Here is a 72,089-nt window from a genome sequence, read left to right as displayed (position 1 = left end):
CCAAGTTGACTCACTAGCTAAATATTTCTTGAGTGTTTAATACATGGAGACACTGCTGCTGGGTGCCTTGAGACTTATAAGTGTAAGATACTCCTCATTCTTCAGGAACTTATAGCCTAAATAGAGATATAAAAACATACATGGATACTCAATAGTGGAAAACTTAAAGCTTTACCTTTAAGATCAGAAACAAGACAAGGATATCCACTCTTGCCACTTTTATTCACATTATATTAGAATCCCTAGCTGGAGTAATTAGGCATGAAAAAGAAATAAAAGGCGTCCAAATTGGGAAGGAAGAAGTAAAACTGTCATTATTTGCAGATGACATAATATTACCTATTAAAAAAACCTGTTAAAACAGATAAATGAATTCAGTAAAGTTGCAGGAAACAAAATTAATGTACAGAAATCTGTTGCATTTCTGTGTTTTTTTTTTTTTTTAAGATAATCTTTAAGTAAACTCTATACCCAGTGTGGGGCTTGTACTTACAATCCCGAGATCAAGAGTTGCATGCTCTATCAACTGAGCCAGCCACATGCCCTGAAGAAATCTATTGCATTTCTATACACTAATAATGAACTATCAGAAAGAGAAATTAAGAAAACAATAATTCCATTTACAATTGCATCAAAAATAATAAAATACCTAGGCATAAATTTAACCAAGGAGATGAAAGACCTGTACTCTGAAAAGAAGAAGACATTGATAAAAGAAATTGAAGACAACACAAATGTTCATGGATTGGATGAATATTGTTAAAATGTCCATACTATCCAAAGCAATCTATGTTCAATGCAATCTCCATCAAAATTCCAATGGCATTTGTCAGTGAAATATAAAATATAATATAATACTAATATAATATAATATAATATAAAATTTGTATAGAACCACAAAAGACCAAGGCATCACTGTCCCTGATTTCAAACTATATTAAAAAGGAATAGTAATCAAAATAAGAGGGTACTTGCATGAAAAGAGGCACATAGATCAATGGATAAGAACAGAAACCCAGGAGTAGGAGACCTAAATTTCGTCTGGTCCCAGGAATTCAGCTATAGATAGGGATCAAACCATTCTGGACACCTACGAACTCAATAGGAGATCGAAGAAAAGAATAGCAGCAACTCTCTGAACAGTCTCTGAACAGAAAAGCGACCACTTTCTGGAAGGTAGGACCTGCGGAGAAGTGAATCTGAGGTGATATTCGGGAGGAGAGCGGCGGGGGAGGGGGCCTCTGTCGGCCGCTTCTGGCAAGTGATAGAGCCACGGAGCACAAAATCGGAACTTTTAGAAGTTGGCTCCGCTGAGGGACCTCGCTCCAGTGGCTAAGTGGGGGCTGGAAACCTAGTAGGACAGTGTGGTCTCAGGACCCTCGGGGTCACAGAAAGACCGGGGGCGCCTGAGTGCAGCAGAGCTCCCAGGTAATGGAGCAGGGAAGCCGGCTGCAGAGACGGAGCCAAGGAGCAGGCTCTCAGCTCGGGTTTGCCAAAAACCGTGATCTGCAGCACAGTTGGGCCACTGCTCCTCCAGCAGGGACCCAATAAGCGGCAGATCCGGGGAGACTCTCCTTCCTCCCCCGGGAGGAGAGGCGCGGGAGCGCACCGCAGGGATCTGCTGGGTTTGGAGATCCACATGGGGTCGGGTGCCAGAGATAGAAATGCTCGGTCACAGGCCGGGTGAGCACGGAGTGCGGCCAGAGACCGGGGAGGCGGGAGTGATTGACTGCTTTTCTCTGGGGGTGCACTGAGGAGTGGGGCCCTGAGTTCTCGGCTCATCCAGGGCAGAGATTGGGAGGCTGCCATTTTCACTCTCGTCCTCCAAAGCTGTACAGAAAGCTTGCAGTGAACAAAAGCTCCTGAGAGCAAACCCAGCAGATTACTTAGCCCGGACTGGCAAGGGTGGGGCAATTCCGCCTCCAGCAAAGACATTTGGGAACCACGGCAACAGGCCCCTCCCCCAGAAGATCAGCAAGAACAGCCAGCCAAGACCAAGTTTACCGATCAATGAGAACCGCAGAACTCCAGCACTAGAGGAATAATGCACATAGAATCCATGGCTTTTTTACCATGATTCTTTAGTCTTTCAAAGTTAATTTTTTTAATTTTCTTTTTTTCTTTTTCTATTTTTTTAGTTGAATTTTTCTTCTTTCTTTTTTCAACCAAAATTTTATCAATTCCTTTTTAAAAATCTTTTTTAATTTTCACATTTTTACAGTCTTATTCTATCCCTTCATTGTATTTAACCTTATTTTTTGTATATATATAAGTTTTTCTTTCTTTAAAATTTTGGGATGCAGTTTCTTCCAAAGACCAAATATATATCCTAAATCTAGTGTATGACTTTGTCCTAGTTTTCCACCTGATCACATTCTCTCTCTCTTTTTAAAAAAATTTTTTTCATTCTTTTATCAACCAACTTCTTATCTTATTAATTTCTTTTTAAAAATCTTTATTTTTTTTTTAAGATTTTATTTATTTATTCATGAGAGACAGAGAGAGAGAGAGAGAAGCAGGCTCCCAAGGAGCAGGGAGCCCAATGTGGGACTCGATCCCAGGACCCTGGGATCATGACCTGAGCCAAAGGCAGACGCTTAACCATCTGAGCCACCCAGGCCCCTAAAATCTTTTTTAATTTTCATCTTTACAGTCATATTCCATCCTTCATCATATTCACCTGTATTTTTGTATATATGTAAGTTTTTCTTTCTTTAAAATTTTGGGAGGCAATTTCTTCTAACAGACCAAAATACACCCAAAATCTAGTGTGTGGCTCTGTTCTATTCACCAGCCTGATTATATTCTTCTTCTTTTTTTTTTTCTTTCTTTTCCCCCTGTTTCAGGTCTCTTCTGATTTGTTTAGTGTATATTTTTCTGGGGTCATTGTTACTCTTTTAGCATTTTGTTCTCATTCATTTATTCTCCTCTGGACAAAATGACAAGATGGAAAAACTCACCTCAAAAAAAAAGAACAAGAGGCAGTACCAACTGCCAGGGACCTAATCAATACAGACATTAGGAAGATGTCAGAACTAGAGTTCAGAATGATGATTATAAAGATACTAGCTGGGCTTGAAAAAAGCATAGAAAATACTAGAGAATCCCTTTCTGGAGAAATAAAATAACTAAAATCTAACCAAGTCAAAATCAAAAAGGCTATTAATGAGGGCAATCAAAAATGGAGGCTCTAACTGCTCGGATAAAGGAGGCAGAAGAGAGAATTAGTGATATAGAAGACCAAATGATGGAGCATAAAGAAGCTTAGAAAAAGAGAGATAAACAACTACTGGATCATGAGGGGAGAATTCGAGAGATAAGTGATACCATAAAGCGAAACAGCATTAGAATAATTGGGATCCCAGAAGAAGAAGAAAGAGAGAGAGGGGCAGAAGGTATACTGGAGCAAATTATAGCAGACAACTTCCCTAATTTGGGGAGGGAAACAGGCATCAAAATCCAGGAGGCACAGAGAACCCCCCTCAAAATCAACAAAAGTAGGTCAATACCCTGACATCTAATAGTAAAACTCACAAGTCTCAGAGACAAAGAGAAAATCCTGAAAGCAGCTTGGGACAAGAGGTCTTAACCACAACAGTAGAAACATTAGATTGGCAGCAGACTTATCCACAGAGACCTGGCAGGCCAGAAAGGACTGGCATGATACAGTCAGAGCACTGAACGAGAAAAATATGCAGCCAAGAATACTATATCCAGGTAGGCTGTCATTGAAAATAGAAGGAGAGATAAAAAGCTTCCAGGACAAACAAAAACTAAAAGAATTTGAGAACACCAAACCAGCCCTATGAGAAATATTGAAAGTGGTCCTCTAAGCAAAGAAAGAGCCTAAAAGTAACATAGACCAGAAAGGAACACAGACAATATACAGTAACAGTCACCTTACAGGCAATACAATGTCATTAAATTCATATCTGTCAATAGTTACCCTGAATGTAAATGGGCTAACTGCCCCAATCAAAAGACACAGGATATCAGATTGGATAAAAAACCAAGACCCATCAATATGCTGTCTGCAAGAGACTCATTTTAGACCCGAAGACATCTCCAGATTGAAAGTGAGGGGTGGAAAATCATTTACCATGCTAATGGACATTGAAAGAAAGCTGGGATGGCAATCCTTATATCAGACAAATTAGATTTTAAACCAAAGACTATAATAAGAGATGAGGAAGGACACTACATCATACTTAAAGGGTCTATCCAACAAGGAGATCTAACAATTGTAAATATCTATTCCCCTAACATAGGAGCAGCCAATTATATAAGCCAATTAATATAACAAAATCAAAGAAACACATTGACAATAATACAATAATAGTAGGTGACTTTAACACCCCCCTCACTGCAATGGACAGATCATCTAGGCAAAAGATCAAGGAAATAAAGGCTTTAAATGACACACTGGACCAGATGGACTTCACAGATATATTCAGAACATTCCATCCCAAAGCAACGGAATACACATTCTTCTCTAGTGCCCATGGAACATTCTCCAGAATAGATCACATCCTGGGTCAGAAATCAGGTCTCAACCAGTACCAAAAGATTGGGATCATTCCCTGCATATTTTCAGACCACAATGCTTAGAAACTAGAACTCAGTCACAAGAGGAAAATTGGAAAGAACTCGAGTCCAGGGAGGCTAAAGAGCATCCTACTAAAGAATGAATGGGTCAACCAGGAAATTAAAGAAGAATTTAAAAAATTCATGGAAACAAATGAAAATGAAAACACAACTGTTCAAAATCTTTGGGATGCAGCAAAGGTGGTCCTAAGAGGAAAGCACATAGCAATACAAGCCTTTCTCAAGAAACAAGAAAGGTCTCAAATGCACAACCTAACCCTACACCTAAAGGAGCTGGAGAAAGAACAGCAAATAAAGCCTAAACCCAGCAGGAGAAGAGAAATAATAAAGATCAGAGCAGAAATCAATGAAATAGAAACCAAAAGAACAGTACAACAGATCAATGAAACTAGCAGCTGATTCTTTGAAAGAGTTAATAAGATTGATAAACACCTGACCAGACTTATCAAAAAGAAAAGAGAAAGGACCCAAATAAATAAAATAATGAATGAAAGAGGAGAGATCACAACCAACACTAAAGAAATACAAACAATTATAAGAACATATTGTGAGCAACTATATGCCAGTAAATTAGATAATCTGGAAGAAATGGAGGCATTCCTAGAGATGTACTACCGAAACTGAACCAGGAAGAAATAGAAAAGCTGAACAGACCCATAACCACTAAGGAAATTGAACAGTAATCAAAAATCTCCCAACAAACAAGAGCCCAGGGCCAGATGGCTTCCCAGGGGAATTCTACCAAACATTTAAACAAGAATTAATACCTATTCTTCTGAAACTGTTCCAAAAAATAGAAATGGAAGGAAAACTTCCAAACTCATGAGGCCAGCATTACCTTGATCCCAAAACCAGACAAAGACCCCATCAAAAAGGAGAACTACAGACCAATATCCCTGATGAACATGGATGCAAAAATTCTCACCAAAATACTAGCCAATAGGATCCAGTACATTAAAAGGATTATTCACCACGACCAAGTGGGATTTATTCCTGGGCTGCAAGTTTGGTTCAACATCCACAAATCAATCAATATGATACAATACATTAATAAAAGAAAGAACAAGAACCATATGATCCTCTCAATAGATGCAGAAAAAGCATTTGACAAAGTACAGCATCCTTTCTTGATCAAAACTCTTCATAGTGTAGGGATAGAGTGTATATACCTCAATATCATAAAAGCCATCTATGAAAAACCCACAGTGAATATCATTCTCAATGGGGAAAAACTGAGAGCTTTTCCCCCAAGGTCAGGAACACGGCAGGGATGTCCACTATCACCACTGCTATTCAACATACTACTAGAAGTCCTAGCCACAGCAGTCAGACAACAAAAAGAAATAAAAGGCATTCGAATTGGCAAAGAAGAAGTGAAACTCTCACTTTTTGCAGATGATATGATATTTTATGTAGAAAACCCAAAAGACTCCACCCCAGAACTGCTAGAACTCATACAGGAATTCAGTAAAGTGGCAGGATATAAAATCAATGCACAGAAATCAGTGGCATTCTTATATACACCAACAACAAGATAGAAGAAAGAGAAATTAAGGAGTCGATCCCATTTACAATTGCACCCCAAACTATAAGATACCTAGGAATAAATCTAACCAAAGAGGCAAAGAACCTGTACTTAGAAAACTATAGAATACTCACGAAAGAAATTGAGGACGACACAAAGAAATGGAAAAACATTCCATGCTCATGGATTGGAAGAACAAATATTGTGAAAATGTTTATGCTACCTAGAGCAATCTACACATTTAATGCAATCCCTATCAAAATATCATCATCTTTTTTCAAAGAAATGGAACAAATAATCCTAAAATTTATATGGAACCAGAAAAGACCCCAAATAGCCAGAGGAATGTTGAAAAAGAAAAGCAAAGCTGGTGGCATCACAATTCCAGACTTCAAGCTTTATTACAAAGTTGTAATCATCAAGACAGTATGGTACTGGCACAAAAACAGACATATAAAGGGGTACCTGGGTGGCTCAGTCGTTAAGTGTCTGCCTTCAGCTCAGGTCATGATCCCGGGGTTCTGGGATCAAGCCCTGCATCAGGCTCCCTGCTCAGCGGGGAGCATGCTTCTCCCTCTCCCACTCCCCTGCTTGTGCTCCCTCTCTCGCTGTGTCTTTCTCTGTCAAATAAATAAATAAAATCTTAAAAAAAACCACAAACAGACACATAGAACAATGGAACAGAATAGAGAGCCCAGAAATGGACTGTCAACTCTATGGTCAACTAATCTTTGACAAAGCAGGAAAGAATGTCCAATGGAAAAAAGACAGTCTCTTCTGTCTTTTGGGAAATGGTGTTGGGAAAATCGGAAAGCCACATGCAGAAGAATGAAACTGGACCATTTCTTTACACACAAAAATAGACTCAAAACAGATGAAAGACCTAAATGTGAGATAGGAATCCATCAAAATCCTTGAGGAGAACACAGGCAGCAACCTCTTCGACCTCAGCCGCAGCAACTTTTTCCTAGAAACATCGCCAAAGGCAAGGGAAGCAAGGGCAAAAATGAACTATTGGGACTTCATCAAGATAAAAAGCTTTTGCACAGCAAAGGAAACAATCAACAAAACCAAAAGACAACCGACAGAATGGGAGAAGATAATTGCAAATGACATATTAGATAAAGGGCTACTATCCAAATCTATAAAGAACTTATCACACTCAACACCCAAAGAACAAATAATCCAATCAAGAAATGGGCAGAAGACATGAACAGACATTTCTGCAAAGAAGACATCCAAATGGCCAACAGACACATGAAAAAGTGCTCAACATCACTCGGCATCAGGGAAATACAAATCAAAACCTCAATGAGATACCACCTCACACCAGTCAGAATGGCTAAAATTAACAAGTCAGGAAACGACAGATGTTGGCGGGGATGCGGAGAAAGGGGAACCCTCCTACACTGTTGGTGGGAATGCAAGCTGGCGCAGCCACTCTGGAAAACAGTATGGAGGTTCCTCAAAACGTTGAAAATAGAGCTACCTTATGACCCAGTAATTGCACTACTGGGTATTTATCCCAAAGATACAAATGTAGTGATCCGAAGGGGCATGTGCACCACAATGTTCATAGCAGCAATGTCCACAATAGCCAAACTATGAAAAGAGTCTAGATGTCCATCAACAGATGAATGGATAAAGAAGATGTGGTATATATATACAATGGAATATTATGCAGCCATCAAAAAATGAAATCTTGCCATTTGTAATGACGTGGATGGAACTAGAAGGTATTATGCTAAGTGAAATAAATCAGAGAAAGACAAATATCATATGATCTCACTGATATGAGGAATTTGAGAAACAAGACAGAGGATCATAGGGGAAGGGAGGGAAAAATGAAACAAGACAAAACCGGAGAGGAACACAAACCATAAGAGACTCTTAATCTCAGGAAACAAACTGAGGGTTGCTAGAGTGGAGAGGGGTGGGAGGGATGGGGTGGCTGGATGATGGACATTGGGGAGGGTATGGGCTATGGTGAGCGCTGTGAATTGTGTAAGACTGATGAATCACAGACCTGTATCCCTGAAACAAATAATACATTATATGTTAATAAAAAATTTAAAAAAAGAACAGAAACCCAAGATATAAACCTATGCACATATGGAAAATTAATATATGACAGGAGGCAAGAACATACAATGGAGAAAGGACAATCTGTACAATAAATGTTGTTGGGAAAACGGCACAGCCACATGCAAAAGAATGAAATTGGACCACTCTCTTACACCACACACAAAAATTAAGTCAAAATGGATTAGACTCGAATGCAAGACTTGAAACCATAAAACTCCTAGAAGAAAACATAAGTGGTAAGCTCCTTGACATCGATCTCAGTGATGATTTTTTTTTTTTTGACACCAAAAGCAAAGGCAACAAAAGCAAAAATAAACTACATCAAACTAAAAAGCATCTGCACAGCCAAGGAAACCATCAACAAAATGAAAAGGCAACCCACTGGATGGGAGAAAATATTTGCAAATAATATATCCAAAATATATAAAGAACTCATATAACTCAATAGCAAAAAACCAAAGTAGCCAATTAAAAAATGAGCAGAGGATCTGAATAGACATTTGTCAAAATAAGATACACAGATAGCCAACAGGTACATGAAAAGATGCTCAACATTACTAATTCTGCGGGAAATGCAAATCAAAATTATTATGAGATATTATCTCACACCTGTTAGAACGTTAGAATGCCTATTATCAAAAAGGCAAGAGGTAACAAATGCCGGTGAGAATGTGGAGAAAAGGGAACCCTCGTGCACTGTTGATGGGAATGTAAATAGGTGCAGCCGCTGTGGAAAACAGTATGGAGCTTCCTCAAAAATTTAAAAATGGAGCTACCATGTGACACAGCAATTCCGCTTCTGGATATCTATCCAAAGAAAACAAAAACACTAACCAAAAAAGATATAATATGCACCACCAAGTTCACTGTAGCATTATTTACAATAGCCAAACATGGAAACAACCTAAGTGTTCATCGATGGATGAAATGGGTAAAAAAAAAAAAAATTGTATAAATTGTGGTTCAGTCAGTAGAGCACATGACTCTTGATCTTGGGGTCATGAATTCAAGCCCCACACTGGGCGTGGAGCTAACTTAAAAAATGTATATATATAGGGCGCCTGGGTGGCTCAGTTGGTTGAGCGACTGCCTTCGGCTCAGGTCATGATCCTGGAGTCCCGGGATCGAGTCCCGCATCGGGCTCCCTGCTCGGCGGGGAGTCTGCTTCTCCCTCTCCCACTTCCCGTTTGTGTTCCCTCTCTTGCTGTGTCTTTCTCTGTCAAATAAATAAATAAAATCTTTAAAAAAATGTATATATATATACACACATAATACATACATATTGTGGAGCTAACTTTAAAAAATGTACACACACACACACATACACACACACAATGGAATATTATTCAACCATAAAAAAGAACAAAATCTTACCATTTGTGACAACATGGATGGAACTTGAAGGCATTATGCTAAGTGAGATAAGTCAGACAGTGAAAGACAAATACTGTGTGATCTCACTTATATATGGAATCTAAAAAAAAAGAAAACTAAGTTTACAGATACAGTGAACAAAGAGGTGGGGGAGATGGGGTTGGGTGAAACAGGTGAAGGGAGTCTTGTATTTATCAAATACCTAAGTCACAGGGATGTCATGTACAGCATGGTGACTATAGTTGATATTACTGTATTGCATATTTGGAAGTTGCTGAGAGAGTAAATCTTAAAAGTTCTCATCACAAGAAAAATAATTCTGTAACTATGTGGGGCAATGGATATCAACTAGACTTATTTGGTGATCATTTCCTAATATATACAAATATTGAATCATTATGTTGTACACCTGAAACTAATATAATGTTGTATGTCAATTGTGCCTCAAAAAAAAAAGCATACATAGAAAAGATATCACCATACAGTTCAGTATAAAAGGAATAGCAATGTAGAACTATTTTTTAAACAGACAAACAAAAGATGTGTATGGTCATGCACATTTCCCCCCCCATTAGTGCAGAAGAGCTATATACTTTCTTTAACTGTTCTATTGCTTTTGGCCTTGAGTGTGGGCAGGACCTGTGGCTTGTTTCTAATCAACAGAATATGGCAAAACTGATGAGATGTATGTGATTATTTGTGATTACATGATTATGTGACTTAAGATTTTAACATCCACTTTGCTGGGGTCTCTTTCTCTCTGGCCTTGAGGAAGCAAGAATTCACTTGGGGAACCCCACATTATAAGGAACTGTGGGTAGCGTCTAGATACTAAGGGCAGCCTCTGGCCAATTGTCAGCAAGATAGTGAAGTCCTCAGTCCTCCAACTGCATGAAACAGACTTCTGCCAGTAACTGTCCCTAGTGGAGCCTTGAATGAGATGGCAGCCTGGCTGACATGTTGACTGCATTCTTCCAAGACCCTAAGCAGAGCACTCATTACCCATGCCTGGGCTCCTGACCCACAGAAACTGTGAGATAACAAATGTGTGCTGTTCGAAGCCACTAAGTTGGTGGTAATATTGTTATTTAGCAATAGGTAGCTAGTACAGTTATCTTTTAGAATTATATAATTTTAACTCTTATGTGCATGTCTTTGATCCATTTCAAGTTAATTTTTTATAGATCATCTTTTTCTCCTTTTTTTTTTTTTTTGCATATGACCATCCAATTATTCAAGCATCAATTGGTGAAAATATTATCCTTTTCCCATTGAATTGCTTTGGGATATTTGTCAAAAGATGATTGATTGTATAATGTAAATCTATTTCTGGACTTTCTGTGCAGTCGCTTTATATGTCTTTATGCCAACATGCACTGTCTTAATTACTGTAGCTTTATAATAAATCTTGAAATCACATAATACAAGTCCTCCAACTTTGTTGTTTTTTTTTTCCAAAGATTTTTGGCCATTCTAGTGCTTTGCATTTTCATATACATTTTAGAATGCAGATACATCGTGATGCAAAAACACCCTGCTTTTTTGCCCTGCTGCCCCAGGCCTCTAACCTTTAGCTTCCTCACCCATGAGTCACCTGTCCCCTGTGTTTCACCATTTCTGGAAATACATATCAAGCTAAGAGGTTTCCTGGAAGCTCCTCTTACTAGACATGGGAGAGGCGCCATCACTCCTCATCGCATAGTGTGGCTCTTACCAAGGAAATCTTGCCACAAGCCCACTGCAGTGGGGTTCCAGGTGGAAAGCCACTGCACTGTTTTGTGTCTTCAGTGGGTTGTATTCTTGACCACCTGTGATGAACATCTTCATCTTGGTCTGTCTCATAACTTGTTTTGTGCCTGATATTGATTGCATTTTGGTGTCTCACTCAAAACTCCCAATTTAACATTTTGTTATATATTTAAATTTAGATAAATTAAACTACTCAAACAATTTCATCTAGCATTTTTAGTTGTTTTGTAGGGGGAGGGTTGTCCAGAGAATTGAATCTGTAATAAAGAAGTCTGCATTCATTTTCTACTGCATGATTGCTGCTATTCTTTTCCCGCTCCCATTATAGTGACAGATTAATTGTATGGAATGTACAGAGCGTTTCTCTGCAGTGCAATCACACCATAGAACACAGACAGAACTTACCTATTTGGAGGGGCAGAAGAAATAGAGCAGGATTTTGCCTTTTGAATATACTGGGAAGAAAAGAAGTGCTCCGAAGCCAGTAAAAGCTGAAATTTTCCAAGTCTTTTTTAACACTGAAATCAGCTCCTCTGAGCACTGGGCCCACCAGCCAGCTGGGCGTGTTATGCAGCAGCATTTAAATGGGAGATGAACAGTCCTAACCACATGCTGGTTCAGAGGCAGTTTCCTGCAAAATAACATGATAAATCCAGGTGAATACTTGTTAAACACACAGTTACACACCCACAGAGCTGGACTGAAAGCACGTAAGCAGACAAGAAGCATGGTGGGCATAGTTTCTCAGGATTAATAATATGGCTATAAAAGAACACACATACTCATGGTAAAAAGTTTGCAGCACCCAAGTGTAAAGTGAAAAATAAAAGTCTTCCTCTTCATTTAACCCCTATGTTCTATTCCTCAGAAGATACCAATTTATCCATCCTTTGTGTATCCTTCCAGAGACACTCTGTATATATTTAAGCATATACATATATTCTTTTTCTTAAAGGACGTTTCTACTAGGCAAAAAGGATCCTCCTGTTTACCTTTTCACAATATATCCTGAACATCTTTTCATTTATTTTTTATCTTTTTAAAGATTCATTTTATTTTATTATTATTATTTTTTAAAGATTTTATTTATTTATTTGAGACAGAGAGAATGAGAGACAAAGAGCATGAGAGGGAGGAGGGTCAGAGGGAGAAGCAGACTTCCTGCCGAGCAGGGAGCCCGATGCGGGACTCGATCCTGGGACTCCAGGATCATGACCTGAGCCGAAGGCAGTCGCTTAACCAACTGAGCCACCCAGGCGCCCAAGATTTATTTTATTTTAGAGAGCAAGAGTGAGAGCGAGTGTGAGAGCGCATGCATGCACGTGTGCATGAATGGGGGGAGAGGTAGAGGTAGAGGGACAGAGAGAATCTCAAGCAGACTCCCTGCTGAGTGTGGAGCCTGACGTGGGGCTCAATCTCACGACCCATGAGATCATGACCTGAGCTGAAACCAAGAGCAGGACACTCAACAGACTGAGCCACCCAGGCGCCCCAACATCTTTCCTTTTAGTACATATTGTTCTATCTATTCATTATCATTGTATGGATGCACCGTAATTTATTTAACCACTTTCCTAAATTGCCTTTTTCATACAGCAATGTGTTTTCAAGATTTTCCTGTATCTCCCATATGGATCTCCCTCATTTTCCCCCTGTTGCATGGTATTCTGCTGTAGGAATATGCCACAGTGTATTTCTCCACTGAGAGGTTGTTCCCAATTTTCTTCTATCACAAAAAATAACATTTCTAGTACATGTCCTCTTGTGAGAGTTTCTTTAAGGTAGCAGTCCCCATATTTCCAAAGAATCACTCTGGCTGTTGGGTTGTGAATCGACTGGGGTCAGCAAACAAGAACAAAAGCAGGGAAATCAGTTGAGAGGCCACTTCAACAGCCCAGGGAAGTGGCAAGAATGGTGGTGACAAGTGGTTGGAATGGGATACATTTGGGTGGTAGAGGTAACATGATTTGCTGCTGCGTAGGTGTAGCATGTGAGAGGAAAAGAAAAGTCAAAGAGATCCCAAAGTTTGGGGTCTAAATAATTAAGGGATAGAAGGTACCATTCACTAAAATACAGGACACTGGGGGAATGAGCAGCTTTAGGGAGATCAATCATCACAAATTCTGTTTTGGGAAAATCAAGGTTCAATGCCCATCAGATTTTCCAGTGGAGATGTCAAGAAATTGGAGTTCAGGGAAAACCTCAGGGCTGGGGATCCTGATTTGGGAGTCACAGGCGTAAGGATGGTATTTAAAACTATGAGACCTGTGAGAGAGTGAGTGCAGAGTGAGAAGAGGTCCATGGACTCTTAGAGCAATCCAACATTTAGAAATTGGAAAGAGGAAAAAGATCCAGGAAAGGACACTGAGAAGGAATAGCCATAAAGACATGAGGAAACCAGGGAGTGAGGATGCTAAGATCAAGATATTGGGACATTCTTGTATGCAGATGAGAGATCCCAAGCAGAGAGGGGAATGCGGGAGAGAGAGGAGGTAACTGCACGATTGATTACCTTGAGTAGGAGAGAGGAGAAGGGGGCCCAGCTCCCAAGTTGCAGGGCTGGCTTGAGTTAGAACAGAGTCTGTCCTTCACAGCAGTGAGAAAGCAGAGAATGTAGGCATAAGGCAGGAGAGTGGTTAGATGTGGTGCTGGGAGTGTGTAAAAGACCTTTACTAATTTTTCTCTACTATGTCCTTGGCACAATAAGAAATGTCAGCTGAGACTGAGGGGCTGGGTGATTGAAGGCAGTCACACCAGGGGTGAGTGAGAAGTTTTGCCTATGATGGCAGACAGCTGGTCAATGTTGTGTCATAGAGGATAAGTGAATTAACAAGTAAAGACCATCATGCCTACTGGTAAGGCAGGCTGGTGAGCAGTCATAGGAAACCCAAGACACTGAAGGCCAGCTGAACAGGGGGAGCCTTTCCTCAGCAAATCAGTTACCTTTTGTGACACTGCAGTCATTCCACAAACACTGGCTGAGAGCCACCGTTAGGCTAGGACGTCAAGACGTGATGGTGGATGAGATCCCTCCTGGAACACATAACCTATGGAGGTACATTTTCCTGTAAGAATAAATCTCAATTTTATAACTGAAGTAATTGGGGGAAAAGGGATATTCCCAAGGTATCTGCTGAGAGTAGGTGGAGAGAAGGAAGGTTCCGAGAACTGATGGATAATTTGCAGGGGGATGGGAGGCACGCATTTTATAACTTGGAACATTTCTCCTTAAGCTCAACTATCCCTTTGACCTAAGTTACACAGAGTTAGTTACTGCCCACTGGGCTACCAACTGACAGTGTGGTCTTCAACAAGTCCTTTAATTTATGGGCAAAGTACATTCTAGATGAGGTGCTCTCTGAGACCCCAACCCCCGGTGCTACAGTTCTGCCAAGGAACCTATTTTTCCATTATGAGCAGTAACTGGAGAAGTTGTTTTGCCAAATTGCTTAAAAGAAAATTCATGCCCAATATTAACTGTTTTTGCAGACCTCTTAAGTTATCCTGTCCTTTTCTCCTTTTATGGTTCCAGGTAAATCCAAGGTCATCATTAAATGAACCAAAATTGTAAAAGACATGCTAAAACTTAGTGTGCTTTGCCTAACTCCGCTATTTAGCAGGCAATAATCAAGCCATGAATTCCAGGAGGATTTCATTCCATCATATTCTGCAATTATTGTTTTGGTTCCTTTCTTTCATTATTCCAAACAGACCCACGCTGAGCTCACACACTTTCAAAATGACCATTTGTTTCCCCATAATGCAAAAAGTTGTATGGCGTTTTCTATTCAGAGCTCTTATTGTTTTCCCACAGCACATTTATGTCTTAAAGTTCTATTACCTAATGCCTGTTTGCATGTTATGATTTCTGCTTGCTACTTTCAAATGTCCTAACTTAATGGATTTTAAGTAAATATAGTTTTTAGCCAATTAAGCTTTTCCCCACTTTTTTTTTCATCTTTACACAGATTGATTATTTCTTTATTCCATTGAAAGCAAAACAGTACTAGGCAATGATTAATTCTAGGCAACCACATCAAAGGTGCCATTTAACCATTTCCCATGAAGGGCTAATTAATAAGTACTTGGTAGGGCAATAACAATCTTTTTGTTTTACTGTTCTGAACTTACAAGTGTTTCTATTCTCTCATGTATCCTTGTGTGATTTAATTATATTTATCGCACAGTGCTAAAGATTAAGTGATTCTAAGTTCTTTCTGCTATTGGAGGCAGTTGTTGTGTGATTGCACAAAACATTCTATATTTTGTAAGCTGTGCTTTGCAAGTGTTTTTCTTTGTGCATGGAGATCCGTTTATCCTTAAAGTTTACTATGAGTTTTTCATTATCATTGTATCAGTTAGTATCCTGTGTTGCAAATAACTCAAAGTAGCTTAGACAATAAAGAGAAATATTGGCTTGTATAACAGAAAAGTCCAGGGGCGCCTGGGTGGCTCAGTTGGTTAAGCGACTGCCTTCGGCTCAGGTCATGATCCTGGAGTCCCTGGATCGAGTCCCTGGATCGAGTCCCGCATCAGGCTCTCTGCTCGGCAGGGAGCCTGCTTTTGCCTCTGACCCTCCCCCCTCTCATGTGTCTCTCTCTCATTCTCTCTGTCTCAAATAAAAATTAAAAAAAAAAAATCTAAAAAAAACAGAAAAGTCCAGAGGTGGTTTGGTTCAGGTGAGGTTTGATCCAGCAAACAACGTTATGGAGGATAAAAGGATTATAAAGAGTGTCAAAGCAGGGGCACCTGGGTGGCTCAATCATTAAGCATCTGCCTTTGGCTCAGGTCATGATCCCAGGGTCCTGGGATTGAGCCCCATATCGGGCTTCCCGCTTCGCGGGAAGCCTGCTTCTCCCTCTCCCACTACCCCTGCTTGTGTTCTCTCTCTCACTGTCTCTCTCTCTGTCAGATAAATAAATAAAAATTAAAAAAAAAAAGAGTGTCAGAGCATTCAGTAATAAAAATATTAAGTTAGTTTTTGAGATTTTGTGATTTTTTTTTGTATTTGTCAGCTTTTTGAAATTTGTAATGCAAAATGCATTGAATTTTTTTTCTCATTCTAAATAATTTTTTTATCCTCTATAGTGGTTTCTCCAAATTGCATAAACTTCCAACTTCACAAAACCTGGATCTATCCCTGCTGAAGAGAGGGTGAGAAGGTTGCTCCCAGAAGAAAATATTTTATAAAAATGAGGGTGAAAGGACATCTAGTGACACAAACAAGACATGACCACCAGGTTTTAAACTTGTTTTGAACTTTCTTAGCTTTCAATTCTGCCTGTATGAGTCTGATGAATGGTTTTGTTGGTAATGAAGCTATTTAAGGCAGGCACTATGTGTTAAACTTTTCTGGTTGTGCCCTCAGTGATCAGCAAAGTAGTTTGTGTGTAAAAACATAGTAATTTACTAATGCCTCTTTACAAGAATGTGATTCCATACTTTCTTTTTATTTGACCATACACAAAAGTTTCATGGAGGAGTCCAAGTTCCACAGAGGAGTTCAGTCATAAACTCAAAGGACCCTATACAGAAATACTATTACAAAAACAGCAAAACATATTTATAGAACAAAACAATGAGCCAAGCCTTGCCCACTGACTCATTTATTTCAAATAATTATCTATTGGCTCGTATTATCTATTCCTTCATATTTGTTGAAACAGAACTTTAACTAAAGTAAAAAATCTTGCCTATTATAAGATTGTTATTACTTTAGGAATTACTAAATGTAACTCAGTGTTTTCTAGCATCCTTGAAGAACATGTGTTTATTTTAAAGGTTGACATAGAAAATGCATTTTCATAAAGAGTTAATGTGAAATTACTTGGGAGGAAAATATTTGAATTAGACTGCTCACCCTGGCCTTTCTGGGAAAGGTTGGGCTTCATGTTCAGTTTTGTCATTAACTGAAATTCATTCTCAGTGAGAAAGCTTGTGAGAATGAATTTGGTCAGGTTTGTCTAAAGATTATTGTCATTGGTCTGGAAAGGTGAAGATCTGTCTCTCATAGAATCTTTGGCTTCTTCCAGAACTTCTTCATTTGGCAATTATGGGTGACACTTTGGTACATTATTAAGTAACCATAGTTTGGGGCCTCTTGTGGTCTAATGGGAACAAATCGAAACAAACGAGCTTCTACCTTGTTCGTACTTTGCTGTTTGCCAAATTGCCTCTCTTAGCACAGTGTTTTTATTTGTAAAAACCATGGGTTGTTCCAGAATGATCTCCAAGGTCCAAGCTGCTGTGACAGTCTGTTATTCTAGGATCCTATTATAGGATATATATATATATTCTATAGTACTCTATAGAATATAGTATATAGATATTTTCAGACAAATGTTAAACACTTGATTAACACAAGTCCTGGAAATTCAGAGCTACTGCACTAGGCAGACCAGCAGACGGTGGGTGCTCAATTTCCAAAGGCGGTGGTGGGGGGGACTAAAAAATACTTTCTACTTTCACCAGTGGTTTGTACTGGGAGTTTTATTTGGGTAGACTAGAGCCAGCTAGCATCCCTGACCTCTCACCTAGTTAATTCTATAACCGTTCTTGTTTAATCCTGAAATACTGCATTTCATCCATCTATTTATTTATCTGCCCATCCATTCATCTAATTCATAATCACCCTAAGAAAATGAAAATTACTTGTAAATAAAAAACGGGTGCCTGGGTGGCTCATTCCGTTAAGTGACTGGCTCTTGGTTTCAGCTCAGGTCATGATCTCAGGGTTGTGAGATTAAGCCCCACATGGGGCTCCCCACTTATTGTGGAGTCTGCTTGAAATTCTCTGCCTCTCCCTCTCTCTCTGCCCTTCCCCCCACTTGCTCGCACAGTCTCTCTCTCAAATAAATAAATAAAATCTTTAAAAAAAAAACCATGGAGCGCCTGGGTGGCTCAGTCGTTAAGCATCTGCTTTCTGCTCAGGTTGTGATCCCAGGGTCCTGGGATTGAGCCCCGCATCGGGCTCCCTGCTCAGCAGGAAGCCTGCTTCTCCCTCTCCCACTTCCCCTGCTTGTGTTCCCTCTCTCGCTGTGTCTCTCTCTAATAAATACAATTTAAAAAATAAATAAAAAAATTTAAAAATTAAAAAATGTATCCAAATTCAATTAGCTCAAGAAAATCACCTCCAAACTTTTTCTGTAACTAAAGAAACACACATTAAAAAAATGGGATCATATTGTTCTGAAACATGCATTGTCATCTGTTGTGAACATCTTTCCATCTGAATAAATATACAACCATACCATCATTTAATTTTTATTTAAAAATTATACATTATTTATTATAAAAGTAACAATTTCCTAGTGTAAAATCTTCAGAAAATTCAGGAATGTATTAAAATTGAAAGACCTATTTTCCCATACCAAAACAACACTTTCAATAGCTGCGTAGTATTTTATTATATAGAAAATACCATAATTTAACCAGTCCCTTGTGAACAGTTAGCTCTTAAGCTGCTTCCTTTTTGCTTTTATTATAAATAATACTGTATTGAAATATGTTGCATGTAGACATTTGTACATTCCTCTGATTATTTCCTCATTTTGATGATATTTTAATATCCTTATGGTTATAAGGATAATGAATGTTTACCAAGTTTGGAAATAATAAAAGTATTTTTATCTAAGGTAGTTAAGACAAGTAGATGGTTAACTGAAAAAGTTAGTAAAGCAAGATTTCATTAAAAAAAAAAGAGGAATTTTATGAAAGACAAAGATGACTCTAAAGCTATTTAAATCATTCCAGAGCACAGAAAGAGAAATAAAGCATCTAAATTATTATTATTATTTTTAGATTTTATTTATTTATTTGAGATAGAGCAAGAGTTGAAGGAGGGGAAGAAGCAGTCTCCCCGCTGAGCAGGGAGCCCAATGTGGGGCTCGGGGTTCGATCCCAGGACCCTGAGATCATGACATGAGTTGAAGGCAGACACTTAACCTACTGAGCCACCCAGGGCCCTAAGCATCCAAATTATTTTATATGAAGCCAACATAACACTGATAATATGCAATAATGATTAAATAATGATTACAAAAGAAGACCATAGAGTAATCTCACTTACAAATATCAATTCAACAATCCAATATAAATATTAACAATCAAACTTCAGTAACATATTAAAAGAATACTAACATTAACAATTAAGAATTCCAGGAATGCAAGGGCTATTCAATATTAAGAAATCTATTATTATGATAGGAGAAAATTAGTATTATCTTTCCAATAGGTACTAGGTAGGCATTTGATAAAATTCAATATCTATTCCTGGTAAGATGTAGTAAACTTAGCAATAGTTGGATACTTTCTTAACATGATTAAATAGATCTATCTCAAAGCCAGCATTGAGTTTAATGGAGAAATAATATGTTCCCATTAAAGTCAGAAATGAGGCAAGGATGTCTAGTAACACTACAATTATTTAACATCATTCTGCAGGTATTAGTTAATTCAATTAGATAAAAGAGAAGAATTAGAGGTATATTTAAAAAAAGAAGAGGATAGCATAACCACTACTTGCAAATGAGGTAATGTTATTCTTTGAAAGTTTAAGAGAGTCACCTGAAAAATGATGTCAAACAATATGGGAAGTAATTTGGCATGGTTAAAAAAAATACACACACACACACACAGAATAAGCAGCCTTTTTAATATAAAATTATTGATTATTGATGATAAAAATAATCAATTAGAAGGTGTAATGGAAGACTACATTGTAACTGAAAAAATAAAATATGGAAGTTCTAATGAAAGAAAAGCTTAAGGTAAACAGCTACGTGAAAAGATGTCTGACACTACTAATCATCAGGGAAATGCAAATTAAAACCGTAATGAGATATCACTTCATACTTGTTAGAATGGCTGGTATCAAAAAGATAATAACAAATGTTGGCAAGGATGTGGAGAAAAGGGAACCTTCGTGCACTGTTGGTGGGAATGTAAATTGGCACAGCCACTGTGGAAAATAATAGGGAACTTCCTCAAAAAATTAAAAATAGAAATACCATATGATCCAGCAATTCCACTAACTGGAAAACATCAACTTGAAAAGCTATATGGACCCCTGTGTTCATTGTAGCATCATGTTCGGCAATAGAAGTTTGGATAAATGGACTACAGTATATTCATACAATGGAAAAATATCATGCAGCTATTTAAAAAAGAAATACAGTGACTTGAACTGTTCTCCAAGATACAGTATGGCAAGCTGCAGAACCATTTGTGTGAAAAAAGGACAGAAATGAATGTATTTATTTTTACTTGTTTATGCATAAACTTTTTCTGAAAAGATACCCAAGTATCTTAGCTTGGTCTGTCATAAAAAAATACCATAGACTGGGTGGCATAAATAACAGCTTCTTCCAGATGGTTCCAGTGACCCTTACCCTGCAACCCTCCTCTTAGCATTCCAGCCCCATAAGGAACACAGTTTAGAAGTAGGACTAAGAAAATCTCTCTTTTTCCTTCCTCACGCTTGCTCCTCACTTTTTGACTACTTTGGTCAGTATCACTGTGACAGGCAGCTGCTTCCAGGGTGTCCCTTGTTCTTCAGCTCACTCACAGACTTGTAAATACAGACGCAGAAACAGAACACACACACACGCACACGCACACGCACACACACACGCACACACCTTGCACCTTTCTCCTGAAGTTGGAGAAATCCATCTTCTGCTATGCTCACCATTTCTTTTCTTTTTTAAATATCTTTTTTAAAAAATGATTTATTGATTTATTTATTTATTCGGGGGGAGGGACAGAAGGAGACAGTAAGAGAATCTCAGACTGCGCCCTGAGCGCCAGCCCACACAGAGCTGGATCTCACCACCTTGAGATCATGACCTGAGCCAAAATGAAGAGTCCCATGCTTAACTGACTGAGCCACCCAGGCGCACCTATATTTCTAACACAGATATATTATAACACTCAAGTTTCTTAGCCAAAACTTGTATTCATTTCATGCTCTTAAAAGAGACCTACAACAGTTATTCCAAATCTTTTGCACATTCTGCAAGTCCCGTTTGTTTGCTTATCTTTTACGGTAAGAGGGAAAACATTTCACTCACTTGAATCTTTGTTAACATATTGCATCGTTTATGAACCAATCCTTTTAAAGCTGTTCCCGCTAAAGCCCTCAGTGGCTGTGCCAGTGAAGTGCACCAGAGAAAGACTGTGCTTTCTAGGATGAGAGAAACTTGCATCTTTCCCCAAAGAGTAGGGAGGGAGGAGGAAGATGGAAGGAGGGAGGAAAGAGAGGAGCCCAAACGGCCAGGCCATCATCCTCAGTCACTCAGGCTTGTAAGCTCTGGCACTCCTCACCTCCTCAATGTATGTGCCCTCCCCAGGCAGCCAGTTGCCAAAGCCGGCCGTTCTTCCTTCTCTGCCACTTGAATGGGAATCCCCTTCATTCAGTTTCTACTATCACCTCTTTAATTTGAATCTTGCACACTGGGCTCCAAGTGTATCACCCTCCCAATTGACTTTCCTAGCACCACCTTCTCCATCTTCCTCCTCCCTCTGTCACACCCCCATTATCAGACCAATTTTCACAAAACATACCTTGTTCGCCACATGGGACAAAGCCTTCAGTGGCGCCTCACTGCCCGTTAACTAAAGCTCAATACTTGCAGCCTAGAATTCAAGGCTCCAAGCACTGTGGCCCTAATTTACTTATCCTTCTTGGTCTATCTTCATAGCATTAGCTTTTATTAAGCACTTACCATGGGTTAGGTACACTGTTAAAAGTTTCTAAGTGTTATTCATCTGGAATCCCTCTCCAGGAAGCCGTGTGTCCCCTATTTCCTGAGGTACTATTGGGCTGTTTCTGATGCGAATGGAACAGGTGACATAGGCCAGCCAATCAGAGGATTCCCTGCCCTGCCACAGGCCAGCCAATCAGAGTTCCCTGCCCTGTCACAGGCCAGCCAATCAGAGTTCCCTGCTCTGTCACAGGCCAGCCAATCAGAGTTCCCTGCCCTGCAACAGGCCAGCCAATCAGAGTTCCCTGCCCTGCCACAGGCCAGCCAATCAGAGTTCCCTGCCCTGCCACAGGCCAGCCAATCAGAGTTCCCTGCCCTGTCACAGGCCAGCCAATTAGAGTTCCCTGCCCTGCAACAGGCCAGCCAATCAGAGACTTTCCTATCCTGGCCACAGGCCAGTGGATCTGTGCCCCCTAGTTTCTCCCACCTCCACTCTTGGCTTTGAAAAATTGACTTGCAGGTGTGGGAGGGAGTGTTTTTCTCTCATCTGGGATTGAGATCTACACAAAGGAGCAGAGAAGAGCAGAGAGAAGAGATGGAGAATGAGAGAAAGGGAAACCCGAGACATTGTTCCTCTGGATCCCATCACACATGCAGCTAGCTCTACCCCTGGACTTCTCCCACAGTGAGTCAAAAAAGTCCCTTTCTTACTTTAGTTTGAGTGTGGTCTGCTGCTATTTGCAACTGAAAAGGTGGCTGGAGCACTTGAGGCTCATTTGACCCCACCAACGAATTCAACCCTTTTGACCGGGTAGCCATGCCAGAGAGATGTGAGTTGGGCAGGGTGTCGAGGTTTTTAAGTGATGAAGGTGGAATTTACGACCAGGTTGTCAATTGCAGAGCGTGAGCTCTTAACGGCGCCTTCCAAGGCCGTTCCGGTAAATGTCCCCATTATTTTCTGTGTGCCAGGCATGAGGCGGAGCGCAAACCACGCCTGCCCTCATCCGTCAGCTGCACTGCTTCACACTGTGGCCTCACGCATGCCTGGATTTTTACGTCTGGGTTTTTCATCAGGCTATTTTCTCCACTCAAACACGCTTTCTACCTTGCCTCTGCCTGGCGATATTTACTTTTATCCTTCAAATCTTGAATCAAATATTAAATTCTGCAAGTCTTCAAGGTTACCTCACCCAGGAGCAATTACTTCCTTCTTTGAGTTTTAAGGACTTGACTTGAACACCCGGCCAGATGGGTGTCTTTGAGGGCTAATGGCATACTTACTTACTTGTAGGCTTTCTTAGGGAGGTTGGGGAAAGTGGTGGTTTGAAGTCACCAGATTTCCACTCCAGTCATTTTAAGGGTAACTGTGCACAATTCTGCACTTTTTGTAACAAACGGTGCCAGTGTCATGGTTATGAGCAATAGTTTTGGAGTAAGAAAGAGCTGGGTTGGAATCTGGCTCTGCAACCCAAGGGTGGGCAACCTTAAACAGATTGCTTATTTTCTTGGAGAATTGCAACAGGCTCCACGCTTAACATGGAGTCTGCTTGTCCCTCTCTCTCTGCTTCTACCTGCCCCTGCTCATGCTCACACAGGTTCTCTCTCTCTCAAATAAATAAATAAAATCGTTTTTAAAAAATGTGAGGTGATTTGAAGTTCATTTAAAAATGCATTTATAAATTTGTATAGATATAGCAATTATCATGAAGGTGGTCACCAATGGTTAGATGCTAAAGCTGGGGAGACGCTGATCTCATTTAATACTCATGACCAGGTAGGCACTATTATTTCCTTCAAGAGAAAACTTAGCGCTGTTAAAAGAAAACTTACAGAGGTTAGATAACTTGCCCTAGATCAGATAGGTGGTAAGTGGTGGTTCTGACTCCACCTTTTTAAACTGGAGAAAGGAGCTGGAACTTCATTCAGTTGTCAACAAGGATGAGTCATCAAGGAACAGCTGAGCTGCGTCCTGAAGAATTAAGAGATTTAGCCAGTAGATGAGGTGGGGAGGGATTTCGAGGCTAAAGTAGGAGCATGGGAAAAGGTATGGCAGTGTGAATGAGCACCCTGTGTTGTGGGATCTGATGGAGGCCTGCAATTCTGCAGCAAAGGGGTTGTGTAGGAACATGATTAGAGGTGATGCCTGAGAGGTAAGAGTATGCCAGTCCTGGGGGGCCTTGGAGGCCATGCTGAGGAGATAAAACTTCATTTGGAAAGCCAGGGAGTCATAGAAGGATTTTACTGATGGTGGGACCTATTTACCTGGGGATTTTAGAGCTTAATCTGGTAATCTGAGGCATGACCAGATGAAGTTGTCCAGTAGAGAGTTGGGATAAGGGTCTAGAGCTCATTAAGAGAGGAGTAGGCTGGAGCAGCCCGTAGGTGGGTGATGAGAACTGAAACCATTTACCTTTATATGGTTGACTGTCCACATTGACATAATTTTACTAGTTGACTGTTTTTATTAACATGCCTTTACTATTCCAGAAAACCCTTGCCAAGGAAAAGTTATAAATACCTTAGTGTTCATTTTAGGAATTTCTCAAATGCATTTAAATGAACATCAAACTCTTCAACATTTCAATGAAAAACATGAGAGGACTGTTTACTTCCCAGGACTCTTAACACCTTGCCTCAAAATCCTTACCTTTCTGTGTTCTCCAATCCTGAACCCATATGTTAAGATCCTTTTCCAACCCCAGTCAATCCCATAGAAAGACCTGCCTGAAACCAGACTCCAGGACCTCACCTGCCCTTGCCTTTTCCCCTCTGAGCGCTACCGGGACTCTGGCAAGTCAGTGCTCTCTCTTGTTGCGTCTCTGCTTGACTTTATCAAGTAGTTTTGGTGGTATTTTTTGGGTTCCAATACTGATGAATCTGCTCAATCAAGAGAGAATATAGGGCAAGAAGAGAAGTCCAAGGATAAGAAATGCCAGGGACATCATCATTCAAGGGTGGTGGAGGAGCCAAGGTATTTTTTCTGACAGAGGACCCAATGTTAGCATAAATTCCATCTAGAGTCATGATTTCTCAAATCCACAAACAGCCTTCTGTTATTGCTGTACCCCCCTGCCCCAGCCATGGATGAGAAAGGAAGAGCCAGAGACCCAATAAAATAGACAATCTTGACAATGAGCGACTCAGGTCATCTTTTCCTAAAAATTGCCAACTGCTGATTACAGCTGAAATGGAAACACATGTTTGCTTTCTGCTTTATTTTATTTTTTAAAAAGATTTTATTTATTTATTTGAGAGAGAGTATGAGAGCACAAGCAGGGGGAGGGGCAGAGGGAGAGGGAGAAGCCGAAGCAGACTTGCCACCGAGCAGATGCTCAACAATATCTCATGTTGAATTCTTTCTTTTTAAAAGATTATTTATTTATTTATTTGAGAGAGAGAGAGAGAGCACAAGCAGGGGGAGAGGCAGAGGGAGAGGGAGAAGCAGGCTCCCCGCTGAGCAGGGAGCCCGATGTGGGGCTCGATCCTAGGACCCTGGGATCATGACCTGAGCTGAAGGCAGACGCTCAACGACTGAGCCACCCAGGCGCCCATGATTTGTTTTTAACAGCTATTTGACAAATTCATCTTCGGGAGCTGAGTAAAAGGGGAGATTTCTAAACCTAGAGCACAGTTTGGCCAGTGCCTGTAGTCTCTTTCCTGGCCATGTTTTAGAGAAAGGGATTTGAGCTGCAGGCCTGCGTCCTGTTCTCGTTCTCACGAAGCGGCCTTGATTGAGGCCTCCGAGCCACAGGTGCCACGCCTCAGGCCTTCCGTGGCCTGCTGGCCATCAGGACAGAGCCCGCCTCAGTCTGCCACAAATGTGCTTGGACTGAGCCTTCCTTGGAGGGGTCACAGCCCTTCGGGACTCAACCTGGGCTTTCAAAGTGCAGAGAAACCCTCAGGCTGCCCCGGCAGCTGCAGTTCTCCTTGCTGATTCTCTGCCCTTCGTCCTGCCCTGTTTCAGCCATCATGGAGCCCAGTCTGATTTGGAGGGTAGATTTCTGTAAAGAAGGTGGAAAGTCATTTTTCTGTAATTGGTGAAGTTGTGAAAAAGCCACTCTCATGGTTTTTCCATTGAGTATTGGAACATTTCAAAAATAATAAAGGTATTTTCCTAATTAAAAAAAAAGAAAACCCTGGGCAGTAGAGCTTTGACCGAGGAAGAAGAGGTAGTTTTCGCTGGGAAGCTTCATCTGGGTGGGACCCAGAGTGAGGTGGGGGTGGGAGTGGAAGTGGCACTTGGAGACCAATCCCAACCTGGAGCCCCTGGGGACAGAGGTGATGGGGTCCCTGGAGTTGGAGGGAAGTGTGGTCAGGGAAATGCGAGGGTGCCAAGACAAAGCTTTCCTCCAGAATTTCCCCTCAGGCAGGCTCTGCTGAGGAAGGACTTCAGTTCAGTAGCATGTGGCAGTCTGTCTAGGGCATGGGGAGGACAAAGTGGGACAGAGCCTGTGAGAACTGGCTTGCAAACCTCCTCTGGCAGGAACTGTGTGGGCTGCTACCTGTCCCCCCACCCCACCCCCACACACCAAATCCCGTTCCTGCTCTGTTGGTGATTTCTTAGCCATGGGCAGAAAACCCATTTCCATACATTTATTACTAACCTTATAATCTGATGCATACTTAGCCTTTTATAAGTAAGGCTCTTGGTCACTTTTTTTTCTTTGTTTTTGAGAAAGATGGTATGTGCGCATGTGCGCATGAGTTTGGGGGTTGAGAGACGGGGGAGAGGGAGAGAGAGAATCTTAAGCAGCCTCCACACCCAGTGAGGAGTTGACAGGAGACTTGAGATGATGACCTGAGCCAAAATCAAGATTCAGATGCTTAACCGACTGAGCCACCGGGGCACCACTGTGGGTCACCCTTTGCCCATCAATTAACTTAATCACCATTTGCTCTTTGATTTCTCTCCAATTTGTGGATACCTCTTAGGGACCTAGATGTTGCTCCAAGGAAACTTTGAGCAGAAAGTCCAGGCTGAGATGAGGGTTGGGACCTGGAAGCCGTGAGGCCACAGGGCATCAGAATATTTACTCCCATGTGGGGGATTCCAAGTCACCCAATTGAAACTAATCCATCTAGATTTAGAAGGATGCACAAATGTTGTTTTTCTTGGGTCCCTGCCTTTCTCCCCTCTCTATTCCCCCGTCCCATTTCCACTTACTCGAAGAAATACATCTGCCCCGTATTTGTGTTAGAATTATCTCACTGGATTTCTAAGAGGGCAAGTGTTTTGTTAGTGGACTCCTTTTTAGGAAATCCCAAGACTTGCCTAAGCTGTGGGTAGGATTTGAGCTAGGCCCTTTGTCCTCTTCCATTCATGTGTGGAGAAACTGGTGCTCTTAGGAAATTGCTTAAATTTTGTTTCAATATTCCCCCATTTGGATTATATTTACTCATTCATTCCACACATACTTACTGAGCATCTACCATATGTCTAAGTCCCTGCTCTCATGGAGTTTATACTTTATGGCAGTGATATCAAATTATATGTATACATCTCAGGTTGAAGAAAAATACAGCAGGGTAGCCTAGTAAGGGGCTAGAGAGTGATGAGGACTGATGTTGTAGGAGGAGCAGAGAAATCTTCCCAGAAGAAGCAACATTTGAATAGTGACCTGACTGAAGTAAGGAAATGAGCCCTGTGGCTTCTTGGAGACAGAAGTCTTAAGTAGAGGAAACTGAACTCATAGAAACAGAGAGTAGATCGGTGGTTTCCAGGGGTGAGGGTGGGGTTGGGAGAAATGGGTGAAGGTGGTCAAAGGGTATAGATTTCCAGTGATAAGACAAATTGTACACCTTAAACTGACACAATGTTATATGTCAATTTTATCTACATAAAGGTCCAGGAAAAGTTCCAGACTGTTGGTGGGGATGATTTGTTTGTTTTTATTGTTGTGGCTATTTTATTGGGGGGGGGCATATTTTTAAGTTGAAAAATAAATAGAAAGTCGAAGTGGAAAAAAGTTTCAAGTAGAGGGGATAGCAAGTGTAAAAGTTCGGGGACTGGGATGTGGGTTAGGACGAGCAAGGAGGCTGGAGTAGAGTAGTGGTTGAGAAAAAGGTGGGAGATGAGTCAGAGGAACAGACAGGGCCATGTCAGGACTTTGGGTTTTATTCTAACAGTGACAGAAAGCTGCCAAGCAAGGGAATGTCTTACCCGGAATTATATTTTAAGGAGCTGTGTGGGGCAAGGGAGGAAGCATAGAGACCAGTTAGGAGGATGTTGTATAATCTGGGCTGGAGATGATAGTTTGGACAAGAAGGTTAGCAGCGGGGGTAGACAGAATCAGGCTCTGTCATAAAGGCGGAGCACCTGGAATTTTCTGATGGAAAAGGGTGTGGAGTATGAAAACAGGAGAAGGATAAAAGGAGACACCAGGGGTTTTGGCCTAAGCAACTGGTGCAAGAGGTGCCATTTGCTGAGATGGGAAATGGTGGAGTGGAGTGGGAATGAAGGTGATCATGGTAAGTCTGAGGTGGCTTTTAGACCTGTGGATGAGGTGGTGGCATTTACAAGTCTGGAGTACTGGGCTGAGGTCAGCTTGGACATGTGGATCTGGGAGTCATTAAAAGCCATAGGAGTAGATCATGGGTCAGTAAACCTTTACTGTAAAGGGTCGGATAGTACAATTTGAGGCTTTGTGGACCATACAGTCTGTCACAACTACTCAAGTCTGGCATTGCTGTATGAGGGCAGCCATAGACAATATATGAAGGAACGAGCATGACTGTATTCCAATAAAACTTTATTTGCTAGAGCAGGTAGCAGACCAGATTTCGCCCATGGACTGTAGTTGGACTGCGTTATGCTACTGAGGGAGAATGTAAAAAGAGAAGAGCTCAGAGCCCTGGGCCACTCCAACATTGAGAGAAAATGGGAAAAGGAGGAGGATCTAAGTGACAGAGAACAGCAAGCTGGAAAGTAAGAGAAAAATCATGGGACTGGGGAAGCACAGGCTTAAAACACAAGATGTTTTTAAGAAAGACAAACTGATATTGTGGTAACAGGAAACATTGTCAAACACTTTGAGATGGGAAAAAAATTTTTTTTTAAGATTTATTTAATTTGACAGAGAGAGACACAGCGAGAGCAGGAACACAAGCAGGGGGAGTGGGAGAGGGAGAAGCAGACTCCTTGCTGAGCAGGGAGCCCAATGCGGGGCTCGATCCCAGGACTCTGGGGTCATGACCTGAGCCAAAGGCAGATGCTTAACTGACTAAGCCACCCAGGCGCTCCATGATTATACCTTTTAAAATAATTTTTCTTGAACAGTGGGAATTAAATAAGGATTGAGAATTGACCATTGGCTTTGGCAACATGGAGATCATGGTGACTTTGATAAGAGGTATTTTAGAGTAGTAATAAAAGATTGATTGGAGCAGATTGTATAAAACTATAATAATAAAGACACATGGGCACAGGGAAAAAGAAATAGATCAATGGAACAGATTTAGAGAGCCCAGAACAAACCCACACAAAAATAGAAAGTTTATAGATGACGAGGTGGCAATGCAGAGAAAATGCAGAGTATTCAATAAATGGGGCTGGGACAATTTTTTATCTGCATGGAAAAACCCAAAATTGGATCACCATCTTAAACCAAACAATCTCTTCCAGTGGATTTAAGACCAAAATGAGAAAAGCCAAAAGCTAAAACTTTTAGAAGAAAATATAACAATATTTTTGTGACCTCATGGTAAAGCAGAATTTTTTAAACAAATTACAAAATCACAAGTTCTAAAGGAAAATATTTATGAATTTGACTTCATTAAAATAAAAAATACCACTTCTGATCATTGAAAAACACCATAAATGGATTGAAAATACAATGTTTCATAACCTTTAACTGACAGAGGAGAGGTATCTAGAATATACCAGTAGGTGAGGGAAGTACTTTGGGAGGGCACTTTCCTCGGTTTTTCAAATTCTGTTCAAGCACAAGTTTCTTGCTGGTACTAATTCTGCCTGAGTCTCTACCCAGAGAGTTCCTTTGCTCTTTGGGAAACATACAAGCTTGAACACAGCCCTGCCAGAGCCTGTCACTTCTCAGGCTCATCAGAATCCCTTCTTTATGCTCTGCTCTTGGAGACCCTGTCCTGGCCCTCAAACCGTTGGCCTTCTCTGAGAAAGCGGTATTTGTCCTGGTCAAGAGGGGAGTCCAGAGGGCGCCTGGGTGGCTCAGTTGGTTGAGCGACTGCCTTGGGCTCGGGTCATGGTCCCCGAGTCCTGGGGATCGAGTCCCACATCGGGCTCCCGGCTTGGCGGGGAGCCTCCTTCTCCCTCTGGCCCTCTCCCCTCTCATGCTGTTTCTCTCTCTCTCTCTCTCTCAAATAAAATAAATAAATAAATAAAATCTTAAAAAAGCGGAGTCCAGAAACGTACATAGAAAACCAAATTCTGCAGGACCCCCTTCAGCACGCAAGTTGGAGAGCCACGCTTGGAAGGCGCGGCTTTTCAAAGATGCTAGGTTCTTGCAGCCCCCAAACCTAACCCGGGCCTCTCATTCCTGCCTCGGGCTGTCCCGAGGCACTGCGACGACCGAGAGAGAGAGAGAGAGAGAGAGAGAGAGAAGGAGAGGGAGGGAGAGGCAGAGAGGCGCGACCACGCGGACGCGGCGGCGGGCTCCCGGGACCACAGCGCAGCCGGGACGAGGCCGCGGCGGCGGGGAGAAGCGGGAGACTGCGCTGGCGGGGAGGAGAGATGGCGCCTCGGAGGGAGGAACCAGCCCGGCCCCGCGCGCGGCCCGCGCCCTGTGGCGCGCGGGGGACTCGGACTGCCGGGCTGGCCCCCCGGGGCGCGGCGGGCACGGCCGGGGCGGGGCGGGGCGGGGCGCGCTGTCCGCGGGCCCCCGGCTCTCGGCGAGCTCGGCGTGTCCAGCGTGGGAGCGCAGTGCACCGCGGCACCATGCGGTCCCACAATTTCGAGCTGATTTTTGACCGCGTGGGGCACTTCGGCAGGTAGGGAGTTGGGGGTGCGGAGGAGGAGGGGGGACTGGCGGAGGGGAGCGGGAGCCACGTGGAGGAGGCGCCGGTGGGGTCTGTTTCTTTCCGTTGCGGTGGGGTTCTCGCGCGGCGCTAGCCATCCGAAAACCTCTCCGCCTACTTTCGTGGGGAAGTCGGAAGACCCGCGTCCAGACTCCTGGCTCCGACCTGGCCGTGTCCTCTCGGACTCTGGCGCCGGGATCTCCCCTACAGCGAGCAGAGGGGCCCCGGGGCTGGCCTCGGGAGTGGTGGGTGCGGGCCCCCGCCGGCCTGCCTGCTGCGACAGGTGGGACTTGGGGCGCGCCCTCTGCGGGAGCCGGAGTCCCCAGGCCGGGCCGGAGACGCCGCCGGGTCACCCTAGTAGAGCAGTGCCTGTCCCTGGCGGCCCGTTTCTCTGGTCCGCCAAACCGGCTCCTCTTTCACTTTCCCGGACGACTGCTGTCCAGCTCGGCCCCGTAGGGTCTCCCTCTGTGCCTGGCAGGTATTGCCCAGGAACAACGGTTAGTCAGATTTTGTTGCCATTTATAGAAACCTCATATGTGCCTGGTACATTGTGTGGGGTGGTTCATTTGCATTCACATGCAGCGCTTCATTTGATGTCCTTACAGAGGAGGTGTTGGCAACCTGATTTTGGTGATTGGGAAACTGAGGCTGGTGGGGCCAGGGACCCACAGACACCCTGCACTGGGACCCCGATTGAGCCACTTGACACCCTCCTTCCATTTGTTAAATTGATTAAGACATTAAAAATATTTCATTCGTTCATTCGTGGAGAAACGCTCCACTGTCTGACCCAGAATGTTTTGGGAGAAGAGGCAGCTGGGTGAGGGGCTATACAGCATGACGATCCGAGTTTGGAGCTGAGTCTGAATCCTGGCCTGCCTCTTACTTTTAATATGATTCTGAGAATATTTGGGCCTCAGTTTCCTATCCACAGAATGGGAATCACAGTCATTGCTGCCTTACCTCCCTCCTGGGCTTATAGTGAAGAGATGATGCGGTGCTGCTCTCCAAGTTGGAAAGTTGCACAAATGTTGGTTATTATTTTGTGTTCACCCCCCAAAAAAGGGGTTGAGCGGCCGGAGGAGGGGCAAGAGACCCCAGTTCTCTCCTGCTTCCTCCTGAGACCTGTATTATTGAACACGGATCTGTGCCTGGCTCTGTCAGAAGCTCTTTGTACATGGTAGCTTCCTTCCTCACTATAGCTCCATGAGATTGGTGGCATCACCCATTTTACACATGAGAAAACCAGGGCCTGTGCCTGTCACAGATCTAGTAATAGCAGGGCAAGATTGGATGTCGCTGGATGTCCATCAGCTTCCACAGCCCACGCTCTCAACAGCGATGCTGTCTTGAGCATAGTTAGGTACCAACCCCGTGGCTCCACAAGGCTCTTTATATATTATCTCGTTTTGTCCTTCTTGAAGCAGGATAGCGTGGGGATTATAAGATCAGCTCTGGGGTTGGATGTCTGAATTCCAGTCCTGGCTCTACCACATACTAACTGTATGATCTTCAGCATTTTACTCACTACATCCTCATCTGTAAAATGGGGATAATAATAGTACTCCAAATATTTATTATAAGGACTCCACATGCAGCCTCTCATTATATCCTTATAGTAGCCCTAGAAGGTAAGAGGTACAAATACCATTCTTTCCCTCTGTATTTTAGGGATTAACTCAGGTCATTATATCAGCTGGTGTTTGGCTAACAAAGAGATCCCTCAGTTAGTTGGAAGTTTGTCCTTCTCCAGTAACTATTCAGGGTAGGTTCTGTCCCATGGGATCATCCAGGGACCCACATGGGTGAGGCAGCTCCGCCATCCACAGCATGGGGCTCGCTCCCTGTGCTTGAGGCATCTGCTCCCATTGTCCTCACTCACATTGGTCAAATGAAGCTCTCCATGGTGGGAGAAGAGGAGAATGGATTGGGGGAGACAACTCTTGGCCGGCTATAATAATGTGAGCGAAAGTCTTAACATTCAGGAAGTTCTCAATAAAGCCTGGTTATTGTTACCTGAGTCCTCATCCTGGTGGGAACAGCTGGCTTGTGAAAGCAGCACGTAGCAAGGGAAGGGTAGCAAGCTAATGCTTACAGGAGAAGGTGAAAACAGTGTGACCAGAGCACAGGACCCTCAGTTTTCGGTGATGTTTGCTCTAATTATGCTCTTTATTGTTTATAAATAGAAAGGGAGGTCATTGGGTTTTGTTATTTAGCCTTCTTTTAAGGAAACCTAGTGAAAATGTTAAGTAGAGAACCCTAATTCTCTTTCATTTCTCATTAGTCATTTCTAGGCTGAGGAAGCACTATCCTAATCACCTTTAAGAGAGGAAAGCAGGACACTTGGAATTAAAAAGGCATTCCCGGTCTTGTCCTGCAGCCATGCTGAAGTTCCATAAATTCATGGCTTATGGCCCGCGTGAGAGGGAACTGAGGAGACACACCCCAGTATCTGTGCTGGGATAATCTAAGACCCTGGATCCCTGAGTTGTCTTGGCTTAAGGGGAGGAATGATTTAAAATCTCAGAGTTGGAATGTGGAGCCTACAGCTGATTTACACCTATGGACATAGGTAGCTTTGTTTTGCTTTGTTTTGTTTTTCAACATAAAAAGCTGTTTTGGTTCTTCCTTTTTGACTTCACCTTAAGAACATCATAAGAGCTAGCACTTCTGTGTACTTACAGTGTGCCAGAGTGCTGTACATGTATGAACTCTTTTCATTCCCAGAACAACCCACTTTTCAGATAAGGAAACTGAGGCACAGAAAGTTTAAGGAGTAAGTTTAAGGAGTCTGTAAGTAACAGATACAAGATTCAAATCTTGGCAGTTTGGTTCTGGAGTCCATGCTCTTAATCACAGTGGGATGCCCCCTGTTATGCTTCTTTGTACAGAATGATACAGATCTAGGACTGAAAGTAATTTCTTCACCTGTCACCCAGATTACATGGGCCCATTTTCTAGGGGTTCTGGTCATCTTTGCTTTTCTTTGCTTCTGAGTTTTCTGCCTATTGTGTCTGTATGATTTTTTTTCCATTAGTGTGTCTCTCTAGCTGTGAATGCAGCGGTGTGTTGTATCTATAAGTATTATCCCGGAGGGGCCTTAGGTTGGGCCTGTGGATAACACCTGATGGACAATAGTCTTTGTAAGGGAGAGAGTGATATGTCACGATGCTAGCTGCCTAGGGAAGTAGGGTCTTGTTTTTTCAAGAAGTTATCCTTGCAACAGGGAAAGGGAAGTTTGAATTGAAAGGATACTTTGGACCTTTCTGGCACATGAAAAGCATATTTATGTGAACTAGCATGGATTGTTTGGAGACTGATAGGTGGTTTATTATTCCTGGGGGATGAAGTATGCAGGTGAGAGAAGAATATCCCCAAGAATGTTTTTGTATGGCATGCTAAGGAGTTCAGGTATTAGGAAGGTCGCTTTGCAGAATGGAAGTTGCATTGAAAGGGCAAGAGTTTGGGCAGAGCCCAGAGAAGACCTAGTAAGAGCCTAGGTGGGAGATAAGGAGGGTCCGGACTGAAGCAAGGGGGAGTGTGAACAGGGAGGACTGGACAGTTTTAACGGGTGGAATTGAAGGGACCTCCTGGTTATGAAGGAGAAGTGGGAAGGATCTGTCGGCCATATTTCTGGTTTGTGTAGATGATGGGGTCCGAAACTCAGAAACAGTTACACTCCAGGTGGGGCAGGCCTGGGGCTTGGATCAATTTGAGAGTGTACTGAGTTCCTCGTGGGAATTCCAGGTTGAGACATTTAATAGGCATTTGGATAAATGATGTATTGCTCAGCAAGACGCCTCCTTGTCAGTATGGATTGGGTGACTATTCAGGGCTGAAGGCAGATTTCTGATAGTTTTTCTTTGGGCAGGAGCACCTTTTCTGGAAAAACAGAGTTGGCTCACCTTTAGCCACAAGCACTCAAGCTTCAGGGCTTCTAGGCTCTTCTCTTGGCTGGCTATCCCCCAAAGACCCTGAGAATAGCATTTGCGTGTTCTCCCTCCCTTTCTGTTGCTAGGAAAAGGTCACTTGATTCTTGCTTACTTTTAGCTTTGTGTATTTCTTTTCTGAACTAGCTGCCAGATACAGAGTTGAATTTTGCAACTGTGGCCAGCTCCAGTGTGTGGTGTCCTGATAACCACAACCCATTCAGTTGACTCCATTTTACTTCTTTATCTACACAGGGTTCTATGAGAAGTGAGGAATGGGGGCCCCGTACCATCTTGGCAGTCATCCCTGAGGACGTGGGGGGCTTGCCAGCTTGATAACTTCACATCACCACTTCTGCAACTTTGCTTAGCCTTGCCAACTTGTGATAGTCTTCAAAGTGGGGTGTGTTCACCCCTGTGGTGGGCAAAGATCATCTTTTGGAGTACCATAAAAAACACCTATTTTACATATGAATGTGTGTATATAAGTAAATATAAATATGAGTTTTTATTTCAACATGCATAAGATTTTAACTCAGTATATAAATATTGCATATCCATATATGCTCATTTTATTTTATTTTATTTTATTTTATTTTATTTTTAAAGATTTTATTTATTTATTTGAGACAGAGAGAATGAGAGAGACAGAGAGCACATGAGAGGAGGGAGGGTCAGAGGGAGAAGCAGGCTCCCTGCCGAGCAGGGAGCCCGATGCGGGACTCGATCCCGGGACTCCAGGATCATGACCTGAGCCGAAGGCAGTCGCTTAACCAACTGAGCCACCCAGGCGCCCCATATATGCTCATTTTATACATCTGTGCACATACACACACATACACACATTCTTTTTTTTTTTTTTTTTTTTGCTGATGGAGAACCCAGTCAAAAAAATACTTTTTCAAAATTCTTTATACACTGGCCTCTTGAGCGCCTCTCTTTACCAGAGGCACTGAGTGTGCATTAACCTCAGCGCAGTTCATTTTAACCCTGAGGGATGCTGGGACATTCTATAGACGCCGCACTACACACCATGCTAGGTACCACAGGAGATACGAGAGTGACTGCAGTGCAGTTTCTACCTTTGTGGGACTTTCATTCAGCCTTTTGTGGGACTTTTGTTGTTGTTGTTGATTTGGTAGAGAAATAGAAAACGTTCACCTGGTGTTCTTTAAAAAACCAACATAAAGAACAGAAGGGTACTTCAGCTGTCTATCGCCACCACAGAAGAGAAAGGAAGCAATGGGAGAGAAAATGCAGGGCAAGCAAATAGGAAGGCTGGACCTGGGAGAAGCAGGCAGTGAAGGGTGAAGAGGGGCTGAACGGGGAGGTGTGGAGAGGAAACACCAAGGCAGGAACAGGTGAGGCCAGCAATTCTCACAATGTGCCCTGTGCCATCTTTGGGTCTGCAAGGCCCAAACTGCTGTCATAGTAACATAGAGACACTGGTGGCCGTCTTTACTCTCATTCCTCATGAATATACAATAGGGTTTTCCAGAGCCTAGCTGACATGTAACAATGTATCAGATCAAATGCAGACACTGATTGGAGAAACTAGCTGTCTTCTAGTCATCTAAGTTGTATGTGTGTGCACGCATGTTTTTAAGATTTTATTTTTAAGCAACTTCCACATGCAATGTGGGGCTTGAACTCACAACCCCAAGATCCAGAGTCACCTGCTCCACCGACCAAGCCAGCCAGGTGCCCCTATTAATCTAAGTTGTTGTTTTTTTAAATCTAAGTTTTAAATGTAAAACACCACAATTCTTCTTACTAATTTTGTTTCATTTTGTTTTGAAAACTATAGCTGTATGTTCTTTAATGTTAACACGCAGTGGGCTTATTAATATGTTTAAGTGGATGAATAAATATTTAAAATGTTCATTTTAATTTCTAATGCATACTGACAACTCACATAAAGACAAGGCCCTTGGGATCCTCAAGATTTCTACGACTGTAAAGGCTCCTGAGAACAAAAAGTGTGAGAACAAGTGAGCTAAAGGATGGTCAGAAGGGCCTTCCAGTGAGGGGGACGTCAGGACCAGGGGGGTGGGCTGCTTTGAAAAGTAGGCAGCGAGATGAAGATCACATGTGTCAACAGTGCGATTTGGCGTGGGTGTGCTCTGATGGGACCTATTTTCTACTTCTTGTCATGACGGTTTTATAGTAATGTTCTTCATTGTCTGCACAGATCCTTTTAAAATTGGATATTGAAACCATCTGCCCAAAGGGGGCTGTTCTGACTCTTTATTCCAGGGGTTTGAAATGAGTGGGGCAGTCCAAATGTTATGTATTCTACCCTGCCGTCCAGTGGGCACCGTTGTCCTTGTGAGGCAATTTTTATTTCAGAAAATAAGTCCATGTTAGTTTGAGTCTGTGAATTTGGAGACTCTACATTTTAAATTTTGAATACAATTATAGATTTTTGGATACTTTCAGATTTACAGAAAAGTTGCAAAGATAGTACAGAGAGTTCCTGTATGTCCCTCACGCAGTGATCCCCATTGGGAACACCTTACGTTACTGCGGCACATTTGCCAAACTAAGAAGCTGACATTAGTATATTACTATTATGTAAACTCCAGACTCTGTATAGGTTTCACCAGGTTTTCCACTAATGCTCTCTTCATGTTCCAGGATCTAACCCAGGGTACCGCACTGCTTTTAGTTGGTATATTATCCCACTGTCCTCTACTCTGTGGTAGTTTCTCAGTCTTTCCTGTTTTTTTGTTGTTGTTTGTTTGTTTGTTTGTTTTTATGACCTTGACCATCATTAGGCATTTTGGCCTGGCAACCTGTAGAATGTCCTACAGTCTGGGATTATCTGTTGTTTTTCTCATGGTTAGACTGGGGTTATGGCTTTTAGAAGGTGCCACAGGGGTAAGTGCTTGTTCATCACATCCTATGAGGAGGTACATGACATCCACATAACATCACTGGGGATGTTAAACTTTCAACATTTGGTGAAGATAGCATGTGTCTGATTTCTCCCACTGTAAAGTTACTATTTTTTCCTTTTTCCTCCTATATTCTTTGGGAAGGAGTCACTGTGTCTCAGCCTGCCCTCCAGGAGTAGAGAGTGGGAGTTAAGCTCCCATCTCTTGTAGAGGGGGAATGTTTATAGATAATAGTTGGAATTCTCCTGGCAAAAAAGATTTGTCTCTTCTCTCCTTTTTATTTGTTTGTTCAACCAGATAGTGCGTTTGTCAGGATTCTCCAGAGAAACAGAATGGCTAAGATATATAAATAGATAGATAAGAGGAAATTTAGGATAGGAATTGGTATGCACAATTATAGAAGCGAGAAGTACCACAATGTGCCATGTGCAAGCCCGGAGATCTGGGAAAGCCAGTGATGTAATTTAGTCCTAATCCAAAGGCCTGAGAACCGCAGGGCTGATGCTGTAAGTCCCAGGCAGGGTCTGGACCAGGGGCACCAATGTCTGAGGGCACAAGAACATGGATGTTTCAGCCCAAGCAAAGAAAGTGAACGTGGATGTTTCAGCCCAAGCAAAGAAAGTGAATTAGTCGTTTGTTGGCCTTTTTGTTCTTCGGGTCCTCAGCTGATTGGATGATGCCCACCACATTGGCGAGGATGATGTTTCCTTGGTTTACTGATTCCAATGCCAATCTCTTCTGGAGATCCCTCACAGACACACCCAGATATAATGTTTTACCAGCTGTCTGGGCATCCTGTGGCCCAGTCAAGTTGATTCATAAAATTAACCATCACAGGTTAATCACCCTTTGTCAACTTGCAACCCATATGGATCTCCTTAAACCAAACTTAATCTCTAAGTAAAGACAATAGCACGGTCTTAATTCCACTTGACTTGATACAGCTATCCTGAATACAATGCACACTACACTAATCCTTTCCCCAGAAGGAGACGTAAAGTCCTTGGATGATGTTTATTCTTCTGATATTCTGTAACTTAAATATTATGATGTAACACTACTTAAATACTGATATAAAGTCAGTACATCTTATGTTATATGAGAAGAGAATAAGGAAGAAAGCGAAGATATTTGCTTCATATATGTCTATACACACAAACATAACAAAATAAAGAAGAAATACTCATGACAATTACAGTCCTTGTTTCTGTAAGTAGTCACGTGGTTGTAGGTGGTATTTATTATAACTACCTTCTTTCATGACCCAATTTATATTCCTTTGTCTTAAGCAAACATCTCAGTTGGCTATGGACCTTTCACCTGATAGAGTGACCCACCCTTTACTCCTGAAGGGTCTGGGCCATTAGTAGTCCTGCCTGGATTGGGTTGTAATTTTCCACTGACCTTCATTACAAGGCACTGTAATACTCAGAGACACCCAAAGGGATCTCCTGTATTGCAGACATATTCTTCCTTACTGTCATTGGGGAGCTGATTTCCCCCCTTTTTTAAAAAGATTTTATTTATGTACTTGATAGAGAGAGACACAGCGAGAGAGGGAACACAAGCAGGGGGAGCGGGAGAGGGAGAAGCAGGCCTCCCGCTGAACAGGGAGCCCGATGCGGGGCTCGATCCCAGGACCCTGGGATCATGACCGGAGCCAAAGGCAGACATGTAATGACTGAGCCACCCAGCCCCCCCCAAATTCCCCTTGGTAGTCAGGATCAATCACCCCAGCCAACACTGTAACTCCCTTCTTTGCCTTTTGATTCAGAGGCCTGAGGAACCGAAAGTGGCCAGGCAGCAGTCTTTATTTCCAGTTCAGTGGAATCATTGTTGTGTCTCCTAGTGGAAACATTCTTCCCTCTGAAACTAAGATCTTTAGGCTAGCAGAGAGTAAGGGTGTGGGAACAGGAACCAAAGTTTTGTTAATGGGTCCCTAAGTGTAACTCCCATTTCCACCCCTTGATTCCTGGACTCATGAGTGCTGACTAGGAGAGAAATAGCTCCATATACTGGACCCTGATTCAGAGCATACACAGCTTGCTAGAGAATCTCATCCTAGCCCTACATGATATTGCCACCTAGCTGGCTTTGTAATTGAATCTTCAAAAGGCTATTCCACAATTTTATCAAACCAGGGGCTTCAGGATAGTGGGGAACATGGTAAGATCAGTAAGTTTTATGAACAGCGGCCCACTGCCATATTTTTTTGCAGTGAAGTGAGTTTCTTCATCATAAGCAATGCTATATGGAATACCCCAATGATGGATAAAGCATTCTGTAAGTACGGTAGTTTTGGCAGAAGCATTGTGCATGGAAGGCCAATCTATATCCAGAGTATTTATTCTAGTAAGGACAAAATGCTGTCCAGATGGTTCTGCACAATAAGCAGACACTCACCCCAGGAGTGGTACCATATTGGGGCTCACTATTGGTCTCTGCTGCTGGGTAGTGGTACCATATTGGGTACTCAGTGGTGTCTGTAGCCAGATCAGCTCACTGAGATGCTGAGCCCTTGCATAACCTCTGTCCCTGCCACCATAACCACTTTGTTCATTAGCCCAATGGGCAATGACAAGATGGCTTGGGAAGGAAGCCAGCTAGTATCCATAGAATGGATCATCCTATCTACTTGATTATTAAAATCCTCTTCTGCTGAGGTCATCCTTTGGTGAGCACTCACATGCAACACAAATATCTTCACATTTTTTGCCTATTCCTAGAGGTCTATCCACATACCTCTTCTTCAAATTTCTTTGATGCCAATTTTCTGATCATGTGCCTTCCAAGTCCTTGACCATCCAACTAAACCATCGGCTACAGCTTATGTGCAGATATATGATCAATGTCTGGCCGTTTCTTCTTCCAAGTGAAGTGTGCAACTAGGTGAATTGTTTGAAGTTCTGTTCACTGGGAGGATTTCCTTTCATGACTGTCCTTCAGGCCTGCCCCAAAGAGGGGCCGTAGTGCTTCAACTGTCCCCTTTCAGGGGGTGCCTGCATATTGTGTGGAGCCAGCTGTAAAATCAGGCCCAAGTCTTTTACTCTGTCAGCTGACTGTAGGGAGCTCCCATGAGGCCAGTGGTGCAAGCTGGGAGAGAGAAGGCACTGCTTAAAGACTTAAACATGAGACTGGAAACAGTAAATCTAGTAGAAAACAGGGAAAAGCTTCCTGCCGCTGATGTTGGCACTGATTTAATAGATATGACGTCAAAAGCACAGGCAACAAAACCCAAAAATAAACCAGTGGGGCTACATCAAACTGAAAAGCTTTTTCACAGCAAAGGAAACAAATCAACAGAGTAAAAAGGCAACCTACAAAATGGGAGAAAATATTTGCAAACTATAGATATGATAGGGAGCTAATTTCCAAACAAAATAAGGAACGCATACAACTCCCAACCAAAAAATTAACAACCTGATTAAAAAAATGAGCCTAGGACTTGAAAAGACAATTCCCCAAGGAAAATATACAAATGGTCAATAGGTGTATGAAAAAAGGTCTTTTGTCATTAATCATCAGGGAAATGTAAGTCAAAAGCATAATGAGATATCACCTCATACCTGTCAGGGTGGCTATTATTAAAAGAAGACAAAGGCCAACGCATGTTGGTGAGGATGTGGAGAAACTGGAACACTTGCGTGCTGCTGGTGCGAACGCAGACTGGTGCAGCCGCTATGGAAAACAGTATGGAGACTTCACACATATGATCCAGCAATCCCACTTCTGGGTGTATGTTTAGAAGAACTGAAGCCAGGATCTCAAAGAGATATTAGCACTTCCATGGTTATGGGTATTCCGTGGGCAGCCCTAGTCACAATAACTAAGATGTGGAAACAACCTCAGTGTGTATCCACAAATGAATGGATAAAGGAAATGTGGTGTGTACCTACGATGGAATAGTAGTCAGCCTTAAAAAAAGAAGGAAATTCTGCAATACACAGCAATATGGATGAACCTTGAGGACACTTTGCTAAGTAAAATAAGCCAGACACAAAAAGATAAGTATTGCGTGATTCCACTTATAGGAGGTACCTAAGGTAGTAAAATTCATAAAAATCAAAGACCAGAATGGTGGATACAGGGGCCAGAGGGGAGTCAGTAGTGCTTCTAAATCTAATCCGATGAGACAACCAATTCCAGAAACCCCAGAACTAGTTCAGAAAGTTCATTCTTAAAGTTCTGTTCTGTTTAGAACTACTTTCAGTACCAAAATCTTTATTCATCAAGGTCTCCTAGAGCGACAGAACAAATAGTGTATATATATATATACACACACACACGTGTATATATATATATATATATATACACACACACATATTTAAAGATTTTATTTATCTGACAGAGAGAGAGAGAGGGCACAAGCAGGCAGAGCGGCAGGCAGAAGGAGAGGGAGAAGCAGGCTCTGTTGCAGGGAGCCCGATGTGGGACTCGATCCCAGGACCCTAGGATCATGACCTCAGCCGAAGGCAGACGGTTAACCGACTGAGCCACCCAGGCACCCTGTGAACAAATAGGATATATATAGAGATCTAGGTAAGAGATGTATTATAAGAATTGGCTCACACAGTTATGGAAGCAGACAAGTTGCACAATGTGCTGTCTGGAGGCTGGGATCCAGGGCAGTAGGTGGTATTCTTGTGAGGTCCAAGTCTGAAGGTCTGAAAATTGGGAGACTGATGATGTAAGTCCTGGTCTAGTTGCTAGCAGGCTGGGCCCGAGGACCCAGAAGGAGTCCCGCAGGACCAGCCAAGAGAGTCCCTGGCTGTGCACAGGATAGAAATCAAAGTTGAGCCAGCGGGAGGGGAAAGCAGAGTTTATTGAAAGTAGAGAGAAAGTACAAACAGAGCTTCTGGGAGACTCAGAAAGGAAAGGAGGAAATCTCGTCTTTGGTCAGGGTCTGGAGGTTTTTACTGAGGCTCGTGGTCTGGTGTACATGTCCTCTCAGGCATCCAGGGACCAGTTAGTACAGAGATGAGAGCCCAGGTGTTGTTCTTGGGGGCAGGGGCCTTTGAGATATTTGCCTAGCGCTGGTGGTCTGGAGTATGCATACGAGAGCTTCATCTGGTCATTCTCACCTGGTTCTTCCTTAGGTACTATCTATTCTAAAGAAATCATTAACTTTGTGTTCCTTACAAGGAGGACATATTGTTTGCATTCTGAGGCATGTATAAAGTGGGGGTGCAGGCCCTAGCAAGAAGAGAAGCAGGAAAATGAGCAAAAAGCAGGTTTTTATGGAGTTTTTCAGTTTCCCTATTTCAGTCTGAGTCCAAAAGCCTGAGAACCAGGAATTCTAATGTCCAAGGGTAGGAGAAGGTGGATGTCTCAGCCCCAGCAGAGAGAGCAAATTTGCCCTTCCTCCACCTTTTGCTTGAGTCGGGCCCTCAGTGGATTGGAGGATGCCCACCCACAGGTGAGGGCAATCTTCTTTACTCAGTCTACCCATTCAAATGCCAATCTCACAGACACATCCAGAAATAATGTTTACCAGCTATCTGGGCTTAGCCCAGTCTTGTTGACACATAAAATTAAACAAAACATTATGGACTTGTATATTTATTTTATACCTTGGGATATACCATGCTATTTATTTTGTTGCTCAAATTGTTTCAGCCTTGCCCACTGGGAGCTTTTTCGGATTGATTCCTGTGTCCCTTAGACATGCCCCCAACCTTTTGTATTTTGAGTGCTTCTTTACTTTCTGATTCCACAAGATGCTTTAGGCATATTTTTAACTTTCCCTGTCCTGGTCTTAAATCAGCTTTTTTCCTGGTCCCTTTTACTGGAGAATGTATTTAGAAAATAAGATCTGGGCACTGGATGTGCATGTTGCTATTGGGATGTTGATGCAGGTTGGCCAGGTTCGAGAACCCACAGGATGTCCCGCAGGACCAGCCAGGAGGGTCCTTGGCTTTGCACAGGATAGAAATCAAATGTGAGCCAAGAGGAAAGGAGAGCAGTTTATTGAAGACATAGAGAGAGCAGATACAGACAAAACCTCTGGGGGAGTCGGAAAGGAAAGGAGAGTGAGTTTCATCTTTGCTTGGAGTCTGGGGTTTTTTATTGGGGATGGTGGTCTGGTGCAGTGTCTTCTCAGGCATCTGGGAACAAAGATGAGTGTTTAGGTGTCCTCCATAAGTTACTTATGCCCTGAAGCCAGGGGTCTTGATGAGTTAGTGGTCTTGGAAAATGTTCATGATGACCCCACCTGGTCACTCCTTAGATGCTATATACTGTGCTGGAAGTCTCCAAAGAAATCATGAATTCCTTGGCCTTTATAAGGAGGCCATATATTATCTGTTCTATAAGGTGTGTGTAAGGTGGGGGTGTAGCTCCTAGCAAGAGAAGAAGCAGAAAAAGGAGCAAAAAAGTATTTTTTCATGGGGTCCCTTTAGTTTCCCTGTCTCAATGTCATTGCTTGTGACATAACAGAGCTATGTATATATACTAACAAATAATACACACACACACATATGGAAACATCTGTAATTATTTCTGTATTTATACATCTGTATATATATTAAGCTAAATGTAATGAATACCCTTCATATGTACTTATAGTCTTTTTGAGCCCATAGGCCAGATACAGTAACTTGCTTTTCTTCTCTTTGCAGATTTCAGATAGTCCTCTATTTTATATGTGCCTTCCAGAACATCTCTTGTGGTATCCACTACTTGGCATCTGTGTTCATGACAGTGTCCCCCTACCATACCTGCCGGCCTCCGGGCAACGTGAGTCAGGTTCTTTTCCGCAATGTCTCTAGTTGGAGGTTGGAGGACATCTGGATCCTGTTTTTCACAGGCCATGAAGATCAGATTATAGTGCAGCTACAGAACGGTGAGGTCTGGGAGCTCACAAGTTGTCACCGATTCCGGAGGGATGAAAAGTCTGGTTTGAACTCTGCTTATAATGGCCGGAAGAGCAGCTTTCCTTGTTTGGATGGCTACATCTATGACAAGAGCAAGTGGGACAGCACCGTGGTGACTCAGTGGGATCTGGTGTGTAACCGAGAATGGTTTGCAAAGATGGTCCAGCCCGTATTTATGTTGGGAGTCCTGCTGGGGGCAATGATTTTTGGCTACCTTTCTGACAGGTAAAATGAAGTATTTAGGTGTTGCATCAGTGTAGGGTTCATTTTCCTATCTGATTTTCTTAGAGGTCAGGAAATTATGTTCAAAACTTTAGTCATGTTCATACCTCCTATTAAATACCTACCTCTTTGCTGATTGTGTTTAGGGATACACAAAAACCATAGTGGGTAGAGCATGGGTTCTGAAGACAGCCTACCTGGTTCAGATCCTGGTTTCTGCACTTACTAGTCATGAGCCCTGAGAAAATGGCATAACCTGTGTTTCAGAAACTAGTTTATAAATTGGTGATGAAAATAATAGCACTCACTTCAAAGGGTTATTGCAAAATTAATGCAGAAAAAGTACCTTGGACATATAACCACTCAATAAATACTGGTTATTATTTGAATATATATATATTTAAACTTGCTTTTTAATAGATGTAACCTGGTTCTAAGCAGTAATATCTATGAAATTGTGGATTTGATACACTAGCCATATTTTCTTAAAAAACACACATTAAAATGGATACATAGCACTTAAATAAAGCAAAGTTCATCTCTGTGTGGACATGGACTGCGCTTTAAGTACCTGTGCTAACCCACAGAGATGAATTTATTTGGTCCCCATAGTTGTGAATTTTACAGGCATGTGCTGGGCCCTGGAAACCTGAAGGCAACAGCTTAGGTCAAAATCCCTGCCCTTGGGGTATGCTCGTCTAATGGGGCTAACAAATGTCCAAAATAAAAATAATGGCTTTATTGTGGCTGGGGCCATACTAGAAGTGAAAGCCAATGGAGGCAAAGTCTATGGAGGCCTAAAGGGAGGAGTGCCCAGGTCTCCCCACCTCTAACTCACATCCCATGAGGTGCCGTTTGAGTAATGAAATTAGAGAAGTGGAGTCTAGTTATTATTTGGTGGCTAAAGTTATGTTTCTATGATTAAGAATCTTCTGTTCCATAACTGCCTTCCTGGTAGTTGTGTGGAAGGTGTGGAAATTAGGTCAGTCAAAGCCAAAACACATGATTAAAAGGCACCATGAGTGAGAGTCAGCAAAAGCAGCCTTTATGCACAAAGACTTCAAATACTAGAATTGTCAGGCATAGGTAATAAATTTACTATGTTTACTGCTCTTAAAGGAATAGAAGACAAGCTTAAAATTGTTGATAAAAATCTGGAAATTGTATTTTATTAAAAAATTATTTATTAAAAATTTTTTTAAAAAATAAACTCTTTCTTTCTTTCTTTCTTTCTTTCTTTTCTTTCTTTCTTTCTTTCTTTCCTTTCTTTCTTTCTTTCTTTCCTTTCTTTCTTTCTTTCTTTCTTTCTTTCTTTCTTTCTTTCTTTCTTTCTTTCTTTCTTTCTTTCTTTCTTTCTTTCCTTCCTTCCTTCCTTCTTTCTTTCTTTCCTTCTTTCAGTAAGCTCTATGCCCAACATGGGGCTTGAACTCATGACCCCAAGATCAAGAGTCTCATGCTCTACCAACTGAGCCAGCCAGGCACCTCCTGGAAATTTTTTTTTTTAAGATTTTATTTATTTATTCGACAGAGAGAGACAGCTAGAGAGGGAACACAAACAGGGGGAGTGGGAGAGGGAGATGCAGGCTTCCTGTGGACCAGGGAGCCCAATGCGGGGCTCAATCCCAGGACCCTGGGATCATGACCTGAGCCGAAGGCAGATGCTTAACGACTGAGCCACCCAGGCGCCCCTGGAAATTGTATTTTAAAATGACGTAAAATTGAGGAATAACTGCCTAGAACATCTAGAAATACAAACCAAAATAAGTGACTGACAAATTCCTGGGTAGTTTTAACAACCCATTATATAAAAGTAAAGAAAGAATGAGTAAAATGCATGAGAGCTCAGAAAAACTTATCAATAATAAACATCAGAGAGACAGATGGAAAATATGGGAGATTAAAATTCATGAAAGCAGAGGTGTAAGGTCTGAAATACACTTAATATTAGAAACTAATCAATGGAATTTACCACATTAACAAATTAGAGGACAAAACTCATATTAGCAACTCAATAAATATAGGAAAAACATTTGATAAATTTCAAAATTCATTCATGACAAAAACTAAAAGTAGAAGAATGTCCTTAACCTGATAACAGGTATCTACAAAAAGATCTACCATGAACATATAAACTGTGAAATGTCAAAAGGTTTTCCTTTGGAATCAGGAATATATAAAGATGTATGAAACACTGCTTCTGCTTAGTTTTGTACTGGAGATTCTAGTACTATAAAGTAAAACAGAGAAAGAAAAGAGAGGGAGAAGCAGAGGGAGGGAGAAAGTCATAAGCAGAAAGAAGACAAAAAGTCATTATTTTTAGCCATTACAATTCTGTCTGAAGAAAATCCAGCAGATGAATTGTTAGAACTAATGAACTTACATGTAATGAGGTTGCTGGATATGTCATCAATACATATAAATTTAATTATTTTATATCTACTAGTAGTAAATATAAAAATTAAAAAGTGCCATTGCAGAGTCCAGAAATAAAGTCACACTAACATAGTCAATTAATCTATAACAAAGGAGGCAAGAATATGTCATGGGGAAAAGACAGTCTCTTCAATAAATAGTGCTGGGAAAACTGGACAGCTACATGCAAAAGAATGGAACTGGACCACTTTCTTACATCATACACAAAAACAAACTCAAAATGGATCAAAAACCTAAATATGACACCTGCAGGGCGCCTGGGTGGCTCAGTCGTTGAGCGTCTGCCTTCAGCTCAGGTCATGATCCCAGGGTCCTGGGATCGAGCCCCGCATCGGGCTCCCTGCTCAGCGGGAAGCCTGCTTCTCCCTCTCCCACTCCCCCTGTTTGTGTTCCCTCTCTCGCTGTGTCTCTCTGTCAAATAAATAAATAAAATCTTAAAAAAAAATAAATATGAGACCTGAAACCATGAAACGCACAGAAGAAAACATAGGCAGTAATCTCTTTGACATTGGCCTTAGCAACATTTTTTCTAGAGATGTCTCCTCAGGCAAGGGAAGCAAAAGCAAAAATAAATTATTAGGGCTGCCCCCAAATAAAAAGCTTTTGCACAGTGAAGGAAACCGTCAACAGAATGAAAAGGCAGTCTAGTGAATGGGAGAAGATATTCGCAAATGATATATACATAAGGGGTTAGTATTCAAAAGCTATAAAGAACTTAATACAACTCAACATCAAAAAAACAATCTGATTAAAAAAATGGGCAGAAGACATGAGTAGACATTTTCCCAAAGAAGACATGCAGATGGTCAACAGATACATGAGAAGATGCTCAACATCACTAAATGCAAATCAAAACCACAATGAGATATCACCTTACCCGTGTCAGAATGGCTAAAATAAAAAAAAAGGAAGACAAGAAATAACAAGTATTGGTGAAGATGTAGAGAAAAAGGCACCCTTGTGCACTGTTAGTGGGAATGTAAATTGGTACAATCACTGTGGAAAAATAGATGGAAGTTCCTCAAAAAATTAAAAATAGGAATACCACATGATCCAGTAATTCCATTACTGAGTATTTACCCAAAGAAAATGAAAACACTAATTTGAAAAGATATTTGCATTTCTATGTTTATTGTAGCATTATTTCCAATAGTCAAGATATGGAAACAGCCTAAGTGTCCACTGATAGATGAATGGATAAAGAAGTTGTGATATATAAATATATATTAATATAATATATTTTATTTATTATCATTAACATATTACATATAAAATGTTATTTATTATATATTAATAAATTGTAATAAAATGCAATATGTTAAAAATATATAACATAACATAATATTAATAATTATATAATTATATAAAATATGTAATATAAATAACAAAAATTAATAAAAATATAAATATGCGATAAATATATAATAACTAATAATATAGACTAAAACAATAAATATTAATAAAAATAATATTAATAAATTATAATATAATGTATAATATGATATATATCATAATATATATGATATATATAGCATTATATGGCTGAATAATATTCCAGCCATGAAAAAGAACAAGAACTTGCCATTTGCAACAACATGGATGGACCTGGAGGGTATTGTGCTAAGTGAAATAAGTCAAAGAAAGTCAAATATCAGATGATTTCACTTATATGTGGAATCTAAAAAACAAAACAGATGAACAAACAAATAAACAAAAAAACAGGACTAGACCAATAAATACGGAAAACAAACTGATGGTTGCCAGAGGGGAGATGGTTGGGGGATGGGTGAAAAGAATGAAGGGGAATGGGAGATACAGGTTTCCAGTTATGAAATGAATAAGTCATGGGGATAAAAGGTACAGCACAGGGAATATAGTCAATGGTATTGTAATAACGTTGTGTGGGACAGATGGTAGCTACACTTGTGGTGAGTATAGCATAATGTATAGAGTTGTTGAATCACTGTGTTGTACATTTGAAACTCATGTAACAGATGTCAACTATACTTCAATTTAAAAAAAGTTAAAAAAAATGCCATTGCAAAAACCTAAAAATATAAAATATGTATGGATAAATCAATCAAAAAGTGTATAAGCACTTATGGAGAAAATGACAAACTTCAAGAATCAAATCATTAAGATAAATAGATGTATCATTAGACAAACAGTTGATAGTTCCTTAGGGGACCCTGAAAGTGTAGTTCAATTATAGATATAACTATGGAACAAATAAGGCATCGAACATCAGCAGGAAAAGGATGAATAAATGGTGCTGGGATACTTGTATAGCTGTATAGAAGAAAATACAACTGGTGTCCCTTCCTCACACCTTACAGTACAAACATCAGAAGGATTAAAATCCAGAAGGATTAAAGGTACATACATGAAAGGAAAAACTATATAACTTTAGAAAGATAATAGGGGAGAATATTTTCAGAACCTAATTGAAGGAAGGAAAGATCTTTATTAAGACACAAAAAGCACTAAATTTGACTTCACTAGAATTGATGTCCATGAAAAGACACCATTAAGAGAAGAAAGACAAGCAGGAGAGAAAAAGAGAGACAGAATATTTGCTTTACATATAACTAAAAGATTAGAATCCAGATTACTTAAAGGACTTTTATATCAATAGGAAAAAGACAACCCAAGAGAAAACTGGGAAAAAGATTTGAAGTCACTTTATAAAAGAGAAAATCCAAATGGCTAATGGAAAGATGAAAAGGGTGTCAATGATCTATAACCATACCATTTATTTTTGACCAGTTGTCAAAAGTAGAAAGTCTTGTAATGCCAAGTGTTGGTGAGGATATGGGGTAATAGGATCTCTCGCCCTGCTGGTGTGAATGCAAATTGAGAATGCAAATCAGGAAAACTTTGAAGAATGGTTTCTCATTATATAGAAAAGTTGGTGATGGGCACAGCTCATATGTCCTGGGGCTTGGACCCTGGAGATGCCCTTGCACGTGTCCACATGGGTATGTGCATCAAAAAGCCCCTATAGCATTGTTGCTACCAGCCTGGCCATGCAAGCAACCCAAATGTACTTCAGCCATATTGTAGACACACATATTGCAATATTTCTTGCTGTGGGATGTGCGGCCATGCAATGAATGATTCGTAGCTACACAAACAACAGAGATGAATCTCCAAAAATAGGATTGAATAAAAGAAGCAAGACACAGAATAATACATACAGTACTGTTCGATGACAGAAAGTTAAAAAACTAGCAAAAGTAACCCCTCTTGTTTAGGGCTGCCTATAAATGTGGTAAAATGGAATGAAAAGTAAGGAACTGATGGTTGCCAAAATTAGGATAATGGTCTCTCCAAAAAGGGAGCAAGGAGTTGGGGGTTTGGGATCACAAAGGGAGGTATGAGAAGCTATTGGGAGGGTGGCAATGATCTCTTACTTTGGGTTGTGATTTCATAGATGTTTAAGTCTTATTATTCTCCGAATACATATGTATTTTTATGCATTCTTATGTATGTATGACATATCATAATAAAAAAGCAAAGAAATAAGACCTGATCCCATCGTTATGGAGCTAACAGTGGAGGAGAAAGACTTTTAAATAGATAATTTCAATGAAATGTGAGAAATGCTTTTAAAATAATAACAGCTCACATTTATGCACCATTTACTATGCACCAGGTACTGTTTTAAATGTCTTGTGTATTATCTCATTTAATTATTTAAAGACATCTAGGAGGTAGGCACTATTGGCCCTATTTTAAGTACCGGTGCAAAAAAGGCACGGAAAGTTTATCTGGAGAGTAAGCAGTGGAGCTGGGACTTGAACCCAGGCCTGAACACCTGATTACTACATCGCCTTGTCTCTTCATTCCTGCCTCAAGACCCCAGAGGATGGTCAGAAAAGGCTGCACATTTGACCTGGGTTTTAAATGCTCACTAGGGAAGCGTTTCTAAGGGGGAAGGAAAAATTTCCTGTCATGAGAGAGGCTGGCACCTTCAGGGAATTGTGGGGAGGCGCATTTGGCAGAAGCATAGGATGGATAAAAGAAGTGAAGCAAAACTACACCTGGGATTGTTTTTATTTCTGGGCAGTGTGGGAGGGGGGTGTGCTGGTGTGACATGAGGAGGGCTGGTTGGGAGGCCACTGGGATGAGAGATGTAGGAAATGGTGAAGGCCCAAATGAAGGCAGGAGAGACAGAGAGGGAAGGATGGGCACATATCCCCCCTCCTCTCCCTCACCAGTCCTGGGTCGGCAAGTCCTCTGGGGGATCACCCCGGGTGATCATGTGTGTCTATTCGTGGCTTGGGTAAAGGCCTCTCCCCCGAAAGACTGGCCTCTTGCATGTGTTGACTCGTAACTTGCCCCCAGTAAATGAGTGAATAGCAGCAATCAGTACATAAGCAATACTCATCTTTCGTGAATTGGAGTGGGTGCTTCAACTGTTATGACCCTACTTTGCTTGTCCCGCTGTGCCACTCTTATCTTGTAGGCTAGGAAGACGGCTCGTCCTGTGGTCCACAAGCATTGGCGTATTTTTCTTCGGCATAGCAGCGGCTTTCTCATCTGATTATTACGGCTTCATGATCGCTCGCTTTCTTCTAGCCATGGTGAGTTGTGTGTGTGCTTTTTTACAAAAAACCTCATTAATTCTCCTGCAGTGTTTTCACACCGAGCCTAGCTGTCTTAGTTTGGGTCATTTCGAATGCGGTGACAGAGGGCAAGGACTCATCTTTGTCCGTGCCCCTGAGAAGTCTTTCTGTGGAACAGCAGTGCCCTGTGTTTACAGTGAAACTCATTAACGTGAAAAATGGTTGCTTACTAGGCAGAGACTTTTTGTTTGACGCCATGCTTGGCACGTGGTCCACATTCCACAATTACTAAGGCATTATTTCATTTCTGAGCAATTCCAGCGGCCGAGTCAGGCCCTGTATGCATGAGCCATAGGTGTGTTGTTAAAAGTCGTTTGTATACTGTGCAGTAGGAATGAAAACAAGAAAGTGCTGGGCTTTTCTGTTGCGAGGAACAAGGAAATGGAGGGAAAAGGGCATGAGTTTGAATACCAGCCTTGTCATAGTTTGGCTTTTTCACTGTGTGGCCTTGGGCAAACACGGTGTTCTCTTCAAGCCTTAGTTTCTAAGCTGTAAACTGTAGAAAATACTACTTGCTTCACTGGGTTGTTATCAGGAGCCAGTGAGATTAAAGTTAACTTGCACGGTAGGGCACTGGACACGACATAGGCCGTCCTTCCGGTGGGGACTATCATTGTAAGTGGACCAGCCAGTGACGAAGTGTCCCCACACTTGGGGACAGCGTCTAAGCTGCCAAATGACAGCAGCAGTGAATCCTGTTGGAGGTCACCAGTCAAGGATAGTGGAGTGAAGTTTCTGTCTGTGGGAGGAACTTGTGACCTTGCTAAACTCAGGGATGGGTATGCATCCCCATTCACCAGGACGTACGTATGAGCCAAGATTCCGGGGAGAGGCCAAGGACTGCAATCTCAGGGAGGTCCCAGCCCTCACAGAGCAGGCTGGTGTGTTCAGTTTTGGAGTCCTCACTGATGGCTGGACAGGGTTCCTAGGAAGCCATGTGGATGGCCAGGGATAGGGATGATGCATAAAAAGAAAAAAATTGGGGAGAATTGGAGGTGTAGCCCCTTTAAAAAAAGTAATTATATATATTTAGGAAGGTAAAGAGTTTTTAATACAAAAGATGACAAGCAGCAGTCTGTGTCCACTGAGGACAGAATGAGAGGAAATGGCTCTGTGACTGCAGAATGAGATTTGATGAGCCCTTGGTGGGAATGATGATTCAACGGAAGCACAGGGATGGAGAGAGTGTGAAGGTCCTCTTTTGGAAGGCTTAAGAGGATGCATTCTGAAAATATCTGTTTCAGTCTTAGAAATACCATGTGTTTATTTCCAGAACTGAGAAAATGAGACAGCCACTCATTGAATACATTTGTAAATGTGGACTTAATTTTCTGTCTTTGATTTTCAAGAGAAATGTAGTTGGGGTTGAATTCTGAGTAGGGAAGATGCCGGCAGACTCATTTACTCAACACATTTATTAGAATCTGCCCACAGAGTGTAATGCTAAGTAAACCAGACCAGACTGTTTCAATAACCCTACAGTGTAGTGGGAAGGCAAGACACTGATGGGCCATTTTGGAAAATTCAATGTTGACAATGGAGGCGTGACAGTGCGGGGGAGGGGATCTTAAGTTGGGAGAGTGGAGAGTCTGGAGAATTAGGGGCTTTTTAGTGAGGAATGGGTAAGAGAAGAATGTTCCAGGTAGAGACAGCAAGTAAGAAGGCCCTAAGATGAGAAGGAATTGAAGGTCTGGATGTCTGGAGAATAGAGAGGAGGTAAAACACCTTGATGAGGCTGAAGGGATGGGGATGATTAGCCAGGGCCTTGGAGGATGATCAAGAGTTTGCTTGATTTCCTAGAGGCAATGGGAATGTCCTGAAGGGGTTCAGGTGGGGGCGAAGTGGCTGTTCTGGCTGCTATGTGGGGGTGGGGTCAGGGGAGATATGAAGAACAGTGTTCTCCGTGGAGGTGACAGGTGTGAATGAATCCAAGGAGCGTTTTGGAATTACAGAGTTGTGTATGGCTTGACTGAACCCAGTGACAGAAGTAACCAGTAGGAAGTGGGAGTGCGCTCAGGATTACTATGGGAAAAAAAAAAAACCTGCCAGGGACTGATGTTACCGCTTAACTTAATGGGGGAAATCTGTAGTATTTGGCGGTCCTCACCATCTTTGTTTGTGTACTGTAACAACAGCAAACATTACCAAACAACTAGATTCTTGGGTGTGGGAGTCCTCATTAGCAGGGTTCATTATCTGAGTCTTGCAATTATAAGGTTGTATGGAGAAGTGAAAGCTGTTGTCACAAAAATATTAAACTGAACATTAATGCAGTAGAGGCTCCACCACCCACATCCCTGTTTACTACTCGTGTCATGTTCTCTGTCACAGGAAATCGCTTGTAGGTTAGCTTCTTCCTGACTCTCCAATGCAAGGAGAAATTGCAGGTCTTACAAAAGATGTTTGATTACAAAAAGTCTTTGAGAGCAATGGGGAAAACTAAATCATCCTACCCAAATCCCTGGGCCAGTTGGGATGTGGTAGAGCTAGACCAGCTAACTTTTGAAGAAATGAACATCCACAAGGATAATGACATGATGAGTCTTTAAAAGAGTATGATTTGAATATCAAAGGATTAAGAGAGGCCTTTGGCTCTTGAATAATTTTGCAAAAATTAACTTTATGATTTGTGTTACAGAAGTCAAATGTGAAATACTCTTGTAGGAAAAATTCTAATCCTTTCATCACCCCCCCAACAAAAAAATCCATCATTTGATTCATTCTTTGTTTATTCCAAGAATGATCACATATCGCTATTATAGTCTACATTTTGTTAAAGATAAGCTTATTTTCAAAATAAAGTTACTTTCCCCAATTTTTAAAATTGTGGTAAAATACACATAACATAAAATTTACCATCTTAACCATTTTTAAGTATACATTTCAGTGATATTAAGTACATTCATATTGTTGTGCAACCATAGTCACTATCCATCTCCAGAACTCTTTTAATTTTGCAAAACTGGAACTCTATACCCATTAAACACTCTCATTTCCTCCTCCCCCCACCCCCTAGCATCCATATTCTACATTCTATTTCTATGATTTCCACTACACTATTTAACTCATATAAGTGGAATCATACAGTATTTTATCTTTTTGTGATTGGCTTATTTCACTTAGTATAATGTCCTTAAAGTTCATGCATGTTGTAGCATGTGTCAGAATTTCCTTCCTTTTTAAGGCTGAATAATAGTCCATTATCTGGATAGACCACATTTTGCTTGTCTATCCATCTGTCTGTGGATGCTTGCATTGCTTCCACATTTTAGCCATTGTGAATAATGCTGTTAAAAACATGAGTGTACAAGTATTTCTTTGAGGCCTCGTTTTCAATTATTTTGGATGTATATCCAAAGTGGGACTGCTGAATCTTATGGTAATTCTATTTTTAGTTTTTTGGGGGAATCCCCGTGCTGTTTCCCATAACAGCTGTATCATTTTATATTCCCACCAATAGTGCACAAGAGTTCCAGTTTCTCCATATCCTTGTCAACACTTGTTATTTTCTATTGTTGTTGTTGTTGTTGTTGTTTTTATAGTAGCCATCCTAATGGCTATGAGGTGGTATCTCAACGTGGTTTTGATTTGCATTTCCCTAATGGTTAGTGATGTTGAGCATCTTTTCGTGTGCTTATTGGCCATTCGTGTATCTTTTTGGAAAAATCCAAATTCTTTGCTCATTTTGAATTGGATTGTTTGCTTTGTTGTTGAGTTTCAGGAGTGTTCTATATATGCTGGATATTAATTTCTTATCAGATATATGATTTGTAAATATGTCATTCCACAAGGTGCCTTTTCACTCTGTTGGTAGTCTCCTTTGATGCACAGAAGTTTCTAATTTCCATGAAGCCCAGTTTGTTTATTTTCTCTTTTGTTGCTTGTTAAAATAAAGTTTCAATCAAATCTTTTTCTTCACATTAGATATCATTATTTTTTGCCCCCATTTAACAATTTAGGATTTAATAATAAGGACCTCTTATCTATAGGGTAATTGGAATGCATGTTTACAGTTACATTAACTGAGAAAGAAAGGCACATTACAGAGGAATCCTTACCTGAAGCAAAAGGCAGCACCTAACGTATATCATACATGTCCTCTCATCTGAGTCTGGCCGTTCAGGGTGGTGAGGGTGGGGGAAGGATGAAAAGAACCATTTAAAGAAGAAGGATGGATTGGATTAAATGCCATTTTCGAAATGTGGTAAGGGTTTCAGAAAACAATTTTGTCATTTTCTTTCTTGCCTATGTGTGATATGCAGAGAGATCAGACCCCTGAGCAGTTGTAAATGTGACCTTAAATCTGGACCACCCTCCCTGCTTTGTTTTTCAGTCTGGAAGTGGCTATCTCGTGGTGGTGTTTGTCTATGTGACGGAATTTATTGGCATGAAGTCTCGGACGTGGGCATGCATCCAGATGCATTCCTTTTTTGCCATTGGAACAATGGTGGTGGCTTTGACAGGCTACTTTGTCAGGACCTGGTGGACCTATCAGATAGTCCTCTCCACAGTGACTGTCCCCTTTGTCGTGTGCTGTTGGATACTCCCAGAGACACCTTTTTGGCTTCTCTCAGAGGGAAGATATGAAGAAGCACAAAGAGTAGTTGATACGATGGCCAAGTGGAATAGGGCAAGCTCCTGTAAACTGTCAGAACTTTTGTCACTAGATCTAAATGGTCCTGTCGGTAATGCACCCTTTGAAGTTAAGAAGCACAACCTATTAGATCTGTTTTATGACTGGAATGTTGGAACAAGGACATTTATTGTTTGGCTGATTTGGTTCACTGGGTGTTTGGGATTCTACTTCTTCTCCTTGAATTCTGTTAATTTAGGAGGCAATGAATATTTAAACCTCTTCCTCATGGGTAAGTAGTTAAATTATATTTAAGTACAGCAATGAGGTGATGTTTCCACCATGTTTTTCTTGTGTTTTTATTGTCTTTTCTCTACCAGGAACAATACTGCCAACTATATTATTACAGTCTCTTTTAGTGTTATTATGCTGGAACACAGGTATATATTTTCTTTTAAAACAATGCCAACAGTCAGAAGAATTTAGTTCCTCCTTCCTTTTCTGCCTCTGCTCCTTGCTTGCTTCCTTCCTGTAAGCCCACCCCCATCTCAGAACTCTCTTTGAGAGGTGATGTCTATAATATCTGGCTTGTACTCTTTTAGATCTCCTTCTATGCATTTTCATACATTTGTGCAGAGAAAGAGATCATTCTCTTTGTAGGTAACTATTGTTCTTTGTAAATGGCTTTCCTTTTAAAATTTAATACGTCTTGGAGATCTTCTGGTATCTTTCTACCTTCAAAAGCCCCTAATTTAGAAATTGCAGTCAGTAAGATCACTTAAATCCATGCAACTATAATTTCATTGTTGTGCTTCTTTCATTTTAGTGCCAGGTTAAAATGGCCCCAGATACTGACGTCTTGAGGCGTGACTCTGATGGCCAACGAAATTCACACAAAACATGAGAGATATATTAGAAATCTATATCTGTCCATCTAGTCTTAACTCCTGGTCATTTTCACAAAGGCTGACTGCATTTGCTATTATCCTCAGAAAAATCTTGCTCTTACATTTTTACACATAGATAGCATCCCTTCTCATTAAAGTGCTCTGATGTCACATCTGTTTTTATTATAGCTCAGCAGGAATTACCAGAGAAGTCATTTTAAGAAAAAATAAAACACCGTTATTCTCTTTTTGGGCAAACCAACAAGTTTGCAGAGTCCATCTTGGCTTCAAACCCATTCTAGATGTCAGTTTGAGAAATGATGTGGTCTTCCTACAACAGAGCAGGAGGTGACGGGAGGACCGAGTGGGGTGGGGTGTGACGTGGGGAAGCTTTGGGAAGTTGGAGTCTTAGATCTTTATGACATAGTTTCTTTGTTTTAATGAAGATATAAATTCTCAAGAAACTGGGACATCTCATAAATATAAAAATGTGTCTAAGATAAATATACATGGTTTTCTATTCCCTACTGTCTTGGATTTTTCATGTTATTCCCCTTCCCAGAAGTCTTCTTGCTGACAGGCGCTTCCAGTCAACATTTCTATGCTGTGACATTTTGGAACGAGGTTTTCTCTCCTGAGACGGGTTGGGGCTGGTGGGGATTTCAGCCCAGGTTTTGTGCCACTTTCAAGTGATAAATGCTTCAGCAGCTTCAAGACATACCCTTGGGGTTATGTGGGGGTAGGAGGGGAACTGGGTCTGGGTGATTGGAGATTCTATATTATAGAGTGAAGAAAGTAATGGCAGACTGTCCGAATCCAAAGAGGTGTGGGCCTCATTGCTTGCACCATTTCTATCCCATGCACAGTCACACCAAAAATTAGATGGGGTATCAGTATCCTGAAGCGACAACTCAAGAAAAACCAGCGTAGGATACTTTAAATGTCTCTACAGCCATTTCACAGTGGTTGCCCTGCTTGGCTAGACCCCAGGAAGTTGGTTGGTGGCCCAGCACCCAGTCCTGAGGCACGGAGGGAGGCAGTGGGGGAGGGAGTCTTCAAGAAAGGAGTTGTGCCCCCTGAAGACCTTGCTTCCAGTCCCTGAGGTGTCCCTTACTCATTCGGCTCAAAACATTTACTCTCCATTGTAAAGTGGGGACACGAAGCTGGGCTTACTCCCATGCGATTCTTTTGAGGGTCATGACCCTCGGCCTTGAAAAGTGCTTGATAAACTCTTAAAAATAAATACAATAACATAAAAAAAAGAGTAGAGTAAGAGATATATACCCTGATCTGGCCCGAAAGCATGGACCTTACCACTGCAGGGTCGGTGCAAGGGAGCATTTCCTTCAGAGCTGACTATTTTCCATGTTGATGAAAGGGAGCAAGACCAGCTCTCAAAGGCAGCTCGGAATGTTCTTTTTTGCCTTTGCCTGAGCCACTTTTTTTTGAGCAGCAGCAGCTGTGGACATTTCTGATGTACTGCTGAGAATGTTCACCGGGAGTATAGGTGTCTACCCCTACGATGTGTTCAGCAGCTGTGGGAGACAGAGAGGCAGACCAGTCTCTCCAGGTGCTTGCAGCATTCTGCAGCTGGATGGGCAAGGGCAGGTCTCTCCTGAGCAGTGGGGGCGGGGCGCACCCTGAGATTTAGGCAAGCTGCGGATGGGGGGAGAACTCCAGACTGAATTACATGGAAGATCTGGCCTGGTAGACCATGGCAGTTTCCTAAAGGAGATGGTTGGGGTTGCTCAGTTTGGCCAAAAGATCTTGCTTGCTTCCTGTTTGATTCTGGCTGGTAGACATAGAGCTTTTTGGCTCTGGATCTCACTTTGGTTTTTCAAGAGAAGGGCTTTTAAGTCAGTTATGGACTTGGAGATCCAGCTCTTTACTTTTGTGGTGGGGCAGGAAAAAGAGGCCCGAGGCAGTTTCTGTTCTGTAGGGGATTCATCTTAGATTTTTAGATGTTTACTTTTAGATTTAAAAATCCATCACGCATTATCATTAGTTTGTGTACTTAGCCGACAGTGAATTTTCTACTTCAGTTCCTAACTTTGAAGTTACTGATGTAGAATTTTCTCTCGTTCTGCCAAGTGCGAGAAACCAAAGATCAGAAATTATCAATGTCGTCAATGAATTTACTCATGTATTCATCCAACAGGCCTGTCTTCTGGGCCCCATGTGGTATACTGGGGAGCTCACAGCCTAGTGGGTGGCAAGATCCCCGGGACAGGTGATAAGTGCCAGGCGGATTGAGGGAGCGCTAGTGCATTAACAGGACACATCCTCTTCACCCCAGGGAGTTTATTTATTTATTTATTTATTAAGATTTTATTTATTTATTTGACAGAGAGAGACACAGCGAGAGCAGGAACACAAGCAGGGGGACTGGGAGAGGGAGAAGCAGGCTTCCCACAGAGCAGGGAGCCTGATGTGGGGCTCGAACCCAGGACGCTGGGACCATGACCTGAGCCGAAGGCAGACGCTTAATGACTGAGCCACCCAGTTGCCCCCCTCTCCACTCCAGGGAGTTTAAAAGGGGTCAGGCTTGTAAGGCAGGTGTTGTGTAGCTCTTAGGGGCTCCTGGAAGTGGGAAGAGGGCTGATCATTCCTTTCGGGTGATGGGTTAGAAGGCGAGGTCCCCTTGTGCGGTTGGCTGCCATGGCTTATAGAGAGCCCTTTTGCTCAATGACAGGTGCAGTGGAAATTCCTGCCTACGTCTTCATATGCTGGGGGATGGACAGTATAGGGAGAAGAAACATTCTGGCCTTCTCCCTTATCTCAGGAGCACTGCTCTGTGGTGTGGTTATGGTGATCCCCAAGGTGAGTTATTTTTATGTTTTACTGAAGACATGGTTAGTTAGTTATACTATGACAGTAAGGATGAAGATCAATTCAGACATATGGACAGAGTATATACATAATATTTTAAAATATTTTTTTTTAAAGATTTTATTTATTTATTTGAGACAGAGAGAATGAGAGAGAGAGAGCACATGAGAGGGGGGAGGGTCAGAGGGAGAAGCAGACTCCCCGCCGAGCAGGGAGCCCGATGCGGGACTCGATCCTGGGACTCCAGGATCATGACCTGAGCCGAAGGCAGTTGCTTAACCAACTGAGCCACCCAGGCACCCTAAAATATTTTTTTAAAAACTGTTCTTTCCCTGTGATGTAAGTAATACATGTTCATTTAAAAAAAAATTAAGGAAAAAAGCGTTTTCTCTTTTTAAAAAGCCCATAATCCCACTTCCCAGGGATGACCAATGTTGTATTTTGTAAACACAATGGTCCTGAATGAGGAAAGTTGATCATGTCTTCCAGTGATTATTATTATCTTAAACATTCATTCATTCAGCAAATATGTATCCAGAATCTGTTATGTGCCAGGTGTTGTCCTAAGTGCTGAAGACACACAGTGAATCAAGTTTCTATAAGTATGAAGAAAAACAAAACAGGATGAAGGATGGAGAATGTGTGTGTGTGTGTGTGTGTAACACATGTGTTTGTTTTATCCAGGGTGATGATCGAGGATGGTGTGCCTCTCAGAGAAGGTGACAGTTGATTAGAAACCTGAAGGAGGGAGGAAGCCAATAGAGACATCTGAAGGATACAATGAGTTTTATATTCAGGACTGTTTCCATTTAAATAGTCTTGTTTTTCATTGCAGTAGATTAGTTGTTTCCAATTTTGAGTATGCCTAAATCCCTCAAGGAGCTTGTTCTTAAAAATGCAGTTTCCTACTGAGAGATACTGCCATAAACTACTGAACCCACTTTCCCATTCCTATATTTTCCTATATTCCTATGTAACTCTTGCATCCAGAAGTGCGCCTCCTCTTTCTCCCCGCAAAATGTTATCAGAACCTGTGTTTTCATTCTTGATTTGGAAAATATGGTCACTCTAACAGTACTTTAAAATACTTTCTAAATTTTCTCTAGGATTATATAATTATTCAGTAATAGTATCTCACCATTTAGAGCAAGGCATGTTAAGTTTTGCATATTGTTTGAAATTTACTTTAACCAGTGACTTCTTTTTATAGTAATACTTCACTTAATTCTCAAGGTTGGCAAATCATATGTTTTATGTAACTGAGATTTCCAGCTGATTGATGCACAACTAATATGAATGCAGTAAAACTACTCAGGGCCAGGGGGGTTGCTGCCAATTTGAGGGAACTTCATCCATACCTCTTTTTGTTTGTTTTTAAAGTGGTTTACAGGTATACTAGTTGAGTTGATGGCAGCTGTCTCTGAAGCTAGCTGGTGAATATTTAGGGGAACCCCAGAGCGTTTGAGTTCGATAGTGGTTAAGCCCCTGTGATAATGGGGAAAACAGGAGAGTAGCTGATGGGGATTTCTAGAAACACGGCACTAACTCTTAACCACAAATTTCTTCCTTCTAATGAAGTTTCTCCCCAAATGGCAGTGTAAACACCCTTCAGTGTTTTTCAAGTTACATTAATTCATTCAACAAACACTGTCTACAACAGATACTGTCAACAGATTCATCCAACAAACACGCAGGAATCAGGATGACAAGGTGACATTGGTTGCTTTATTAGCGACATCATCGAGTCCCAGGGACTTCACATAATAGATATTTATTTCTTGCTCATAGAAAGTTTGATGTGGGTGTACCTGGTTGGTAGTGGTGGGAGTGGTGAGGGGGTGTTTGGCTCCACGGAGTCATTCAGGGGTTCAGGTTGACAAAGGGGCTGCCATCCTCAACACACGAGCCGCAGGGTCTCCTGGGTCTCCACATCCAGCGGGCAGACAGGAGAGGAGAGGGAAGATGGAATGCGGGAGGCCTGTGTGAGCCACAGCTGGACGTGGAGCACATCAGGGACAGCAGAAACTGAGTTGGAGTCGCAGAGAAGTATCACTGTTGAGGTGCATTAACAACAACAACAAAAATCTGTTTTAATAGCTCAGTTATCACTTTCCAATTATTTTCTGAAAATAATTTATAAGCTAGAGGATTACTGTCACAAAGGGCCCAATTTGTTTTTATGGCTCTTTGATTCATTCTGCCTGGATCAATTCCAGAAGGAGTGGGTCGATTACTACTGGAACCAGCACCATCTGGGCGTGTCTCACTTCATAGCAGTCTCTGCAAATGGCTTTTCTAATTGGATCATTTGACATCTCCAAGGCTGGAGGGGAGGCACAATTAAACTTTTCTCTAAATTTCAGGGAGATGAAAAGCTTTTACAGACTATGAGTAGAGATTACAAAATAAATTCAAACAGAGATAAAACTTTTCATTGTCCTGAACAATATTGGATAATTAGAAAGTTTTAAATAATAATTAAGATTTTATATTTTCTTTTAAAAATATTACTCATGATGGTCTATTTTGCGAACATATGGTTTTTCAGGATTACTTTGTTTGGACTGTGGTAGTGACTATGGCTGGAAAATTTGCCATAGGGGCATCGTTTGGCCTCATTTACCTTTATACGGCAGAGCTGTATCCAACCATGGTAAGGTAAGACTTACTTATTTTTCTTTTGTTTTCTTGTTATGTTTTGCTTACACGTCGTTTCATTATATTTGACCTTTGAGTAGAAATGCTTTCTTTCTGTAGCAGTTGCTGGAGCTCTGAGATATGGGAAAGTCACACGATGATGCTAATTCTGAATCTGAGGCTTTGTCTACACCCCATTAGCAAGGATATTAAAGAAATTGTTGTGAAATCACACTCTATAATCTCAAGTACAATTGACTTACACTGACTCTCCGTATGACTCAAGGCTAATTTTCTTAGGATGTGTCTCTTAATGTTCTGATGTCCGTTGTCTTAATTTTTAGGGCTTCCATGACAAAACACCAGAGGTTGGGTGGCTGAAACAGCAGAAATCTATTTTCTCACATATCTGGAGGCTAGAGGTCCAAGATCAAGGTGTTTGGCTGATTTGGTTTCTCCTGTGTGGGGCCTCTCTCCTTGGCTTAAAAAGAGATACTCATTCACATTAAAAGCACATTCTTTCCTTCTTACTAGACATTCCATAAGGCTACCTTATATAGCTTTTAAAGAAAAGCACATTAAGATACTGCTTGTCTTTAAAAAGTTGAAATAGAATGTTCCATAGATATAAATCTTTCATTCTTCCCCATTCCATCCATTCCCTACCGCAAACAAATTCCTGCTCTAGAAGACCAATGTTGTTCTCAATGTTAGACTGAATGAATATACATAAGGGCCTCATCTGCATAGCAAAGGAAGAATGGTTTATTTTTATTTTTATTTTTTTGGTCTTGAAGTGTCTTGAACGATCCGTATGCTTGTATATACCACTGTTTCACAGAATGTGGATGTAAGTCACAAGTGATTCTCGAAACTTTAGTGTAAAATTATTTTCCAGTATATTGGGCCGAGCTTCAGTTTTATTATGTTTCTTCTCCACTGGGAGTGTGGGCGGGGCTGCAGGCGGCCCCCCCCCCCCTGCGCACCTGGGCTCTGCTCGGCTTCGGATCCGGCTGCAGTCTTTTTTTCTTTTTCTTTTCCTTCTGGCTGCCGTGTTAATGCTCCTCCTGTTTGCAGGTCGCTGGCCGTGGGAAGTGGCAGCATGGTGAGCCGTGTGGGAAGCATCGTGGCCCCGTTCTGGGTTTCTCTCTCCAGCGCTTGGACCTTCCTACCACAGGTGTGAATCAGAGAACTGAGACAGCAGAGAGGCAGAGCAGCTAACTGCCTTCTGTCTTTGTACTTCTTGGAAGCCAGTTTATAATTCACTTATGGAGGTTTATGGGAACTTTTATTACCAGCTCCGTGGTCGGTAAGGAGGGCGGTGGTTGCTGTTTTGTGTTGGGCGATCGCCTTTGGCCTCTGGTGAGCCGTTAAGTGCAATTGTGTCTGCTGTGGGAGGACCTCTGGCCGCCCAGCTCCTGAAGCTGCGGAGGGAGAGCTCAGGTCTCCGTGGCCTCCCAGGCAGCTGGCCCATCCCGCCGTGGGCTCTGGGTTCCCACCATGTGCCTGCCGGTCAAGGTGAATTCTGGAGGCTGCCTGCTGCTTGGAGGATGGAGAGGTTTAGGGGTCTGGTCTCCAGCTTACCTGAGACTTGACAGGCACTTCATGGGGGAGGCTTCTGGTCAGGAGGAAGGTGGGAGATAGGCAGGGGTGGGGGCTTAGGGAAGCGGGCAAGGGTTGGGGGTGCTGGGAGACTTAGGGGAGAGCCCTGGATCTCCAGCCCTCTCCCGCTTCCTCCACGTGCCCTCTCCTGGACTTCTTTGCCACGCTGTCTCTAGGCTGTCCTCTTTCGTCTTCAGTGCTCCTCATTCTTTTTCTGGTTTTCTCTTAACTACACTCATTCTCTGAGAGCCATCCGGGCTGTCCTCCCCAGTCCCTGCATGGATAACCTCTTTTCCTTTCTGACTTCCGTTCCACGCTGCAAACCCATCCTTCCCCTGGTCTCATGGATACTCTCCTGGAGTATCTCACGACAGAGTCAGGTTTTCCCAGATAGGACTGGTCTGTGCCTTAACGCCCTTGTCCTCTGCCCCCCACTTTGGAATAGAAGTCAGCGGCCTGCAGCCTGACACTTGAGCATCTGCGTTTTATTTGCCCTGTTCTTCTATCCCCCCATCCTCCCCATCCATGACATCAAACCCTCACCTTCTTTCTCAAAACCGCCCCAGCTTGCTTGCTTCCAGTTCAATGGCCCCCACCTTCTGCCTCCCAGATCCTCTCCCTGCGCTTCCCCCGACCCCATCAGAAGACTTTGCCACACCACAGCTCTGGCCCGACTGCCACGTCACCTTCAGGGTAGAAGAAAATCCGAGCTCTGCTGGATATTGAAGTCCTTTCCAGATGGAACCCCTGCAGATCGCCCGTCTTCTTTCCTTTCCTCACCCACTTCCTTCTCCGCTGCACCGCCCTCCTCCTGTGCCTCATCCCCTCTGCAGAGAAGCCTTCTCCCAACTGCCCTTGCTAAACTTGCACGTATCTTGAAGACACAGAGCAAACCCCACTTCTCTGAGAAAGACACCCGGATCGCACGCCCCCACGTCTCCCTTCCACACTATCTGTGTAGCATTTCTCGTCTGCTGCTTTCCCAGCCCACGTGGAGCCACAGTCCGGCTTTATGGTCTGCACATGTGTCTTTGTCCCCCTAGTTAAGCTGTTGGACTCTGGCAGGACAGGGCACTTGGGATCCCAACTGCATCCGGCAAAGCATTTCCCTCTCTCTGTGTGCCGCTCATGTTATCACTTAATTGGTATTTTAAATCAAATAGACTGGCTTTTTAAAATTAGCTTTGTCTTCAGCAATATCATCAGCGAAATCATGGCTGTTATGCTAGTCGTATGTTTTTCTAAAGTAAAGTAACGAGATACTTTGTTCACCATGGAACAAAGCGTGTGGTGCTCTCTAAAAATCACCTTGCACACACAGGTGGTGTGCACCTACTCTTTGGGAATCATTGGCTTAGCCTGGATCTCTCTCACGTCCCAGTAACAGGCACTCGGTCAAGTTTGCTTAATTGCGGTGCTGGGATGCCAGCATCTCTCAGGGGCTGACTCTGAGGTTGAGAAATGATACGTGCTGTCTGGCCTGCACAGGGAAGAGTCCACCATCCTTTTTAGGGCATGGGCTTTTCTAGAAGCATCTTCTTTGTGCTCTTCATTAAATAAATAGGAGATAAAAGTGGAAAAGGCATTTTTGAAACCAATAAGCTGAAACACACAGAAGAAAATAGATAAATCTATAAAAGCAAACTGCTATATAAATACTAAAACAAAATAAAGATTTTGAAAAAAAAAAGACATCCATAATAGTCAATTAGGGGCTATGGGGTCAAAAGGGACTTTAAGTTTTATTTAACAGGTACTTAAATAGCACTTGTTATGCTAAACTACAAAAACTGGTCTTCATAGAATGCAGATTCATTTTACAGATGAGGAGACTGATGTGTAGAAAGTAATTAGTAGCCCAAGGTCACGGAGGTGACAGAACTTGGATTCAAACCCAAATACCATGCCTTTTACACAGGTTAAACAAACAGTACAAAAGGGAATGCAGAGAAATAAGGTCCTCCACCCTGACCCTGAGTGCCCCAGTCCCCTTTCCCCAAGACAACCTCTGTCAGCAGAGTCTTGTGTATATTTGCAGAGATACTCTGTGAATATCCTTCCTCTGGATGCAACAGATGTTGCTTGTTGTTTTTAATGAGTAAGAAAATAAATTATAAAATTTCTCATTAAGCTTATTTATGGGTGTCAAACTTCCTCAGGAGCCAATATTTTCATTCGGAGGAATGGAAATGCTGATCTAGGAGATAAGTTCGTGTTTTTTTCTTTCAAAAAGAAGCACGTGAAAATAAATCACTCATTCTGATGCTTTTATTATCGACCATTGTTTTTGAGTAATCTAAAAAACAAGCGGACACTAATGCCTATCAGTTTTGTATTCTTCAATGAGTTTGGCAAAGACTTACTGAGTGTTGTTTTTGAACTAACTCCTTGTTAGGTGCTATGGAGCAGGGATGAAAGAAACAGCCTCTGTCTTGAGAAACGTCCGTCCAGTGTGGTGGGGAAGGCGGAAGAGCAAACCATCCCAAGCCCCAGAGATGAGGGCTGTACATGGGGAATGTTAGGGTTCTGGGTTATAGGAGAGGGCTACCAACCCATGCTAGGGCCAGAGGGGAGGCTTCCTGGAGGAGGGGACCTTCAATCTATGTCTGGAAGGGCCAGTAAGAGTCGGCCAGAGGAGAAAGAGAGAAGGGAATTCAAGGCAGGGGGAACAGGAAGGCAAAGGCTTACAGGGAAAAAGGAACAGGGCCAGTTTGGGTTTGGGGTCCAGCTCATTGCTAACACCAGGGTGGGTTATGGAAGTCAGGAATCATCTAGAAAAACAGGCAGGGATGTCAAAGGAGGTCAGAAGGGAAACGCCTTCGTGCTAAGGGTGACTTAGAGACAACAGGGTGGAAAAGTCGCATCCACAGGACCTGGTGACCAGCTGGGTGTGCTGCAGGTAGGGAGTGGGGGGGGTGCGGTGCCAGAGCCATTCAGGAGGAGGGACAGGTTGACCTGGGGAAGGACAGTGCACTGGGATTGTGTGTGGTGAGTGGGAGGCCCCTGCCGCTCGGCCAACAGAGGCGTCTGGGAGGCAGCTGCCTCTCCGGGTCTGGAGCTCAGGGCACAGGAGTGGGTGTGGGAGTGGGTTTGTGAAGCGGTGAGGGGGGGTGAGCAGGCTCAAGGGCAGAGGAACAATGGCATTTTAGGTGTGATGGAAGGAGGGCCCAGGTGTGCAGCCAGGGAGGTGGGGATGTGACCAGGACCCCGCAGCAGGAGAGGAGGAGAGAACGGCGGGAGAGGACGGCAGCTAAGAAGGAATAGGCCAGGAAAGGGTGTGTTGGGTTTGGCAGCTAGGAGTCTGTGGCCTGGGAAGAGCAGCTTCTGTGGACGGCAGGAGAGGGCCTGCGGACGGGCCAGCAACTTGGGCGGCGTGGGCCGAGGCTGGGGGCCTCTCTGGCTTCTTTGAATGATAGGGTCACATTTATCAACTGCTTACCGTGTGGACAGGTACTGTTTTAAGTGCCTTAGATGGGTCTTTTAATTTAGTTCGTTCAACCATCCTTTGAGGCAGGTACTACTCCTATTTCCATTTTACAGATGAGAAAACTGAGGAGCAGGAAGTTTAAGTAACCGAGTTCACACAGGTAGCAGGAACAAGTTCCCAGGTGGAGTGGGCACGGTGATTATAAGAACTGTTATTTTTGCTGAAGGAAAGTAACTGGTAGAAAGGAAAAGGTCAAAAACATGTGAGGAGGAGGGAGGGCTGTTGATAGAGGAACACTTCCCCCCTCCCAACACCCCCCCCCCCCCCCACCGCCAGCCCTTGGAGGTGAGAAGCAGTGGGGTCTGGAGAGGGTGAAGGGGGAGCGAGAGGTGGGGAACGAGGGGTAGGGGCTTGTGAGGATGCTTGAGGGGGTGGAGGGAGCTGTCTGGGTGGCAGGAGACCAGGTCTTATGCTGAGAGAGAGGAGGGAGGTGGAGGGTGATGGGTTTGTGTCCTGCCTATCCTTCTCACTGCCAAGCCAAAAAGAAAAATCCAGTCCTGGTTTGGTCCTTCCAGTGATTCTAGTTCTGGTTTAGACTTATTCAGTGGGTAGACCTGCTACGTCTGGAAGCACCAGGAGAGGCCTTTAAGCGTCCTTTGGAATGTTGCTTTAAATTCTGTGATTGCTTCTAAGCTTGCTCAAGTATTTCTAAAAGTTAGGGTCATCAGAGTTCGGCAAAACAAAATAAAAACCCATCTTCCCGGGTCCCGTGTGTTACTGGGGCCTTGCATCAGGCCACCGAAGCACTGCGGGTGCTGCGGGTTTCTCCTTCTCCGAGGTTGTAAAAGCACCAAGTGTGTAGATCTGTCAGGAAAACCATGCCTTATTTTACTTTTATGGGCTCTTCCCAGGCAGTAATTTTGGCTGGAGGCATTTAAATTATGTAAGGATGGAACTCACTTTTATAGACTGTGTAGAGATTTAGTTCTAGAATCCACCCAGGATCTTCATAAGGATCAACTGAGGATAGATATGCAGACTTTAATTCTTAATGCGAATTGCTGTTTTTTAAATTGAGGTAAAATTGGGATAATGTGATTTGCATTTTTAAAGGCAAACACCTTGGTGCTAATCTAAAAGGTTGCCTTTTTGGTGTGAAAATTTGGAAAGTAAAGAAATACTGAATTTTTAAAGAAATCACATGGACCCTTACCCCCCAAAGTAGCAGTTAGTTTCCATTTGCCTTTGTTTGGTTCTCCCTAAATTCTGTAGGTTTTGGTTCATTGAAACATTCGTTTGTGCATTCATTCATTCATTTATTCATTCATTCATTCATCTGTGTCATCTGTTGATATTGATCATGTACCAATTTGGGGGGCAGGGAAAAGTTTGACTAAGATAGTCTCTGACCATGAAGTCCCAACCCCAAGTTTCAATTGCTGGGTTTCTCTGGGGTCTGGGAAGATGGGACAGGGACTTTTTTCTCTGCGCAGTTCCTAGGATGGTGCCTGCAAGAGCCCTGATCTAGACACCAACTGGGATTTACTGAGTAGGTCTCCATGGTGGTCAATGAATGGATTAACGAAGGGCAATCCTGCGGGACCGCATAAGGAACCAAGGTTCCCCGGGGAGTAAAAATGACAACTGTTGCATCCAATTTAATGTTATTGCCCTCTGAAAAAGTTCAGGAATTATTATTCTCTGAAGGATACGTTTCTTTCTCGATATGTCACTTATTATTGTTCTTTTAATTCTTTCTAGCTGCTGGTTGGGATTTTGGCCTTCATAAGTGGAGTGCTATCGCTAATGCTTCCAGAAACCATGGGGATGCCTCTGGCAACGACTTGGGAGGAGGCTGCCAAACAGGATACAGAAAAAGAGAGTTCAGGCAAATTATTTCCCACAACCAAAAATACTGTGTTGGAAAAAATGGAAGTCATTGACTCCGAGGTTTCTGGTCTTGGTGAATAAATGTGCTGTGTTTACTTTAATGACTTCATATTAGAGGAATATTATTCTCATCTCCTGAATGTCATTTGTATGTCTTTAAAAAAAAATTTTTTTTTAAAGATTTTATTTGAGAGAGAGAGAATGAGAGAGAGCACATGAGAGTGGGGAGGGTCAGAGGGAGAAGCAGACTCCCCGCCGAGCAGGGAGCCCGATGCGGGACTCGATCCTGGGACTCCAGGATCATGACCTGAGCCGAAGGCAGTCGCTCAACCAACTGAGCCACCCAGGCGCCCTTAAAATTTTTTTTTTTTGTAAGAAAATCTTAAAACAATTGTTTTGTAAAAGTAAAAGAAATAAAACCAAGATGAGAATTCTCATTTTTTTACACTGCTTTATTACTGCCATAAAAGATTTCTCCCTATGTGTTCTTAAATGTTACTGATTCTCAACCGTCCCCCTGCCTCCAGCCATACAGGCCCGAGAGAGTATCACACCCTCCCATCAGGACCAGGGTCCCCCTGCCCCCTGGGGACTGGGAAGAGAGGGCATGGGAGCTTTCAACAAAGCCCCTTGAAGATTCTATTTCTGATATTCCTTCTCCTCTTACGAGAATCATAGCTCTAAATTCAAATTTTATTCAGAAATGCCCGGTCAGCGCACCTGGGTGGTGCAGTCGGTTAAGCGTCTGACTCTTGGTTTCAGCTCAGGTCGTGATCTCAGGGTCATAGGATCAAGCCCCACTTTGGGCTCCACGCTCAGTGGGGAGTCTGCTTGAGATTCTCTCTCTCTCTCATTTAAATAAATCTTTAAAAAATGCCCTGTCAAAAAATGTTTGTCTTCATAATTTAACCATAAAAATAATAGCTACAGAAAAAGGTCTCTTGTTTCCCTGCACCCTGAGGCAAAGAGGGCTTGAATGAGCATACAAATGTGTTTTGTGTCAGGTCTAGTTAAAGGGCACCTGTCTGCTCGGGGCCAGGCATGAGTTTTCTTTTTTTTTTTTTTTTATTCTTATGTTAATCCCCATACATTACATCATTAGTTTTAGATGAAGTGTTCCATGATTCATTGTTTGTGCATAACACCCAGTACTCCATGCAGAATGTGCCCTCCTCAATACCCACCACCAGGCTAACCCATCCTCACACCCCCCTCCCCTCTAGAACCCTCAGTTTGTTTTTCAGAGTCTATCGTCTCTCATGGTTCGTCTACCCCTCCGATTTCCCCCGCTTCATTCTTCCCCTCCCGCTACCTTCTTCTTTTTTTTTTCTTAACATATATTGCATTATTTGTTTCAGAGGTACAGATCTGAGATTCAACAGTCTTGCACAATTCACAGCGCTTACCAGAGCACATACCCTCCCCAGTGTCTATCACCCAGTCACCCCATCCCTCCCACCCCACCCCCCCACTCCAGCAACCCTCAGTTTCCTGCAATTAAGAATTCCTCATATCAGTGAGATCATATGATACATGTCTTTCTCTGTTTGACTTATTTCACTCAACATAATACCCTCCAGTTCCATCCACGTTGTTGCAAATGGCAAGATCTCATTCCTTTTGATGGCTGCATAATATTCCATTGTATATATATACCACATCTTCTTTATCCATTCATCTCAGGCATGAGTTTTCTATTCTGACATTCTTATCTTTCCTAAAGTTGCCAAATTCTCTCCCTAAGTCTCCTGCACAGTACAGAGAAGCTGTGGCATTTTAGTGCATTGCAAAACTTTTGTTTGCAGTTCATCCAGGAAACTGACTTTAAGTACCATTTGGATCTGTTACCAATGTAAAAAAAAAAAAAATAATAAGTATTTTTGCCTTGAAAAATCTTTTTTACAGGAAGATTTCACTCTTTTTTTAAGTACTAAATTTTGTTTCCCCAACTTCACCTAAAACCGTATTTTGCACATACGTTCACTTTAATATCCTGAATATTTCAACAGCAAAATTATGGCATTACCTTACCTGTTAGAGGAACACATTTCAGACAAGTGTGCCATAGGTTTGGGATTTTTCTTTCCTATGGTTTCATCATTATTTTTTTCTTTGCTCTTGAAATTTAGCTGTTGGATATGCCTATGTCTAATATATTAGAATTGGTGAAGTATTAGTGTCAGGAGCAGAGGCAAGTAAAAGGAGGATTAAGACAACTATATAGATACAATTGT

At 42.1% G+C, this 72,089-nt stretch overlaps 1 protein-coding gene and 1 non-coding gene across 2 annotated transcripts; one reads left to right on the top strand and one right to left on the bottom strand.

The window, feature by feature from the left end:
• Positions 1–30,897: 30,897 nt before the first annotated feature.
• SLC22A16 (solute carrier family 22 member 16) lies at positions 30,898–69,951 on the top strand. Its single transcript, XM_034991807.1, has 8 exons — positions 30,898–31,002; positions 44,473–44,952; positions 51,851–51,968; positions 56,344–56,875; positions 60,163–60,290; positions 62,848–62,957; positions 64,014–64,113; positions 69,727–69,951. The coding sequence occupies exons 1-8, from the start codon at positions 30,950–30,952 to the stop codon at positions 69,934–69,936; spliced, it is 1,731 nt and encodes a 576-aa protein (XP_034847698.1). The 5' UTR covers positions 30,898–30,949; the 3' UTR covers positions 69,937–69,951.
• On the bottom strand, positions 46,357–46,429 carry TRNAK-CUU. The gene has a single exon. It is a non-coding gene; the product is annotated as a tRNA-Lys (tRNA).
• Positions 69,952–72,089: the final 2,138 nt, after the last annotated feature.

Source organism: Mirounga leonina, unplaced genomic scaffold, assembly GCF_011800145.1.
Source record: "Mirounga leonina isolate KUSES-001 unplaced genomic scaffold, KU_Mleo_1.0 Mir_53, whole genome shotgun sequence".
NCBI lineage: Eukaryota > Metazoa > Chordata > Mammalia > Carnivora > Phocidae > Mirounga > Mirounga leonina.
Note: the sequence above shows the minus strand (reverse complement) of the source record. Positions and strands in the feature narration are given on the sequence as shown.

Bases quoted from the DNA above. Each gene is read 5' to 3' on its own strand.
- SLC22A16 (XM_034991807.1), top strand. From the start codon at position 30,950: ATGCGGTCCCACAATTTCGAGCTGATTTTTGACCGCGTGGGGCACTTC. The intron at 51,969-56,343 runs GTGAGTTGTGTG...TTTGTTTTTCAG, and splicing joins CTCGCTTTCTTCTAGCCATG to TCTGGAAGTGGCTATCTCGT. The intron at 60,291-62,847 runs GTGAGTTATTTT...ATGGTTTTTCAG, and splicing joins TGGTTATGGTGATCCCCAAG to GATTACTTTGTTTGGACTGT.